Below are 71873 nucleotides of genomic sequence, written 5' to 3'. Positions count from 1 at the left end.
GATGATGGAGGATCAAACACTTGGAGAACACCTGAATCAAATGTGCTCGATTCTTTGACAACTCATTGATCTTAGTATACGTATGGAAGATGATGACTCTAAAGCTATACTTCTTTCCAGTCTTACACTAGCATATGATGATCTCGTTAACATCCTACGAGTCAATAATGATGCAAGTCTTCCAGAGATGATCTCCATGCTACTAGACAAAGAGAGGCACAAGATACCGACTCTTGATTAGGAATGTGCATTTGTAAGCAAGGTGTCAAAAGGAAAACACAAAGATGGACATAAGTGTGAATACTATGGCAAGCTTGGATACCATGCAAAATATTGCTTTAAAAGACGAGATGATATCACTCAAAAGAACAAAGGAAAAGGTAAATAAAGTGCATATGCAATAAAGGAGGTCACTGGACTATGCATTGCAAGTCTAAGCAATGAAGACGAGTGGGCATTCTGAGTGTTCACATATAGTCAATAGTGTAGATTAGGTTTTTTATTTTGCATGATAATAATACCTAAGTTTGTCTTGTCCAAAGGCATGATGATCAGAGTTTTCAATTCTCTCTTGCTATGAGAAGGTGTTTATTTTTTGTTCACTTGCTGTGTGGATGAAAATTCTTCGTGCTATCCCTAACTTGCTGTGTTGGGAAGCATTCTTTGATGTACATTGCCCTCCCTTTTGTTTGAGGGGGGTGTTGGTGATAGGGAAACTTTAGGTTGGGCAAGATCAGAGCATGGTTGAAAGAGGGGTTTGGATCTGCCACTTGTCACATGTATTGCTGGCTACATGAGAGCATGTTTAGAGGTTGAGGTCTCTCCTATGATCATGGGTTGTTGATTGGCACAGTCACCTCTAGAGTTGGTGCATATGTTATGTCCTAGAAGTTGACCGTGATGAGCGTGGTGTCTTCTATGACAATCTCTCTTATGTCATGGCTTGATGTCTAGGTAATTAGTAGAGTCTATTGCAATGTAACTCCAACAAGCTTGGTCAAGTTGAGGAGATGAGTGTTGAGAGGATATGAGTGTTGAATTGCTATCGATCATGGACTAAGAGTTTCTTGCTTTCTTCTACATCTTCGTTGTATTTCATGTGTCAATCATTTATAGCTAGTAACTAGTGATTGTTTCATTTGCATGTAATAGTTTTATATGATTCTTGGGCTATCAGCTGATATCACCCTCTTTGCAACTAGCTGATCTATGTTGTGCACCCCTTTCACTTTCTATGGGCCATTTCTTAGGTTAGAGAGCATCGTCTCTTAGGCATGCATCTCCTAAGGTGTTGGTAGGGTTGTCACTCTACAAATTTTACGGTGCAAGCTTAAGATTGTGAAGTCTTAAGGCTATTATTCATGTGATTGGTTTGATGTTGCTGCCTTGAATACTCCCACCAAATGTGAGACCACAACTTGTGTTCTTCGCTGCTGCGATGGCAATGATTTAATGCATGCATCTACAACCACTTCCTGCTATTCCTCTACAAGGATTCTTCTTTCTACTCATCGTTTCTCCCTCTGCAAACATCTAACTTTTCTATATCTCAGTCTCTGTCTAGTTCTCTTGCAAGCCATGATGAGTTACATCTTCATTGATGCCATGGAGATGATCAGTGAGCCACCACTAGAACAAAGACCAACTAGATTGTGAGGTAAGCAAAGAATAGAAGGTGACTTACTTGAGTAAAAAAGATAATGCCAAACCAAAAGAATGAGGTCACATCAAGTTGACTTTGCACAGGGAAGGTTGTAGGGCAGAAGGAGGAGAATGTACTTTGCAGGGAGGCATGAGGAGGATGCACTTTAATATTCAAATATTTGTATGATGGGAGGTGAAAATTTCAAGAGTGCACAAAATTTTCAGCCACCATGATTTCCCCCCTCTAGTGATACACATCAGAAAAATTGGATACATAGGTTGCCCGAGGAAGCAAGTACAATGTGGCCCAAACTACTTCAAAATACAAATAGGCCAAAAGGCACACTATCAAATTGGATGTTGTAAATTATGAAATGCAATGGCCTTTGACATGCTTATGAGTCATATAGCAAGGAATTGCATGGAAAAAGAGCCAATACAAAGTTGTAAATAGTGTTGGATTTACTAAAATGTCTTTGCACATGCACAAATTGCATGTTTTTAAATTCTTCCATTCTAGGTTGAATCTAGATACCAATATCACCAACTATCAATGTTCTAAGACCACCATACACTAGTCTGACTAGTTTAGCTTCCATTTTTTCAATTGATTTTGGTTTTCAACAAAATAGGAAAAAGTTACGGAGTGTGCCCTCGAATGGATGTGCATAATTTTATAGCACCACATCTAAGATTCTCAATTAGGTGTGTCCTTTGGTTGAGGAGAAGCTCACATAGTGTATTTTTTAGTCTCTTTTTGAAGATTGGAATGTGGACTATAACTTAAAGACAAATTTTGTCGAATTCCATTAAGCAATGCATAAGTTTATGGGTCAGGCAAGATACCTATATGCAAAAAATCCTCAAACCTCACAAAAAATGGCTACACCCAAGCATACATTGACCCTAAATAAATAACTCACACCAAAACACACAACTTTAAGAGAAGATGAGTTCCAGCTGTGGATAAACATAAAACCTCAAAAAAATAATTATTTACCTGAACATGATGCAGAAGAGTACTAGTAGGTATGATGCAGGCATGATGTTGGGATGGCATGTGGAGAGGAGGTATCTCTATTCGTCCAAATGAAAAATAACTAAAAAATTAATCATTTCTTTTGAAATATAAGTCTAATTCATATGTATAAGCTTTTGTTCATACGAATAGACTTTTATTGGTGCAAAGAAAAGTTTTATTCATATGAATAAGCCTATTCATATGCATAAAATAGGAAAATTTCATTTGATTCATTTTAAATCTAGAAATTCATTTTTTTAAATTAAAAAGCAATTCAGTTGAATTAATGCAGCTTAGTGATAGCCTCTAGAGAAAGAAGAAATTTAGTCTATGCCTAATGCATCATAGAGTCCAAAGAAAGCATCAGAGGAGTCTCCTCCACATTGTCCATAGACAAAATATTCCTTCTGAAGCATGTACAAAGATTTAATCTAAAGTAGCCAAAATTTCTTCCAACAAAAACAAAACGAATGGTCTTATGATGTTGTTTTTTAAAAATTTTAAATGTGTGAATGCATGAGCATCATGTGCTCATGATGTTTATTTCATGTGGTATCATTTTGTAATTCTATTGAATGTGAGATGAATCCAATATAATAGTTATATAGAGGGTACTGTCCTCAAGCACTTTATGTCAAATTTTTCAAAAAAAAGTAGTTAAGGCATAAGCCGCATTATAAGGCCATCAAATGCATTTTCATTGGCTACAGCTCATAGAGCGAAGGATACAGGTTGTTTCACCCTAGCATAGGCAAGGTCATTGTTAGTAGAGATGTAGTTTTTGCTAAGAATGTAGTCTTACCTTGGTTGGATTGTAGTGTTATACTCTAGTCGAGGTAACATGGAAGGGTCAGTTGACATTTTTCATTAGAGGACCGGTATATATTGTATATTGTTGTGATGTATGTAAATGGTCAAAGGAATCAATGTCTAAGATCCTTGGTGAGGATGATGAGCATAGACTAGGTGAATCTAAGGTTGAGGACCTAGGTGCACCTAAATGTGTGAATTGCCTACGGGTAAATGGAAGAGAGGGGTAAAAGGTTGCATGCTAGGGGTCTCCAGGTTTTGACATATGGCATCTAGATTCACCTAGGGATATAAGGTCTCTGGAGAAAGTAGGATACGCCTACCGTAGGTCCTTCGCACTTCGAAAGCAGTGGTAGACTCGACAACGAGGCATGGGTGGTAAGTACATATTTATATTCTACTTAATTTCTAGTATGTTCAATCATTCAAATGTCTTGTCATTCATATCTAACTAATGGAATTTGGATCCACACAAATCTATGATTGGAAGGCCTCCAGACAACGAGGAGTACAGAAGGGCCTTTAGGATTGGAGCCAAGGCATGGTTTAAGGATAAGGAGAGACAAGGAGTCCACATCGATTGGGAAAGGGTGGCGGCATGTCATGTGAGTATACCCTATTCCTCTTCATTATCATTTGACTATCAGCATTGCCTTACAATGGCAAATGTCATGTTCTACATAGCAATTTTGTATGCACAATCACCCCAAAGAAAAAAACATGCATGGGGTGGTAGCACGCAAGCCATTAGATCATTTAGTCATCTATGATGGGGGTATGGGAGACCATGCATTTCGGACCCTATTGCATAGTAGGATTGGCATCCAATTTCACTATTGTGGCTGTCAATACCACAGTCTTACTCTGTACATGATGAAGTTGCTTCTTGATTCCTTCCTCCCTCATCCTAAGGCTGTAGATGTTCTCCATCTCCTCCAATTATTTTTTGGTTTGGTTCCAAAGCAAGTAATTCGCAGAATGGTTTGGTTTTGGGGCAAATAATCACATGTTTGGCAAGAAAGAATGAGTTTTAGAATTGCATCTAAACAAAATTGCAAAGGAGAATGTAACCATGTGGGCCATGCACTTCATTGGCTTTCTCACTTTGTGTTATGGATTCTATTTGCCCATCTACTCTTGCATTAGTCCCACCACGTATGGGATACACTTGATTAATATTTTGCACGTAGACATGTGTTTGCTTTGGGCAATTTTTTGTAGGCTACTTGATGCCATTAATTGGGCATTGAGTGCAAGAACAAGGTATGCATTAAGGAGTGATGGTAAGTATACCTAGAGAGGATCTTATTTTCCATCATGTTAGGTAATGAAGAGTGGATTATATTGGATGCTACTATATGTATGTTTGGGTGCACTCACATGTACTTCATACGAATAAGACTTTGGAGTGTTGTGTTGGTAGATTCTAAAGAGTTGTGGCTACTTTGGGTAGCCACCCTTAGTAGCCATTGAGGCTTATGTGATGGTTGAAGTTGTATCCCTTTGCTCTACAGCCTTATTTCCTTAAAAGCTTAGATTTGGGGCTTGGTCACATTCCCCTAGGTCAAATAGGCCCTTCAAGGTCTAAAAAATGAATAGAAAAGGGGGTTCTAGAACCCGAAAAAGGAGAAAACTAAAGGGGTGTTGCAATTTGGCCCCTCCAACTCAGTATTCAATACAAAACAAGGGGGAAGGACTTCACAAGTCTTTTTCTTGATAGGCACTATGCAAGAGCCTCTCCTCCCTTGATCTTGAAATCATGACATATGGTTGTATGCTCTCCAAAACTTCACTAGGTTGGTACAAGAGGTGAATGTGAAGGAGGGTCAAGGTCAGAAGATTATCATCAATGAAAGTGTGATTGAAAATGCTTTAGGAATTTCTACAGACAGTTTGCAAGAACACTTTTCGAGAAGCAGTGGAAGAGACAAGATATTCTGATGTATACCCCAATGCTCAGATTAGTAAAGATGGTGGAGTCAAGCTTTCTAGCTTGCCAATAGACCTCCAAGATGTGCTGAAGAAGACCATTTACTTCTTTCCTGATACGAGAGGTACTGTGAAGTTTTGGCAGGTTCAAGGAGTAGAGCAACTGAAAGGACATGATGCATCTTTCTCAAGGGTGATCTCTAAGAGTGTGTTAACCAACCTATAGAATTGCATGGATGGCAAATGCCAATTGTCATCCCAGTCCGCTAGAGTTGCAATGCACCTGATGGCATCTACCCTCAAAGGGAATTTTGAGCAATACGATAAGCAGATTTCTCACAAGGTGAATTTTCTATAGAGAAAGCAACCGATGCAGCAAAGGTAGCGCAACTTGAGAAAATTCTCATCAGGGAAGGTGCAAAAGCCAAGGTAGAGGAGGCACAAGCGAGGGCCTTGCAGGCATAGAAGAGAAGAAGCAATGAAGTGCATGAAGGAGCTCCGAGATTGGCTCAAAGAAGTGAGAAGTGATGGGGATATCGCGAACAAGGAGGTAGCAATGATGTGAAAGGAGCTTGAAGATTAGAGAGCCAAAAAGGAGGGTCTTTACAAACAGCTCTGCAACATGCAGAACACATTGAACATTGAAAAAGACTAGATGATGGAGGAGCTGAAAAGGGAGAATGAAGGAACTAAAAAGGTGATGCAAGAATTGCGAGAGAGCTTCAAGGCCAGGAAGGATGGGGCAGAGAGCAGCCAGGGTAGAGAAGACAATGAGGCAGCACTCTAGGCCAAGAAGGATGCAGAGAGTAGCCACGGTGGAGCAAGTTGCAGCAGCCACGGTGGGTTGTTTTTTTGAAACACTGTTGGAAGTCCAAAGAGTAAGCTACAAGACCCTGTAACAAGATTATGATAGGGTTGTGCACAAGCTTGCTAAGGCTTTCAATAGTTATGAAAAGCAGTCTGTCGTCCTGAGAGATTTCCAAACTAGTCTTGGAAACGGCCCATGTTGATGTCTTTGAGCAATTTAAGCAACTTCAATAGTTATGAGGGATTCAGATGAAGCAGTTGCATAGCATCATTGTCCAAGAGCTTTGGACTTACTACATTTGAGTAATGAGAAATAAGGGATTCATGCTAAACTTTGTTATCTGGGGGTTGATTGTTGATTTTTTTTCTTCACATTGGCAAAATTGGCTTCTTGTCTTCTATTCTAATTTCCAATTTTGTTGGACTATCCATTTGCAATGTCTCTTTGTCTTTTCATGTGTATGGTTCCTAGTGAAGCATTGGATTGATAACCCCCTTTGTTGGAGTTACCTCTGCCTCTTGAATTCAATGTCCCCCTTGATTGAAGGGAACATGATATTGATGTGAGGAATATGTTACTACTTGGTAATTTTGAGAATTTCTTCCAAGACTATGTGAGATAGTTACCTCTTTCTCGATGAGCCTGAGTTGTATTGGTGTCTACCTCTACCTCTTTGGTAACTTTTGCCTTTAGTAGAGAATGATTGTTTAAGACTCTTTGAATCTATGGTGGAAGTTCTTCACATGTGCTCTTCCATAAGAATGTCAAACATGAACTCAAAAATCAATGGAGCAGCTCTAGTGACCATGGCTATCACAAATTTCTCATAGTCCTTGACGTTCATTCTTTGTTTCTCTTCCAATAGATGCCAATTAATTTTCAAGGCCTTGAAGTCACACAAGGTAATCTAGAAATGTCTTTGACTATAACTTCTTGGTGTCACTAAGCTTATTCTCAAGCATGATAGTTTTGAACATGTTCTTAGGATCAAATCTATTCACCAAAGCTTTCCATGCAATCATAATTCATGTATTCTTTGATTATCAAGACCATGGTTCTTGATGTTAAAATTAATGAGGTTAATTTATTGATATCTTTTGCATGTTGTTCATTGAGCTCTTTAGCTTCATCGATTGTAAATGGTGTTGTTGAGCTTCATAGACTATCAAGCAAGCAGTTGAGCTTGTTTTAGCCTTTTCTCTATCTCTAATGCAATGGTTCATAGTTTATTCAATTGGAAGATGTTACAAGTTTGAACTTTTACTTTTTATAATTGCTATCATCGAATAGGCATCCAATTTGCTATACTAATTTTAGAATGTTATGTCATCTTGTGATCAAGATAATGTCAAATTGGTGATTATAGGTGTGTGAGTATCAAAGTTTGATGCTTTCTCTAAACAAGAGAGTTTGGCAAAGACAAAATTGAAAAAGTGATAATAGTAAATAGCATAAACTATTACAAACACTACCAAAACTATTAAAAGTTATGCATTTTAAGAGTATGCCAAAAATAGCTAAATTATCTTTATGATATTGGGATTTGTTATTCTAAATGTGTTATACACTAAAGTTTGATACAAAAGGATACTCTGCCACTCCAAAAACATGAAGTGTATCCACCAACCACTATGGTATCCAAACAAAATGTTTAGCCTCCTAGTACAACGACTCATTTGTAACCTCAAAACCATCCTTTACTACTAATTTAGGCTACGTGTTTGAAATAGATCCTGCAATTGATCCTCAAAGTAATTTGTCTCACCAAGAATTAGGTTCTTTTGCAATGGAAGAGAGAACAAGCTCTTCAAAGCTGACATATATGGTCGCAACAATCCCCTCCTCTCCAGATCATATAACCTATAGCCTTTTGAAAGAGATGCATATCCCATAAAAACAAGCTTTGAGGACTTGGAGTCAAGCATTCCCCTTGGCTTCTTTGGAATGTATACATAGGCATCACTCCCCCAAAATGCCATAAATCACCAATATGAGAACCTATCAGAGAAGAGAGTGATGAGAACCTATTAGAGAAGAGAGAGCTGAGAGTTTGTAAATCTTGTTGTCCACTGCTCCTTCCCAAACATCCTAGCCTGTTTCTTTGTCCCATATAGCAATTGAATGCTCATCAAACTCCACCTACATGCAAGGCTTGCAAACCTCATGCAATAACAAAAGATGAGAGCCTAGAGAAGGGACATAAAGAACCTAGGAGGTATGCTTGCCCCCTTCACCAACCTGCACTTACTATGAACTAAGATAATGGATTTCATACCAACAATGATATCACCAATTTGCATTCTAAGGTCTTGGAACATCTTTTGGGAAGGATTTATGTGCTTGGAATCACCACTATCTAGTATAGACTTCCAAGTGTCCCCAACAATGCGACCAACAGCTTCGTGTTCAAAGAAGATGAAGCTTTGGTGTCCATGATCTTCAAGTGCAAAAAATTTGGAGTCTTTGTGCTGTAGCCGAGGAATCTATACCCTTTTCATGGCTCCCCATTAAGGACATTTCTTCTAGTAGTGACCCTTTTAGCCATTATGGCTATAGATATGATTAGCCTTTAGGGCATTTGGCTTGATTTTCCCTTCTTGTTTTTGTGGTTCCACCCTTTTGATTAAGGGTGGCCAAGCCCTCTACCCTATGGATGGTTCAAAAACCACTCTTCCTAGTCTAGGACCATTGGTACAAGCTCCTCCTAAGTAAGGGTGCTAAGTCTTCCACAAGCGATCAAGGAGGAGTAGAAGGCTAAGTATTGAGAGAAAGGATGAGACAATAATGTAATGGCCATAACTTTTGATGATATTTCCTTCCCTACTTGAAGAACATCCTATTGAAGAGCCTGCAACTTGTTGATGTGCTCTTGCATTGTTGAAGGTCTTGCAGGATTTAGCACATGCATCTTCCCTTCCAAGGAGACTCTCTTGATGGGTGATACCTAGTTGTATAGAGAGATGAAATGCTCCCAAATCCCTCTAGCAAGCATCATGTGTTTGATGCGATTGATCACTTGGGGTGTGCAATTGAGGAAGATAAAGGAGCACACGTGGACATCGACACAATCCCATCATTGTGCGAGAGTAATTGTGCCAGAGTCTCTTGCTCCTTCTAAACTGTCAGCTATCATAGCATACATAAGACTCCCAACTGCTGATGCATAAGGAACCTTGGCCATCATGGCCCTCTCCTCATCTGATTTGGGACTATCTGTATGACTCAGTTTCACATATGGAGGCAATGGAGTACTCAATGCCTTCCCCCCCTCCATATTGAAACGCTGTAATACTTTTGTAACATACTCTTTTTGTGAAAGCCAAAGGAGTTTCCTACTCCGATCACGCGTGATGCGCATACCAAGAATATGACCTGCAAATCGCAAATCCTTCATATCAAAGGCCTCATGCAACTTGGCCTTTAATGCATCTAGCTCATAAGTATTCTTGCTAGCCAATAGCATATCATCCACATATAGTGCCAGGATTATCAGGCTACTATCCTTAGCCCTTTTAGTGTAGAGGCAGTGATCAATTTCACTCCTTCTAAAACCCTGGGACCGAATGAAAGCATCAAACTTCTGATACCATTCTCTAGGTGCTTGCTTAAGACCATAGAGACTCTTTTTCAGCTTGCAAACTAAATGCTCTTTGCCCTTTTCTTCAAAGCCTTCCGGTTGCACCATGTAGATGTCCTCATGCAAATCCCCATGCAAGAAAGCTGTCTTGACATCCATTTGCATAAGCTCCATATCCTCTACTGCCACTAGTCCAAGCATGCATCTAAGTGTGGTCATCTTCACAACCGGAGAGAATATCTCATCAAAGTCCACACCCTTCTCTTGCTTGAACCCTTTAGCAACCAAACGGGCCTTGTATCTAGGCACATCATCACCTGTGACCTTCATTTTGTAGACCCATTTACATGGCAATGCTTTCTTTCCATGTGGCAAAGAAACCAAGTCCCAAGTCTTATTCTTCATAAGTGAACTCATCTCTGCTCTGATTGCATAGCATACTCCCACTTGCGTTGATCCTCACGCATCATAGCCTCTTTGTAGCAAGAAGGCTCCCCGCAATCAGTAAGCATCACATAGTCTACCCCTGGAACAAACCTATCAGGCGGTCTAGACACTCTAGATGATCTTCTCAAGGGCATTTCAGCTTGCTGTCCCACTTGCATATCAGCCACATTTGGCTCATCATTTCCACCAATAGATGATCCATCATCTACCCTTGATTGTATACCTGTGGGAGTACTTGGTGGTACCATTTCTTGCACATTTGGTGCATGGACAGCTTGCTGTCTATCAACATATGCAGGTGGATTCACATCCTGGAAAGTGATTCTCCTCATTTCCACATCCCTCATGGGTGCCTTATGCATCTTCTTCTCATTGAAGACCACATCATGGCTGCGTATGATCTTCTTTGCTTCTGGATCCCAGAGACGATAGCCCATCTCTCCACTTTCACCATAACCTAGAAAGATGCATTTCCTAGACTTAGGATCTAGCTTCTTTCGAAGCTCTTTTGGCACATGTGCATATGCCTCACACCCAAATATACGCAAATGAGAGTAAGAGGGCTTCTTGCCACCCCATGCCTCTTCAGGAATACCACCATCCAAACTCTTACTAGGTGATCTATTGATCACATGCACTGCAGTCTTCATTGCCTCAGCCCAAAAACCACCAGAAAGACTTGCATTGGAAAGCATGCATTGCAACCTTTCTTGAATGGTACGGTTCATCTTTTCTGCAACTGGATTTTGCTCTGGAGTACGAGGGGATGTAAGCTCCCTCTTAATCCCACAAGTATCACAGAAATGCTGAAAGTCATGAGAGAGATACTCTCCACCATTGTCAGTCCGTAGGCATTTAAGCGTTCTACCTGACTGATTCTCAACCAAGGCCAGCCATTTCTGAAATACCTGGAACACATCACTCTTCCGAGCTATAGCATAAGCCCACACTTTCCTAGTTGCATCATCAATGAATGTCACATAGTATTCAGCCCCGCCTAATGACCGTGTAGGCATGGGACCACATACGTCTGAATGCACCAAATCAAGCATTTCAAACTCTTTCTTTCCCCTTCTTTTATGGGCTGATTTAGTCTGCTTCCCATAGAGACAGTGCTCACAAAATTCAAAATCAGAGAAACTCAAATGCGGTACATAACCCAAACGGCATAAGAGTTTCATTCCATTCTGGCTCATGTGCCCCAACCTGCAATGCCACAAAGAAGTGCTTGGCTGCTCGGTTATTGCAACAACATGATCAAATACCCCTGATACATGTAAGGGATACAAAGTCCCACACTTGGCACCCCTAGCCAAAAGCATAGAGCCCTTTTGAATTTTCCAACTTTGAAAGCCGAAAGTGGTGTGAAAACCAGCATCATCTAGCTGACCCACTGAAATAAGACTCTTGGTCAGCTTAGGCACATGTCTCACATGTTTCAAAACAAATGCAGACCCATTTGCAAAAGAAAACTTTATGTCACCTGCTCCCACTATGTCACATGCATAGTCATTTCCAAGATGCACACAACCTGTCTTTCCACTATCATAAGTGGAGAACCATTCCCTATGGGGAGTAACATGGAATGAAGCACCAGAATCCAAAATCCAATCCTGGGAATATGCATCATCTGAAGTGGTAAGCAACTCTGCAGATAAACTAGACATGAAGAGAACATCATTGTCACTATCATGTGTGACTGCATTGATCTCCTCGATTTTCACTTTGCCTTTGTCCTCCCTTGGACTCTCTTCCTTTTGATTTGCACCCCAATTTGCATTCTTTTTCTTATCCTTTTGCTCTCTTTTCAGCTTGTAGCAATCCTTTTTCATATGGCCCTTCTTGCCACAATGGTAACACTCAATGTTCCGTGCCTTGGATTTGCTACGAGACTTCCCTCTTTCTTGGGACTTCCCCCTGAACTGTGATCTACCCCTTTGCACATTTAAGGCTGCATCTTGCTTGTTGCCATCCATAGACTTTCGTCTAATCTCCTCGGCCAACAAGCTACCCACAACATCATCAAATTTCAGTACTCCACCAGGTGCAGAGTTACTGACAGCTGTACGGAAGGTATCCCATGAGGATGGCAATGAACATAAGAGAAATATTGCCTTAGTCTCCGCATCAAAATTCATTTTCTGAGCCTGAAGCTGGCTGAAAATAATATTGAATTCATTCAAATGAGAAGCAATGGAGACCCCTTCCTTCATCTGCAGCTCAAACAACCTCTTCATGAGGTAAACTTTATTAGAGGCAGTTTCCTTCTCATAAGTGGCACACAGTTTCTTCCACAAATCTTCCGTAGTCTGCTCATTTACTACTGTGAAATAAACTGACTCTGCAAGATGAAGTCTAATAGTAGACTTTGCTAATGCATCCAACTCATTCCAATCATCCTCAGACATATTTGCAGGCTTAGCTTCAATCCCTGCCAAGGGTTTAATCTGCTTCTTTTGAATAAGCACATCCCTTATTTGTTCTTTCCACAAAGAAAAGTTTGTCCCATCAAACTTTTTAATGCTGAAAAACTCCTTTTCAGACGTGGAAGAGGATGCCATGATGCAAATGAAACAAAATCCCAAATGCTAGTGCCTGCAAGAGAGAATCACACCAAATACTAGGTGCACCCAAATGTGTATGCCACAATAGACTGAAATATCACCAAAGCTCAAAGCTCAAAGCATCAAAAGATGCATCTGACTCATGTGCATATACTATGCATCCATATGAGCAAATCTAGGCCAAAAGAAAATGCCAATAAGTGCCAAATGACTCAAGCATAAACACCGTCCACTGGCATATGCATCAATAATATCTCATCCAAGAGAGCATAGCACTATCAGTGCATCACCTGCAATGTGTCAAAGCTGTCCCTCAGCATAAAATAGCATCCATGTGCAAAGCGTCCATAAAAATAGCATCCCACAAGGCAATTTGGGCCTATCAGCGCATCCAACAAGGACCGCAATGCATCCAAATGGCCTATAAATCATCCACTGCAACCCAATGCACACCACGAATGAGCGCACACTGCTCAAACTGCAACCAGAGTGATCTGCATAAGGTATGCTCAAGAAATCATAGTCCCACGGTAATGAGCGCTACTGAAAATAGGACCTGAGATGCTTCAAAACATGGGCGCCATCGCATAATTGGACTCAGCAAGAAAATCTGCAAATATCTCTCTTCTGCCAGAACTCCAAAATCCCAACCGATGAGTGAGAAATGGGAGTCAATACTTATCCACTGCCATGTGGCATAAATCTAAGGTTTCAAAACCTTAGTATGAAAAATGCATAACAGAGAGACAAGATCGAATACACAGAGATTTATAACTCTGAAAATCCTCCACCGAATCACGCAAGAACTGATAGGTAGGGGTTTTTGGGCGTCCGGAATGCAATGGGACAGACGGTTTTGGAAACCGTGGCCTCAATCACTGGGTCCAACACACGGACTGAAAAACGTTTTTGGAAACAGAGCTATCTGTAAACTCCACCGGAGTGCGAATGATGAGCAACATAGAAGTTTTAGGACCTCCTGAGTCCACCGGAACTGACAGATCTGCAAATGGTTGCTCCAAACTTGAGTTCCAACACCCGGGCAAAAAACGCAGGAATTGACACAGTGAGTCAGAAATCCACTGAAATGATCTCAGATTCAAGAATGAAGGTGTTTCCAAGCTCCTGAAGTAATGTGGACACCAAAAGCAAGCAATAGTTGCCTCCACAAGTCAATACGGAGTCTCTGTCATCGAAGGAACAGGGAAAAGCTCAAAAAACGACTTTTTCTTTGAAAGCTCTTAACAGGCTCTCAAAACCACTTTGCAAAGCCAAAGTGACTTTTCCAAAGGTTCCTCCAAGGTCTCTGCACACTCGGATGCAAGTAAAGTCACCCACAAAGCTTCCCACAAAGCTTCTCCTTCCTCCCACAGAGCTGCTGAGCTTCTAAGCATTCACGCACGCTCAGCTAGATCACCCGAGCTCTGATACCAGTTGAGAGTGCTCACAACAGAAGCAAGAATGGAAGAAGGAGAGAGAGAGACAGAGAGCCACACAAGTTTTGGTGGGTGCAGAACCACTATAATCTTCTTTTTCATTCAATTATATATGTGTTTGAGTATTGTACATAACTGGGGTTAAGGCACAGTGACCTTTAACCCCCACATGCACTCTGCTCTCTCTCCTTGATCCTCGAGCATGTATCAAATACACTCATGCTCTATCTCTTGTGAGAGAGTGGAAGCCCTTTCTCTTGTCAATGTGTAAGACCTTGCTTACATCAAGGTGCAAGCCATCCTTCTTGAGGCATCTTCATCTTTCTTTATCTCTTCTTGTAAAGCTTCTTCTCCTCTTCATTTTGAGATAGAAAGCTTGAAATTTTACTTCTTCAATCTTGAGATATCATGTCTTGAGTGATTATATGACTTATAAGGTTCATTTCTTGAGTTTCAAAGGCTCCCACCATATGGTTGGCGTTTTATTAGTTTTTTAGTCAAAGAGAGAGAGAGAGAGAGAGAGAGACAGAGAGAGAGAGAGGAGAGAGAGAGAGAGAGAGATTCTAGTTTGCAAGCTCTTCTTCGGCTCCTTGACATCTTATGATCTTTTGTGTCCTTGAAAAAATAGTCCGGTAGGTTGTGACAAACAAAGGTGTCACCAACCCAAAAGAACCAATAATACTATCTGAGGTATGCTATAGCACTAGAATAATCTTCATCAAATGATGTGGGGCCGTATAAGATTGCATAGTGGATGTGAACAAAGTGATCTAGGGGGTAGGGCTATACAAAACTAGGGGCCAAATTTGTAAGTATGATAGTATGCTCTATTGAAAAGGCCTAAAAAACTAAGAAGGTACAGTAGCCTATCAAACCTTATGGTTAACTATCATGAGCTAAAGGTGATCTATTGTGTTGAATGGCCAAACATCCATCAGCATAGGATATATCATGTCATAGGCTAGACGTGCATCTTGCACCATTAGTGGATGGGCTTCAATCTTTGTAGCATGGCGTGTAGGTGTACGATATCTCATGGCATGGCACTTAGGTGTACGATATCTCATTGCATGGCACTCAGGTGTACAATATCTCATGACCCATCCATGAAGGAGTCGTAACATTATGGGGGATTTTATTGTGGACCATATGGATGCAACTTCTATGGATCATCTTCATAGTCCGTAGAGACTTATGATATGTTTAGCTTTGACATGGACTCATGCACGTAGTCACGCATGTAGCCATCTTTTGATCAACTAGTCTTTCATCTAGGAGCACTTCATTCTATGCATATTTTTGTCCTCTTCCCTTTGGCCTATTTTTAGGGTTTCGTTCCCAAAAGTAAAGGATGACCTACATATTAAGAGGCGGAAATGCACATCATGTATAGAATCTTCCAAGTTGTGTACTCATTGTGCAAACTTCCTCTGCATAGTCATTGTGCTCATACATGCACGTACTATGATTTTCAATATTTATTTTTTCATTTTTGGCCGCTATCATATGCAACACACAAAATAAATAAATAACCTTGTACATGCACCCTCTACTTATCCAGTGCAATTTAAGAAGGTGTGTTAAGAATGGCGTAAATTGCACCATACCAAGCTTAGGGTCAACCTAACTGTAAGGGTTCATGTATACATTCATGTTTATGATCAATATAACACAGTGTACAATTGCCGATCTTGTACAATTCAAGTACAATTCAAACTCTCCCCTCAATCCTTCAACAACGGTAGGTGATTGGGAGGGGTCATTCATACAAGATGCAACAAGGATCACGAGGCCACATGGGTAGCCCATCACAAGGTAGCTACTATAGGAGTCAAGGGACTTGCAGGTCCCTTAAAGCATTCTTGGAAGGCTAATGCAACTTGCTAGTGGGAAGACAGTTGTGTGCGATTGTTGTGGGAATGGTGACGGGGGAGATGTTGAGAAGCTAGAGGTGGTTGCACCAATGGAGACCTAGCAAGGATCGCTTGGCTACATGATTAGTCCATTCCACGGCCGTTACTGTAAAAGTTGAAGGACTTGCTCGTCCCTTCTATGATTAGTCCATTGCAAGGCTGTTACTATAAAAGTCAAAGGACTTGCTCATCCCTTTTATCCTTCTTGGAAGCCTAATGCAAGTTGTCAAGAATAGTCATTTTGGGGGAGGCAAGCCTAATGATTAATGGGTCCCACATTAGGGCCACTCAACTAGGAGTCACCATGGAGCTTCTTTAAGGCCTTGGGAAATGACATCTTTGATCTCTTCGAAAAGGGGTTTCAAATATCTCAAGTCCAATGATAGCTTGAAGCTCTTTTTGAGTGCTCCAAAGCGCTTTGGCTAAGAAGATCCACTTGTTGGCTCTCCAAAGGGAATCATAGCAAGCCAATAACTCCAAACGTAAAGGCTAGGAGTGCAAATTCTTACATTATTTTTGCTTGTCCTACTCACTAAAAGTCTCTTACTGGTGTTTTCATGGGCAGGATGTAGCTTTCTTGAAACACACCCCAAATTATTTATGTCCTACTCTTGAGTCTTTGCTTAAGGTCCTTTGAGCATGTTGTTAGTGGTTGTGGTTTAATGCCTTTTTCGCACATTTGAGACACTTCCTTTGAATGTTAGGGCTAAGCTATAGTACCTCCACCTAATGATAGGGATAAGCTATAGTACTTACATTGAATCGCTTGATCTTTTTATTATGCTACTTGATTTGTGCTTAACTACCTTTTCTTATTCACTTATCATGCCCTCCCTTGCATCAAATTACATCAAATGAGTATTTTAGTCACATAGCAACTTGTAATGCTTAGGTAGCTTTATTGTACTTGCTTGGGATTGATAAAACCCATTCACAAGGATTACAAGTTTTGAGTTTTAATATGGTCGTGAGCAGAGGCAAGAGTTGGAATCTTGTGGATCTACGATAAAGTCCCAATGTCTACATGTTCAATTGGATTTAATTGTTTGTGAGTCTTTGCACTTAAAAATGTTAGAAAGTGAAAGAAAAGGCCAAAAGCAATCCCGCATGTCAACATGTTTCCCTACCCACTCGCATCCCTCTAGACATTACGATAGCTAGAAGAGAAAAGGCATCAAGTCTCTTTTGTTGTTATATTGGGTTTCATTATTGGAATTTTAATTGTTGAGAATTAGACCTTACCCAACATGTGGAAGGTTACCTTTAAGAATGTAGTATGGCTTGTATTGCAATGTAATTATTCTTCATGGGTGTACTCATTTGTCATAGCTCATGTGGGTGTGGAGGGGTTTGCCTGGTTCACTTTTTGCTTTCAACTTGATGTTCTTCTTCTTTGATCCATTTAAAGTCAACCTACTAATGCCATTGTTATTTTTTAATACTGAGCCCTTTTTTGTTATTAATTCTATATAGTTACGAGGAAATATCCCCCCCCCTTCTCTCTCTCTCTCTCTCTCTCTCTCTCTCCGCTTCTAAATTCCTTTTTTCTAATCATCATTTTGACATGACTATGTAGCACTCAACACTTGTCATTTTGCATTCTGCATTGGAGTGGATGCTCGTTTAGTAGCTCCACCCCCACAGCTTGTTGTATCAGGTTTTTCCACAGTCTCATAGACCCATCGGTCTTTCGAAGACTTTAATAAACTTTCTTTCTTTCTCCTCGTCCAGTCCTTTTTCCCCACTCTCTCGCTCAAAATGTGTCACCTTGACAATCTCTCTCTCTCTCTCTCTCCAATATATTTTGCTTCTAGCGAACATTAACACGATGATGATCACCATCACTATCATCATCATGCTCTCTCTCTCTCTCTCTCTTCTTTCTCTCTCACTTGTTTATGCGGATGATGTGGTTGTTTTCACTAATAGTGAGGGTAAGATGCAACAACTGATGGATATCCTCAGCATGTTCTGGTCGGAAAGTGGGCTGGCTATGAATGTTTCCAAAACTAAACTCATGATAGTCAAGACTATACATCCAAGTAATCCCCCTTCAATCTCATATATGGGTCAACTTGTTGATACAGTGCACTCATTCAAATACTTAGGCATTGAAATTCCAGCTAATAACAAATGGAGCAGCTGTGTGCAATGGAGAATTGATGCAGGATGGGGAAAGTATTATCAATTTGAAAATGACTGCAGCAATACCAACACAAGAAGGTGGCAAGTATGAAACATGATTTTTGGGGCATATGTGGTACAAACAATGCTCTATGGGGTAGAGGTGTGGGGGGGGAGTATACCATCATCAAAATGGAATGATGTAGAAAAAATGCAGAAATCTTTCATTAGAAGACACCTTGGCATCAAGGCTACCACACCCTACTCTCTCCTACTCCTAGAGACAGGATGCATACCCATAGAGTTGCATGCCTTGAAGAGAGTACTTAGATACATCACAAAGGTCAAGCACATGAATAATGAAAGGTTGCCAAAGAGGGCATGGGTAGAAAGTCAAAAGTCCCAAAAGACGAATAAGGGTAAGATTTTGGCATCTGGATGGGCACTAGATTTAAAAAAATGGTTCCAAAAATGGGAGGTAGAGAGGTACTTGGACTACTCTCCAAAGGAGGTAGATGAGGATGCCTTTCATCATGACCTGCTGAATGCACTACACAAGAAATGGCAAACAGCTGAAAACAGAGATAAGTTTGAGTACTACCGTACATTTATTAACCCCGGATATTGGGCTACTTATACAGGAAGAGAAACAGCCACGCAGAAGTACATTTGCACACCTATGGCAATACATAAGCAAAGAGCTTTGGCCTCACTTCGCACCCGATCACACCAGCTGCAGATTGAAATAGGAGGATGGAAAGATATGCCCAAAGAGAGCAGAATATGCCAATTATGTGACCAGGGAATGGCAGAAACTGAAGAACACATGGTAATGATATGCCCTTACTATACTCACATCCGGAAAGCATTTAGCTCTCTTCTCGAGGGACATAACAGACTGGCTGATATGCTACATAGCGGGTCACCCCTAGCTTTAGGAACGTTTGTCTATAAGCTTTTCAAGCACAGGAACTCACCTAAGACATAAAGGTAGTTTCTCTTAATACCCTCCCCTCCAAGGGAGGAGTCTTTGTGTACGAGGATTTTGTATTGCTCAGGTCCCATAGGCCGATTTTTTGGTCTTCAGAGGACGATAATATATTCTTCTTCTTCTTCTTCTTCTCTCTCTCTCTCTCCCTCTTCATATGTGTATGTGTGGGTGCACATGTATTTTTACTTGAAAATGAGCCCACATTGCATCAAGTCTAAGTCAAGTCATGTTTTAGTCATGTATAGTCAGAGAAACATTGAACCATAATAGACCTTTTTGCTATATGTACAAGAAAATCCACTGGAAAGAAAACTTGCAAGGTTCCCTCTCTTGACAAGAAAGAAAACTTAATGTTTGCATTGACCAATGGACTGTTGCAATGGATGCACTTGCAAGTACGTAGATGGGCTTGTTGGCATTGAGCTACACACTTTTTGGCCTGCCCCTGGGATAGGCCTTAGCAATGGGGATTTTTAAAAGAAGCTAAAACCGATTATAGTAATTTCGAAAATTTGGCCATCATTTTCTCCCCGTTTCTCTCTCTCTCTCTCTTCTTCTTCTCACTCTCTAAGCTTCTTCTTCTTCTCTCTCTCTCGCTAGGCAGGCCTCTTGAATGTATTCACCTTTTTTTTTGGGGGCATAGAGCCACGTGAAGGCGGATGCACTGCTCTCACCCACGCATGCGACCAAGTGTATATACCCAACTCAGGAGCAAATGCTTAGCGCACTCTGAAAAATGGCATGATGAGCAAATGCTTCGATAGAAAGGCGTGGAAAAAGAGACTTAGTGTGTTTGCTAATTGTATTGTATTGCAAAGCTACAGTCCTTTGGCATCCAAGCGATCTGTGCTCTCCAGTCTCATCTACTGAAGCAACCTTCCATTTGATCTTTGCCTTGCTTGATCCCTCTCAGAATTGAGATTTCCATCCTTCTGATCATTCCATCGATCCAAAACTCTTAGATCCACACTCGCAATTGCCTTCCCCCTCTTGGGTTTTCTGCAGCCATGTCTCTCAACATGAAGAGCCTCACTCAGGCCCTCGCCAAAACAGCTGCTGTAATCGAGCAGACTGTCCATAGCACTGTTCATGAGGTCACTGGGCCTAAAGCTCTACAAGATTATGAGCTCCAAGAGCAGGTCGCATCCGCAGGGCCCGGGTTGGTATGGAAGGTGTACTCGGGCAAGCATCGAAACAAGTCTATGGCACACAATCAAGATGTCTCTATTTGGCTTCTCGACAGGAAAGCGCTGGGAGAGGCTAGACAGAGGATAGGCCTTTCGAAGGCTGCCGAAGATGCGTTCTTGGACATAATTAGGGCGGATGCCATGCAACTAGTGAGATTGAGGCATCCTGGAGTGGTACATGTGGTGCAGGGCCTGGAAGAAAGCAAGGGAGCGATGACGATGGTTACAGAACCGATTTTTGCGTCCGTAGCCAACGTACTTGGGCAATTGGATAATGTCGCCAAGGTCCCCAAGGAGCTAAAGGGATTGGTAAGTAATGCGGTGTTCCTCTTTTTATTTCACTCATTCTCTTCTGCACAGGTGGCTTAGATTTTGGGATGACTCAGTGACGATACCCAGATTGTTATAGAAGGCTCGAGAATTATAGGGAGTTTACAAGGAAAAAATTAGTCTTAATACTCGATGGGCTGTCTATATGCCACCAAAAGTGAGTAATCTCACGGCAGCGCAGTCACCCATTACTGCCCTTTATCTTCTCCATCTAAGTTCCTCCCTTTAAGGCATCAAGCTTTTGTATCACCATTATATTTCTGCCTATGAGATTTGATCTTCGAAATTAAATCCCCACTTAGCTGCTAGGAGTTCAAATATGAAATGCTCAATGATATGGCAATTGAGCGCTTACAGAGTTCAAAGCTTGGGCTGAGGTGTTTCTTCTGTTTCTCAGGCTTCATAATATGTCATGAGATGATAATATCAATCTTGTCCTTTGCCTCAGGGTTGATAGAAACTCAGTTTGAAGACCTGCATATGATGCACGCTCATATGTGCACGCGCACGTATGTCAATACATGGTTATATAGTGCCTGAAACACTAGCCCTTGCTATGCGTGATGGAGGATATGGTTTTGAGCCTTGTGGACGACTGCCACAACATGCAGTTCTGCAGTTGGACTGGGCCACTGGCAGACTGCCACGTGGCACAGTTGGCCAATGGGAGGAAAGTATGCAGAGCCAGTGTCAGCCCAGTCCAAGTCTGGTCGACCAGATTGGGGGCTCCCCCTAAAGGGCCCGCTTGGGGGGCATTCTTTAGTTCAGAGTTGCAGCAGCCTTCAGTCAGTATTGGGCTCCACATGGTACATACCAACAGGCTGTAGGAGAGTACATGTGTGGGCAGGGGGAAGCAGCATGCAGAGCTCACCCTAGAGCAAGCTACTGAAGCCTACTAGAGGCAGGTGGTGATCCAGGAGGGGTTTTACAGCAGAGGATCAAGCAAATAGAGCTTGTATTGGTGCCATACCTCAGAGGATGTTTGCTCAAGGTAGGTGTTGGAACATTTGACAGTTTTATATTTTGATTTCGATATCTATATACCCTTCATTTGGCTATATATCTGTGTATAATCTTCCACAGCTGAAATGCTTTCTATATCTTTGTGTGTATGCACAAGTGTTGAAGAAAGATAACTGGGTGCTGTACCTTGGCATATCTTTCACACTAGATGTCTTGCATTCTTCGTTGATGATTGCAAGGACATTGGCTTATCTACATGCTGTTTCAGCTTTGCTGTGCTATAGCTGTTTCTTTGATCGGCTAACATGAAACACTGGACATACTTTACATGCTACACATAGTGTTATTTTGTAAAACAAGCTCATCATTTTCTTATCGTCCACAATATCTAGGAGACAATTAGAACAAAAACAGTCTTTACAGTTTTTAGAATACTCAGGTACCTTCAAATAGTCTTTCTGACCTTGGACAAGCTCAACTTTAGCTCAATGTGGATCCACATCTATCTTGAGCCCTTTTAAGACTATCCTTGGCATGTCTTAACATTTGATTCATATCCTTGAGAAAGTCTTCAGCAGCTTGTATTTTCCTCTCAAGCCCTAAAGACAATAGTGCTCCAGCAGGCTGGAATCCATAAATTAGTACGAGTGGCTAGTTGCTGATTTTTGAGAACTACTATTGGAAAACTTAAAAATTGGAAGACACTCTTCCCAATCTGTTTTTTTTTTGCTTCCATATGCTTGTAGCATATGTCGTGTTGGAGTATAGATGGTCACCTCCCCATCTGTGAGCACCCAAATGAGGAGTGCAAGCGGGAGGTGGACCTGTGTACATTAAATGGCATGTGGGCATTGTTGGAGCATGCCACATGGGCAGCACATGGGTTGCCATGTGCGCAGCAAGCAAACAAAGAACATACAGAAAATAGGGCTGCCACATGGGTAGCACCCAGAAGGGTACCTGGCTAGCTTGGAACAGAGTTGAAGAAGCAGCAATGGTTGGAAGCCTGCTGGAAGTTGCCACAATGCCACATGGCATGGTCTGAAGGATGCTCAGTACTTGTACATTTAGATGCTCGTTTGGGAGAGACTAAAACGAAATCGTTTAGACTTCACAAGCAGTTGTAGCTTGAATGAAGAGATTTGGACTACATTTTGATTAGCCTTCTCCTTTAGTGCTAGCCTTCGTCATGGCTGAGTTTGCCCTTCACCTCCGGAGTGCCGACAGAAACTCAGTATGAAGACTTTGTATAAATGGATGCTCAAGAATGTGGGTGTGTGGATTTGTATGTGTGAGAGCATACTTTTATACTATGGTCTACACCCACTGTTGGGCGCTGATGACGTCAGTGGGGATGTCATAGTAGCTAGTCCCTACTCTGTGTGATGGAGTTTATGGTTTTCAATCTTATGAGTGACTCTCGTGAGATTGAAACTGCACTATGTTGTGTTTTTAGAGGATGAGTTTGGGAATGTTCCTGGATTCATCTAGGTATAGGTTTGTGGCCTGGAGCAGACCCGGGAAGCATGGAACAGACTGCATGGACATTCTGAAGCAGATGGAGCGTGATCTGAAAGTGTGGGGTGATCAGAAAGATGCCAGGACACATGATGCCTGCGAATGGATTGCTGCAGGTAGCTGTACGGAGGTGTACCAGGTGTTTGCAGAGCTAGAGCATGTCCAGCAGACAGGCGGGGAACCAGTGGCAGAATGGTGACTGTCAGGAGAGGAGTTCTGGACAGTCAAAAGGTCCTGGGATAGAGCAGTAACTGCCTGGGCCAGCGGTAGGCTGTCACGTGGCCAGGCGGGTCAGCAACAGGCTGGGTCTTACAGACCTGTAGATGGGCTGGCTAGGTCGGCTGTTAGCACTTATTCAGTTGGCTATTTTGGGGCCCTTTTGGACCCTATAAAAGGGAGTCCTTCAGGGCTCATTATCTATCCATTTGCTGAGCAATTTGTGGAACAGTCCAGCCTGTCTCAAGGTTCAATCCAGGAGTGTACTGTTGCAGCGAGGGAGGTTGCTGACTGGCAGGATCAAGGAGTTCAAGTGTCACAGCAGCAAGGAAGACTAGACCAAGGTGACTTGTGCCTCAGCTTGGGCTGCATTCAGAGCAGCAAGAAGGTCAAGAACCACAAAAAGCAGTGCCTTGGAATTGGCTGTCCATAGGAGCAGCAGGGAGGCATGATTGTGGGGCACACATATGAGGCCCACTTAAGCTCTAAGAGAGCACTGTAGGCCTAGTGTTTTGGAAGTGCCAAGGAGGTAGGAGGACAGCCTTGTGTATGTATAGGGGTCCACACTGGACATAGCTTTTGTATTGTGTCCACATTGGATGGAAATATTTTTACTGGTTCTACTCTCTCTTTTGAACATTGTCTAGTTCCTGGGCTCCATAACTCTATCCCTGGGGTTAGCTTCTGTTGTGCATACCCTCTGTTGTATTCTCTAACATGGTATCAGAGCCTAGATGGTACACAAGTGGTAGGAGCTCGAAGGCAAGGACCTTGGGAAAGGACGACTTTGATTCAAGCTTTTCGAAATCAGCTTCTACGTCTTATGGACTAATGCCCTTGCAAGGTATGAAGCTTTTATCTCTTTCAGTTCATTATCATGGCCGTAAGATATCCGATTTCAAACTTTCGGGAAATGGGCAAATTGGATGGGTCAAATTATACTCTATGGAAGATGAAGGTCTAGAGCCACTTGGTGGTGGGATCAGTGGAGCTAATGCCACATGCGATCACGACTCCGGCCATTGCGACTGCGGCGGCAGTTATGGTCTAGCAGATCCTGTAGCAATGAAACACTAGGTGACACGTGATGTGGAGGCCCTGGCAATTATTATTGGCAACATGGTGGATACGGTGCTCCCGCGCATTCAGTTGGCAGACACTTCCTTTGCTGCGTTGACCATACTAAAGAATATGTACAAGGCGAATAATGACGCGAGGATTCTCGATCTTGAAATGGAGCTGTACGGCAGAGAGGGATAGTACAGGACCACATCACCAAGATTAAGGTGGTGAGCGACAAACTCTCAGCGGTTGGTCAGGCAAGGGATTTGGCAAGGATGGTTAGGCTTTCGTTTGTCATTCTTCCCAGGACCTACAAGAGCTTTGTCATGACAATGAGTTCGCGGGCACCGGTAACTTTTGAGGAGCTTGTTCCTTTGCTTATGCAGGAGGAAGCTCGGGAAAGGAAGTATGACCGATCCAGCAAAAAGTCCTTTTATGCTAAGCAACAACAAAGAGGATGTCAAATGGGGACACTTCTGATATGAGAATAAGAAGAAAAGAAAACATCAAAGATGTGCTTCTATTGCGGACTTATATGTATAGGGATCCACATCCAGTCAGTACTCCGTGATAGAGGGTGAGACACTGGCCATAGATTTTGTATTGAGTCCACATGAGATTGGACATATGTTTTGCTGCTGGTTCTACATCTCTCTTTTCAGCATTGTGTGTTTGCTGCCTGCACATCTATTTAGTCTGCACATCTATTAAAGTACGGATTACGGAAAGAAGTTTTGCATTTGAATATTCCATTGTATGAGTTCCTGGGTGCCATAACTCTATCTCTGGGGTAGCTTCTGCTGTCCATACTCTTTGTTGTATTCTCTAACAAGCCCACCATGGGGGCCCCCTTCTAGGGTTTGAGATTGAGGAGAGAGCTGTGGCTGGCGAGGATATTGGTCTGAAGGCTAGGCTGCAGTTGATCAGCAAAATGGGCACGAGCCTTAGTGAGATGATATGATTGCAATGACCAGGTTTGACTTGACTTTCAACAGCAAAAGTCATCTCTTCTCAAAGCCTCCAACAACAGCTCCTTGGGAAGGGAATCTAGTGTCATATGGTTTTTAAAGTTTTCGCTAATTGAGGGTTTTAACTAGTTTTAGCTCGAGATATGTAACTAAATGAGTTGGTGTAGGGTCATGTTCCCATGGCGGGGGGGGGGGGGGGAGTGTGAGAAAACAGAATGGAAGCAAGAGTGTGCAAAGAGTGAGTGAGCTGAACATAGTTCACTCGCGAATGTCAATTGAACTGAAGTGAATGAAGTGTGTGTACAAGGAAAGAGATAAGGGTTTTGTCTAAGTGACAAAACCGTATCTAATCACTAACCGTAGTTAGAGATTAGACCGTGGTTAGGGGGAAAAACCTCTTAGAGGGAAAAGTGCCCCTAACTCACTTATTACATTCCATTGGCCATTGCCTAGAATATATTAATAATTCTAACACCCCCTTGCAGTGCCAATGTGATGTACTAGGTAATGATCAATCACCAAAAGAAGATAAGTTTAGGGCACTGTGAAATGCCTCAAACTTCTCACGTGGAAGTGCTTTGGTGAAGATGTCTGCAGCATGTCATGTGTTGACACATAGATCATACTGATCTCCCTTGCATGCAACTTCTCTCTGACATAATGATAATGAACCTCAATGTGCTTCATGCGAGCATGAAACATAGGATTCTTTGCCACTGTAATAGCACTCTGACTATCAGTGAGAATAGGAGAAGGACCCTCCAATATGAGACGAAGATCAGCGAACAAATGTCGAAGCCAAACACACTCAACTGTTGCTGTGAAAGCTGCCTTGTACTCAGCTTCACATGAGGAAGTAGCCATTGTAGATTGCTTCTTGCTCAGCCAAGAAATGCAAGCGTTGTCCAAAAAGAAACAATTACCACTAGTGGACTGCCTTGTATTTTTTTTTGCCGGAAAAACAGTGCTAATTATATTACTTCGAAAACAAGATACATGAGGTCAGCTTTGCAACTGACGGGGCTGCGTTCACAAATCGGACGCAGCCCAAGAAGGTAACAAAAAAGTAAAGCTCTCTCTCACGGAGGGATCAGGCGAGTGTGAATGAACAGCCAGAGAGGTGGTGAGTAGCGCCACTGAAGGCCCTGCGAAGTATGCTCGAAGAAGAGGCCCTGTGTGTCCCAATCACGGAGGAAACGTCTCCGCTTTTCCCGGCCAGCCCGGGAGTCTCCTTGTATCTGGTCCCATTGGCCTCTGAGGGTGTGTATAATCTCACTCCAGATGTCAGTCATGATCTGGGCAGTCGAAAGGGAGGTGCCACCGAGGATCTGCGCGCAGCGCGAGGTCCAAATGTGCCATCCTGCGATGCTGCTAATAATCTCCCAGACTGGCTGCCTCTCCTGAGATCCTGTGCCAGCCTCTGCCAGGTGCGGCGGAATGCTCTCGAGTGGCCCCCACGTCCCCTGTGTGATAAGGAACGTGGGGTCCTGACATGCCTCGAACAAGTGATGAAAACCAGGTGCGGTGCTGCACCAGCAGATTGCGCCCCAAGTGATCAAACCTAACTCCGGTGTTGCGCGAGTAAGGATCCCGAAGGTCCACCTCCACACTTCCTGGGCGCGAGTGCAGCTCCATAGGCAGTGTTTTGGTGACTCCTCGTCCTCATGACAGATCTGACAACGTCCATCCTGACCTACCTGCCGCAACCAACTCCCCACTGGAAGACCTTTGTGGGCGAGAAGCCAAAGGAAGTAGGAGATCTTCCGCGGCCGCCAGCTTCCCACAAGGCCTTCCAGAAGGCCTGCAAAAATAACCTGGAGATACCCTGAGCATACCAACTGGGCCGCTGGGTGGGAGGGCGGCTCTGCATCCTCCCGAGAACTCTCCTGCCCAATGTCGTGTTGCAGGCAAAGAAAGAGGTCGGCCCCTGACCTGTCACAATCTCTGGCCATCTCCACTCTCCTGGGTCCCAATCAAGCTCTGACAAGGCCCGCCCCTCCTAGAGCCAGAGTCGCCATAAATGCAGCTGATCCTGCTCTATACTGGGATCGGTCCGCCAAACCTTCCCCACGAGGCCTACGACCCGAACCCTCTGCCATGGGAGTAGGGGGTCGATGAGCACATCCTCTCTCCTGAGTCGGCCGTCCCCCATAATCGCGAAGAAGGAAACAGAGGTGTCGTCTATCCGACCTGCAACCACCAGTGGGATGCCACGGGGGGTGAACTGTCCCAGTCAACGGTCATCACCAGGCATGAGGATCTGAATCTCGGGTGGAACCAACCAATCAGCTGGAATCGCTCCGTCTATTTCAGTGCGTCTCGCCTGAGCTCCACGGGCACCTCCAGCTGCGACTGCTAGAGCAGCGGTCTCCAAGTGTCTGTACGTGTCCCTCCAAACTCGAAGGGACCGGGCTGGCCCCCGCATCCAGCCGTCCCACCTGATGTGTGATCTCTCCCCCAGCTGAAGGTCCTCGGCATCTCTGACCTGACCGTTCCAGATGAGCGGTTGGCGATCGATCTCCTCCTGACAGCTAGGAGGGGACTGTATGAGACTGAGGCGGAGCCCCCTCCAAACCATGAGGAGGCTACGAACGAGTGGGGAGCGGGGCTGAGTGAGCGGGGCGGAAGTGAAGATCCACCTGAGGGACGGTAGCCACTCTCCACCTCGGCACGGGACACAAGAACCGACCCCCTGCTGAAGTAACATCTTCCACGTTTGCCCCCCGGGGTCAAACCGCGGATAACTAACTTGCCCAGTAGGGCCTGACTCTGAAGCTCTGGATCGATGACCTCCAAGCCTCCCTCAGCCTGCGGAAGAATGACTGTCTGCCAGGCAACCCTGGCTCTGGTATCTCTGAGACCGTCCCCCCCGGACCACAGGAAGTTCCGGACCAACCTTCTAAGCTGTGCCACGCTGGATCTCGAGAAACACCAACAGGAAGCCACATACCAAGCCGTGGCTAGGAGGACCTGGTTGACTACAAGAGCATGACCTGTAAGAGAGAGCTTAGCAGTGCTCCAGAAAGCCAGCTTTCGTCGAATGGAATCTAGCACCGGGAGAAACTGCTGAGTTGGCGTGATATCCAGGCCGACTTGAAAGCTGAGATATCTAGCTGTCTGTCCCCGCGGGATCCACCTGAAACCCAAAAACCTCCCCCACTGTGAGCACGCCCCGGGGTTTGTGAGAAAACCAACTGATTTGTTCCAGTTGATTTTCGCACCGGCTGCTGAACAGAAGACCTCTAGGGCCATCCTCACCCTCTCCAGCATCATCTCATCATCCTGGACATACAGTGCTGTGTCATCTGCATACTCCGAATCCAGGAGCTCCGTGTCCTCCCTGATGGGAAGGCGAACACCCCGGATCCCGGTCGACCTCGCCCGAAGGTAGTATGTCATAGCCTCGGCGAAGAAGAGAAATAGGTAAGGAGCAAGGGGGCAACCCTGACGCACTGATCTCTCCAAACGAAATCGCTCTCCCATCTTGCCGCCAATGATGACCCTGCTAGAAGCTGTCCTGTATAACGCTGAAATACCCTGAATCCATCTTGCTGGGAAACCTAGTCGCTCCAGAGTACCCTCCTGGAAGGACCAGTCCACTCGATCATAGGCCTTCTCAAAGTCGAGAAGTAGGATGGCTAAATGTGACCCACTGTGCTGAGCCCACTCCGCCGCCTCTGAGAAGGTGAAGACATTATCCAGGATACTGCGATCCTGGACAAAGCCTGTCTAAGTGTCATGAATGAGGTCAGGAAGTAGAGGCCGAACTCTGGCGCTGATCATCTTGGCAAGGATTTTGTAGGCAGTGGTGAGGAGAGTGATCGGGCGCCACTGACGGATCTCCTGTCGATCTCCTCCCTTCGGGATGAGGCAAATCAGTCCCAAGGAGAGGCTCTCTGGCATATATCCACTGCTGAAAATCCTCTGGAGGGCTGCTAGGAGGGGCTGATGGATCTGATCCGAGAAGGAGGTGAAGAAAGCGCGAGATAGCCCATCCTCGCCAGGGCATTTCTGCCCGTCGATGGCCATCAAGGCCTCCAACATCTCGTCCGTAGTGAACGGTGCCAACAACGTCGCCTGCATGCTGGGCTGAACCAGGGCTGGAATGTGCCTCCACACCTCCTCGCGGGAGGTCTGTGGGAGCATAGATGTTGAGGATTCCTATTCTGGAACCCTCCAACTCTAGGCCTACCCAAAGGGCATGGCCTGGGATCAACATACCATGACCAAAAACTCCCTGGGCTAACTGCTCGCACACGGAAGTACAGACACCGCCACTCCTCCCCTGTGCGCCGATCGAGGGCTCCCAATAAGTGTGAGAGCGTCCAGGGAGAATCTTCCCGCAGCTACGGGAATGAGCCACAGAAAGCTTGTGCTCCTGGAGCAGAAGTATATCCAAGCGACCATTGCAAATATCTGAAGAAGGGTTTTACAGCCTGCCAATGTGTTGTCTTTGGGCTGTGCATATATCTGCTCACCTGAGATGCTGCATACTGAATATCGGGTCTGGTATTGCACAAGTATATGAGGCATCCAACAGGCTAGCTGTAAAGTGTGACATCCACTGATTCACCTGCATCATACATAGTATTCAGCCCCGGCTCCATGGGAGTGGCAATAGGGTTACAATCATGCATGTTGAACCTATCCAAGAGTTTCTGCACATACTTGGATTGAGACATAACGATGCCACGCTTGTCTTGTATAAACTGGATCCCCAAATAAAAATTTAACGTGCGCAAATCTATCATGTCAAATTCAGCTTTGAAATCCCTCATTTGACCTCGTGAGCAGCATGTCATCTACATTAAGAATGATGACCAAAATATCCCCCCCATCCTTCTTGATGTAGAGGGTGCTTTCCGTAGGACTATTGTATAATCCCTTACTTGCCAGGAATGCATCTATCTTGGCATACCATGCATGTGGGGCTTGTTTCAGCCCATATAAAGCTTTGTTAAGCTTGCATACTTGAAGTGCATTGCCAGAAAGTTCAAATCCAGGAGGTTGCTTGACATAAACCTCTTTCTGCAAGTCCTTATTAAGAAAAGCTGTTTTGTATGTTTAACTGATGGACATTCCACACAAAATTTGCAGCCATTTCAATAACTGACTGTATGGTTGTCATCCGGGATGTAGGAGCAAATGTCTCCTAATAATATATGCCCTTCTTCTGTGCATAGCCTTTGGCAACCAGCCGTGCCTTATACCTGTCAACAGACCCATCTGGTTTCCTTTTTACCTTGAAAACCCACTTGGTACCAATGGCATGCTTACCTGGTGGCAAATCTACAACATCCCAAGTCTGATTTTTCTCTATGGACTGCAACTCATTGTGCATGGCGTGCATCCAATGCACATTATCCTTTGCTTCTTCAAAAGAGTCAGGCTCCTCTTCATCAAGAAAAGTCCCTGCATAAGCTGTCTCAACTGAAAGAGCCCCCCCTGCGTGCCTTACTACACTACAAGTCCTGCCAGGCAATGGGGCCTCAAGCCTACTCTCCCTAAGCAACCAGTTTTGGCTGTGTGTATCTCTTGAATCTCTTGCCTGACAACTTCATCCACACCCTGAGGTGGTACAAAATCAGCCGGTGGCTGAATCGGGGCATGTGGATCTGGAGGAGGTTGCCGTAAATTCTGAGTTTCAGCGGGGGAACCAAATGCTATAGGAAGCATCCCCTCAAACACATCATCTGAAGAAGCTGGAATATGAAATTCAGCATGTGTATGTGCTGAATTTTCAGAAAATATAATATATCTACTAACAAAAATCTTGTGTGTGGTAGAATTGTAGAGATGATAGCCTTTGCTTTGTGAACTATATCCCACAAAAATGCATTTGAGTGCCTTATTTGACAACTTATGTCTAAACGTGCAACACAACCAAAACCTCTGAAATGGTCCAGTGAAGGCTTTCTCCTATGCCATGCCTTATAGGGAGTGATTGTCTTCAAAGCCTTTGTAGGAGCCCGATTCAAAATATAGTTGGCACACATGAGGCCTTCAAGCCAAAACCTGTGAGGCAACCTCTTACTTGTAAGCATGCATCTATCCATGTCCATGGTAGTGCGATTCTTTCGCTCAGCTTTGCCATTCTGTTGAGGTGTAAGCCTCACCATAAGCTGATGCGTGATGCCTTTCTTCTTCAAAAATGCCTCAAATTCATGAGACATATACTCTCCCCTCGATTTGTGCGAAGTGTCTGCACCTTGAGTCCTGTCTCATTCTTAACCATAGCCACAAAGTGTTTGAAATGCATAAACACTTCTGATTTTGCCTTGAGACCATAGACCCAAGTGTAGTTGGTGAAGTCATCTATGAATGTAACAAAATAGAGATAACCCCCAAAAGTAGGTGTCCTCATGGGACCGCATACATCACTGTGAATAAGCTGTAATTATGTGTAGCTTTCACTTTACCATCTTTCTTGAAGGGAAGTCTATGCATCTTGCCAAGGATGCAACCTTCACATGCATGAGGAGGAGGCGACTCCAAAGGAGGCAATGCATCAACCATATCATGCCTTTGAAGTGTCATTAACCTGCCATAGCTCATGTGCCCATACCTGGCATGCCATAACTCGGCATTCTGCATCGCAGTAGTGGGAATGCTCACTGATAATGCAAGATCGGATCTTTTTTCATATAGATCAAGCTGAAAAAGACCCCGATACAAAGATGGGGGCTCCAGTTTGCACGCAAGTCCGTTTCAACTAGGTTGAGATGCGTGCAAAGTATTGTCACCACAACATCAAAGCAAAGTCATTCTCTTTGTCTTTGACTGTGCACTTGTCATCATAAAAAACAACCTGAAATCCTCCTCTATTAAGTGAGGACACTGAAAGCAAATTCTTCTTTATGCCTGGCACATAGAGAACATCTGAAATTCTGAAATCTGTGCCATTAGTGGATGTGAGAATAATGTCTCCCACTCCACGCACTGAATAAGAAGAGTTATTTGCACAAGTCACCTTCTTTTTGGTGGGTGGAGGATGCAGAGATACAAACAGACTTTGCTTAGATGTGATGTGCTTTGAAGCACCGCTATCAAAATACCAAGTATTCAGTGTATCATTGACACTGAGAGAGCATGCATCCTTTGAAGGATCATAGCTGCAAGTCAAAAAAGCGTATGGGTCATCATCATTAGTGGATGTAGCCTCTGAGCTACCCACTAAAAAATATGAAGTGCAAGACAGAAAGGCATAGTGCTCTTCCACAAAGTTGGCTGCAACATCTCCCCCATCATGAGAATGACGAACTGATGCATCTGACAGCCATACCTGAATCCCTTTTTTTCTCTTTGGCTATGCACTTTGCATTCTCCAATATAATGACCTGGCTTCTTGCAATAATGACAGATGCCCTTCTTTTTCTGCTTATCTGCATCACCCTTTGCTGCCTTATAAGAGGGCTGTCCTGAATCAGCTTTATGCTGATTTGTGGGCTGATTGGCATGTGGCTTTTGCTGCCTTTACGCTTGGGCTTGAACTTGGAGAGCATGGCATGCTCGCCAGCCCGGGTTGCCATATTTCTGCGTGTCTGCTCCTCCTGCAACAGAAGTCCTACCGACTTGTGAAAAGAGAGAGGATTGTTGCCTCCCCTCAATGACAAATTCAGCGAGGTGTGGAAACCGAGATAGGAATCATGAAGAGAGTTTAGAGTGGTGATGATCATCTTTGAATCTGGAATGACTTCATCAATATGGAGCAACTGTTCCCTCAAGTCCTGAAGCTTTGCGAGGTGAGAATTCATGGAATCTCCCTCATCCATATGCGTATGGGAAAGCTCTCGCTTTAGAAACTCTGGCATCATTTCTTGCTGCAAACATACTCTCTAGTATCTCTCAAGTTGCAACTTGCCATAGATGTCTTGCATGAACGAATGTGAGGTATAATGAACCTTTTGACAGATAGAGAAATCACTGAAAGAGCTTGTGCATCTCTAGAGTCCCATCTTTTGTGCTCTATTGTGGGAGCTCCTGGAGCGGCTGCTCCAACTACTTGTGCTGCATTTGCACCTCTACCCCTGCCTCCAGTTGTAGGAGTGACAGGTGTAGCTATTGTATCCGGTCTTGCTTCATCTCCATTGACATAATCCCAAAGATGTCTGCCAACCAAGATATTGTGAACCATGAAACTCCATAAGGAGTAGTTGGTGCCATCCAACTTATCCTCCTGTGTGAGAACTCCGAACACCTCATCGGGGTTGTTCTGAGCCATTTTCACCAGATAATCTCAAAAAACACAGCAAACTGACCAAGTAAAATCCCTTTCTGGGATGTCAAATTCACGAGTAAAATCTACAAAGAAAATCTGCCCATAGTGACAAATATTGTCACAGCCTATCAAAGGCTCAAAATGTGCTTCAATGTTGTGTTGAATGCCCAAAAATCTGCAAATAGAATCTGCAAAAAGTGGCAGCAGTCTGCAAATTGACTCGTACTGAGTCCAGAACTGCTTGCAAACTTCCAAAATGCTCTTTTACCTGCAAAATTGCAACCTGAATGCAAAAGCCCCAATTTCTTGCGGGAAATTGCATACAAAAGAGGGCAAATTATCTGAAAGCCCCAAATGTTGCACAAATTGCACTCTGCCTGCAAAAGCCCCAAATTTCATTGCTAGATTGCAGTGGAATTGCAAAAGCCCCAAAAATTCTCCAAAAACTTGCAGATCCACTGCAATGTCTGCTACAGCTTTAAATGTGCTCCCAAAAGCGAACCCAAACAATGGTTGTTGCACAACCTAGCCTGCAAATGAACTCTGCCTACAAATGACGGACACCGAACACCTTCAGCTTGCAAAAAATCCTGCAAGTACAGAATTGTACGGAATCGTACGGACGTTTTGTATGGACAAAATTGGCGCAAAAGTATGGAACTGTATGGACGGCCGTATGAAATTGTACGGACGAAATTTGACGTGCAATACGGAATCCGTACAACTGTACGGACTGTATAGACGAACTGACGAACATGTGTATGGACGGGAGTAGGTGTTTTACGGAATCCGTACAGTTGTACGGACTGTACGGGCAGCAGGTCGCGTCGGAGCTGTACGGACGTTCGGGAGATGAAGCTTGGCGATGGAGCAGGAATGCGGGAGCTAGAAGCAAGAGGCTGGGATCAGGGAGCAGGTCCGGGAAGGAAGTGCTCTGATACCAAATGTGAGAAAATAGAACGGAAGCAAGAGTGTGCAAAGAGAGAGTGAGCTGAACGTAGTTCACTCCCGAATGTCAACTGCACTGAAGTGAATGAAGTGTGTGTACAAGGAAAGAGATAAGGGTTTTGTCTAAGTAACAAAACCTTATCTAATCACTAACCGTAGTTAGAGATTAGACCGTGGTTAGGGGGAAAAACCTCTAAGAGGGAAAAGTGCCCCTAACTTATTACATTACATTGACCACTGCCTAGAATATATGAATAATTGTAACCGGGAGATGGTTTGATTAAGGATTGTAGGACTTGGTGTGAAGATGGGAGAGGGAGTGTTCCAGAGAGTTGAAGGTTGGCGAGTTTCTATGTATGGAGAGAGAGGTATGTGAGAGGGTCTAGAGGATTGGAGGTGGTGGCGGTTTTTTGGATGTATGGTGAATTCGCAGCTCGAAGGGTGTGGTGTAGTGGTTTTATTGGATTGAATGAATATACAACGTTTGGTTTTGGTTATGGTTCGTTCCCTCCTTCACCCTTGCTTGTATCCCTAGTACAAGCACGCGTAGTACATGAATGAATAATCTTGTTTTCATTTTGGTGGAGATGCCGGGTAAGTGTGAGGTCACGGAGGGAAGAGAAATGTACAGTTTTGAGCATGACAGGGATAGAACCGAGGGAGTTCGAGGTCATGATGGGAGAGTGAGTTAATAGACGCCAGGCACGCTTAAGGTCATGAAAGAAAGAGGCTTTGGTCATAAGGGAGAAGAGCAACATAGGCGACATCTATACATGGCGATCCTACGTGAGCTTGATTACGCAATCACATCTATATCGTCCTTCTTGGAGAGATTGAAAGGCATTTCTTTATTGACAAAGGGGTGAATAGAGGCTTCGACAATAGCATAGATTTTGGATTTTGTTTAATATCAAGCTTGTCACACATTTCGCGAGTCATTCAGTCTACCCACTTTAGTAGAATTAGTTATTTGTAGAAAAAGATTATAAACATGGCGATGTTAAAGTGCTGGGAAGGAGGGCCAGAAGCGTACCGTAGGAGAAGATAGTGAAGGTCCAAAATCAGCCTAGGTGAGCGTCTGTGATTCGAGCTCCAGCCACGGGGGTGATCTAGATTGAGATAGCCCAGTTGCTAACGTTTGTGTAGGAAGCGAGTGTGACCTGGTGCAGCTTTGAGGTGAGGTAGACGACGAGATTGAAGGCTATGGCATAGAAAGATATCCTTTCGCAAGCTTCGAATGGTGCAAGCTCCAAAAACATTCATCAATTCTATCCAATTGGACAACATGCTCGAACAAAATATTTTTGAGGGTGGTGCCAAATATTCTCATATATCGTGATGCCCAAGTAAATGCCTTAATGTGGAGACTGTTGAAGAAGGTAGTCACAGACATGCAGTGATGCATTATCCATTCTGAAAACCATCACGAAGCCAAGGGTTGACCACAGATTTGAATATCTTATTTATGGATTTTTGGTTCTAATGCATTTGTTCATGTGCATAAAGATGAGCGGACGAAGCTTGATTCCCCTAGCCGAAGATGTGTCTTTGTGGGATACAATGAAGAATCCAAGGCCTAACGTCTTTTTGACGTGGAAAAGAAGAAGATCCTTATTAGCAGGGACGTGATCTTTGAGGAGTCAGAGCCATAGCCTGCAGAAGTGGTTCCTGAACTTCCGTCATTACCCCCACCCAAAGTCACCATCCAAGAGGTGAAGACGACCGAAGACTTCGAGGAGGAGTATGCTATTCCGGAATCGGCTCCCAAGGCGACTCCAACAAAGGCACCTCCATCAGAGAAGAAGCTACCTCAGTGGTATTTGAAGACTTTAGCAGACTCACGGGTCACGGAGATTCCTGAGAGCAGTTCTGGAGTGCGGCGGTCTCAATGCAACATGAAGACTTCCTCCGTGAACTACGCTATGGTGGCTCAGCTTGAGGAGCCCCGTTCCTTCTGGGAAGCAAAGGATATTCCAGAATGGTAGGAAGTCATGTAGGTAGAGATGGATGCCATTTTGAAAAATGACACCTGGGATTTAGTACCCAAACCAACCAAGCGGAAGGTCATTGGGACTAAATGGGTGTACAAGCTTAAGTTGGGAGCTTGGACAAGTACAAAGCGAGATTGATGGTGAAAGGCTATGCACAATCAAAAGGACTTGACTTCGACGAGACCTTCGCCCCCACAGCCAAGATGGTGACCATTCGGACAGTCATTGCCTTGGCTGCTCATCACAGTTGGCCTATTTTTCAGATGGACGTCAAGTTTGCATTTTTGAATGACCTTGGAGGACGAGGTATATGTGGCATAGCCACCAGGATTTCAGATTCTAGGATCCCCATCAAAAGTCTGCAAACTGAAGAAGGCCTTATACGAGCTGAAACAGGCCCCCAGAGCTTGGTACCAGCAGATAGATGTTTTCTTTCAGAAGATCGGGTTCTAGTAGAGTCCATCAGAAGCAAATCTTTATCTCGACACAGAGGGGGATTTGCGGTTGGTATTGATTTATATGTGGATGACCTCATCATTACTGGGGATCATACGAAGAAGATTACTTAGGTCAAGAGACTTCTCATGGAGGAGTTCGAGATGACATGGACTAGACCTTTGGTACGCTCATGGTGCGGAGGTGAAGTTTCAGTTGAGCTTCACGAGCGAGGAGCCGGTGTGTGGTTTGGCGACATGAGTTATCGAATTGCCGCTGGAGGCAAAGGTGGAGCAGGAACACTTCTAGCCTCTCTAGAAGTGTGCGGAGCTGTTTGGGATGGAAACCTTCTTCATGATGAAGTGGGCACGGAAGATCGCCGGTATCCACACTAGTATGGCGACGCACAAATACTAACTACTCGTCCTCTAAACCCTCGGCAAAATCACACAAAGCTGTCTTTCTGTACAGGCACCCACTCATAGGAGAGCCTTGTTCCCGACTCCCCCGTCCTCATGAGCTGGACCATAGTGAGTTGGAATGTACACGGGCTCCACGACTGTGTTCGTAGCCAGCCGCAGTATCTGATACTCCAGTAGGAGTTGCAAAGGGCAGTGGTAGGATGGGCAGTGGATATCCTTATGATTCAGGAGCACATGTTTTCAGCTTCAGACATCAAACGACGCCATCACCTTCTCCCAGGGAGAGGTCCAGAGGAGTGGTCCCTTGCGGTAGGACGCAGTGGAGGGGTCTGCATCTCAGTCTCACAGACTTTGGCCCCAGAGGTCTACGATCAGGGCGAGCTCATTCCAGGACGGGCAATTTGGATGGGAGTTCGGACGAGAGAGTCCAAGATTGGGATCCTGAACGTGTATGCCCTAGCGTGCAGACAGCACCGCCTGGCCTTTTGGAGGAGGTTGTCAGAGTGTCTTCTGGATGTAGACTCTTGGATTATTGGAGGTGACTTCAACAACCTAGGATTTGGGGAAGACAAGTGTTACGCTCTAGCCGAGGTAGCATGACCTCGGAAGAATCAGTCGACATTTCCCTTAAAGGATCTATCTTTGTAATATATTTGTTTGCGCTTCATGTAAATTATCGGGAGGGAATTAATGTCAAGGTCCTAGGTGAGGGTTGATAGCACCAGACTAGGTAGATCTAAGGCTAAGGGCCTAATGCAAAGATTGTGCCTAGGGGCAAGGGATTTAATGCATCCCAAGAGAGGGGTGAAATGTTGCATTAGGAAGGCCCTATATGGATGACATGTGGCATCTAGATCTATCTAGGGAGATGGGGCTTGTTGAGGCTAGAGAGAGAGAGAAGAGAAGGATTTCACGTGTGTTTTGTGTGATCAAAATTTCTCTGTCTGCTCGTCAGCTTCAGCAGGATTTGGCTGGGAGGATATTCATGGTGCTGCTCCCGTGATATGCAGTAGGAATTAGATAAATATAAGCTAGTGACATTTGGTATCAGAGCCCAAGGCTATGATTAGGATGGGATTGACGAACTCCAGCAACACTCTGGGATGCAGATTTAATGCAGGAGCGCAGGGCCTTGAACAGGGTAGGCAAGTATAAAAGGCCGCGCAAACACAGATCAGTGTCGAGGGAGATCCAAGGCTGTGATTGCGGACTGGTGGCGGGATTTGCATGGAACCAAGAAGTGGTGAAATCGTTGATGACCAGGGAGCTTTCTTTGACCTCCATTAGTTTCGTGTTTTTTTTTTTCTTCTCGATTTAGTCGGGTGATGCTCTACTTTCATATACAGGATCTCATGAGTGATCGGCCTGCATGAGGCTTTAATGTTGTAGCAGGGACAGATTATGCATGTGCATATGCCTGTGTGCTTCAGTCAGAGTCAGTTTGCAGGAATTTCCCTAGTATAGGGAAAAGCACGGTCTGAGATATACGCCTGTGTTAAATGCCTGATCAGTGTGAATATGGGATTGCGGGAATTCCTTAGTATAGGGAATTGTGTCGGAGTGTCAGTACACTAAATTGCGTCAGTTTGTAAATACAGTTTTCTAGCGGTGTTATAAAAAAAAAAAAAACAAAACAGAATAAAACACCCATTGAACTGAATGGAAGTAGAAGAAGGAGCTTCCAGGAGGGGCCTTGGTGAATTAGGAGTCCGGCTGACTTAGCAGGTGTCGCGCCCAGCAGCTCATACTTTATCTGGTAGGATTGCATTGCTGGAGGATGCCTTGCAACAGTTGTTAGCGTAGCAATTACAGGCCAATGCAGGGCAGTCCGAACTTAGGAGAGCGATACACAGTATGTCTGCCAGACCTTCTCGAGAGGAGAAGGGAAAGGCTCCAATGGAACCGGAGTCTAGTGTCCATACGGTCGAGCCTAGGAAGGCTAAAGTGCCAAATATTGCCAATTACAGACCGGAAAAGTATTCTGGTCGGATGAACGACCGTAGCTCTGATGTCATTGAGACCTGGTTACACAAATGGGACGAGGCGTTCGCCATTTGTGAAATCAGAAATGACATCAAGAAGATCCGTGAGGCCACCCACATGTTTAGTGAGGCAGCGGATCGGTGGTGGATTAAACAACAAAAAGATGGTATAGCATCCACTACTTGGGAGGGGTTTAAAAGAGAGTTCAGGAAACACTTCTTACCTCCCGACGAAGCATCCCGAGCTTGGGATCAATATAGGAACCTTCGTCAGAGAAATTTATCAGTGGCATAATACACTGATAAGTTTCGAGAGAGTGTAATGAAGGTTGATGAACCCCTGCCTCAATCAATCCAAATGAAAGATTTCATGTTTGGATTGAATGATCGAATAAAAATGGAAGTTCGGGCTAAGTACGCGAACACGTTAGATGATGCAATAGCTATAGCCTTGAACTATGAGGATGCCAAGGGCAGCAAGCCAAGTGGGTTTGCATAGGTCGGAACCCAGTATGGGTATCCGAAGAAATCTGGGTTTAAGAAGAAGTGGACTAGTAGAGGGAGTGGTTCTCAGCCGAGTGGTCAAGCCAAGCAGGCGAAACCGGCTGAAACTCCTAAACCAAGTACCACCATTGGAGTGAAGAGGAAAGTAACCCCAATGGCAGCCCGGGCTTGGTCCAAGTCTCCCTTGAACCCAGAACAAAGGGAAAAAGCGAGGAGAGAAGGATTATGTTTTGGTTGCCTTTAGCCTCATCAGTGGAAGGATTGTCCACGTAACAAAGATCGTCGGATGGCTGAGATGGTGATCTCAGAGTGCGATGTGGAGATGGAGGGAAGTCCCAGAGCGGAAGAGATGCAGATTCAGCTAGCGGGATCTTCTCAGAGGTTAGTACCTTGTTTGTTATGTGTGTCTGTTGCTAAGCTAAGCCCGCAGCAATGGGGTATACAGCCTTTAATGATACGGAGTTAGTTAAAATGAAAGGGCAAGTGGCCAATCATGATGTCATTGTGTTATTTGACTCGGCGTCAACTCACAATGTGATTAACTCCAAGCTCGTGAAGAGGCTGAAATTAAAGACAAGTCCATCTGACTATGCGTATACAGTCAGGATGGCAGATGGAAGTTCAACTGGATGTGTGGGCTGATTGGCATGTGGCTTTTGCTGCCCTTTATGCTTGGGCTTGAATTTGGAGAGCATAGCATGCTTGCTAGCCCAGGTTGCCATATTTCTACGAGTTTGTTCCTCCTGCAACAGAAGTCCTACCAACTCGTGAAAGGAGAGAGGATTGCTGCCCCCCCTCAATGACAAATTGAGCGAGGTGTGGAAACCGAGATAGGACTCAGGAAGAGTTTAGAGTGGTGGTGATCATCTCTGAATCCGGAATGACTTGATCAATATTCAACAATTGTTCCCTGAGGTCCTGAAGCTTTGTGAGGTGAGAATTCATGGAATCTCCCTCCTCCATATGTGTATGGGAAAGTTCTCGCTTAAGAAAGGAAACCCTGGCATCATTTCTTGCTATGAACACACTCTCTAGTATTTCCCAAGCTGCCATAGATGTCTTGCATGGTCGAATATGAGGTATAATGAACCTCTTGACAGAAATAGAAATTACTGAAAGAGCTTGTGCATCTCTAGAGTCCCATCTTTTCTGTTCTGCTGTGGGAGCTCCTACAGCGGCTGCTCCAACCACGTGTGCTGCATTTATACCTCTACCCCTGTCTCCAGCTGTAGGAGTGACAGGTGTAGTCGCTGTATCTGGTCTTGCTTCATCCCCATTGACATAATCCCAAAGACATCTACCAACCAAGATATTGCGAACCATGAAACTCCACAAGGAGGAGTTGGTGCCATCCAACTTATTATCCTGTGTGAGAACCCCGAAGACCTCATTGGAGTTGTTCTGAGCCATTTATACCAGAAAATACAGTAGAATGACCAAGTGAAATCCCTTCTTGGGATGTAAAATGCACAAGTAAAATCTGCAAAGAAAAATATGCCCAGAGTGACAAATACTATCATAGCTTGTCAAAGGCTCAGAATGCACTTCAATTATCCTGCAAATGCTCTCCAATGTCACTCAAAAATACCTGCAAAACTTGCCAATGTCTGCAATGTCACTCAAAATGAGTCCAAAATTGCCTGCAACAGTCCCAAAATGCTTGTGCACTGCCAAATTGCAACAGAATGCCAAAAGCCCCAATTTTTTCAGGGAAATTGCATCCAAAAGAGGGCAAATTGCCTGAAAGCCCCAAAAATGCAAGAAATTGCTGTGTAAAGCAAAAAGCCCCAAATTTTTGCAAGAAATTGCAACTTAAAAAGGGGCAAATTGACTGAAAGCCCCAATTCGCAATTTATCTGCAAAAGGAGTAAATTCTACTGCCAATGTGTCCAAATGAAAATTCCCAAGTGTTCAAATGTGACTCAAACTGAGTCCAAAAAACCTGCAAAGCTCCCAAATTGCTTTTGTTTGCAATGTCTGCCCAAAAATTGCACAAGAGCACTTCAAAAAATGCAATGTGCCTGCAAAGATCTCAAAAGCCCAAATTTCTTTGCAATTTCTTTGCAAAGAGAAGAACCTGTAAAGCAAAAACCTGCAAAGTAATCCTGCAAGGAAAACCTGCACAAAGTGCGGAGGACAACGAAAGGTACAAGGGCCTGCAAGATGTACGGAAATCCATAGTGTGTACGGATTTGCAGCAACAGTACGGACTGCTAATGCACAACTGTACGGACGACTGATAGTCTGTACGATTGTACGGTAGATACGTACGGCGCAGATACCTGTACAGAGCAGGTGGTACGGCGCAGATACCTGTACGGACAACAGAAGCAGGTACGGCATAGCTTGTACGAAAATGCGTATGGACGACACACATACGGACTGACAGCGTGTGTACGGACGGAGTGGCGCCTGCAATATGGAAGTCTGTACGTTGTACGGATGGGATGCAGACTGTATGGCTCACGTACGCTATACGGATGGGATAGGTACAGAATGCTATGACTGTCAGTTGTACGGCAATCGTACAACGAAGGTACGACACAGGTATGACGAATGTATTGGCTGGAGCTTCGACGCTAGTGCGGGCATACGGACAGCAGCGTGGGCTGCTGTATATCTGTACGGAAGAGGTTGCGGGCAAGGAGCAGGGTCTTACTACTTTGATACCAAATGTTAGACAAAGAGAGAGTGAGAGAGCAAGAGAGCTGAACGTCAGATTGCAATAGATGAAGTGACTGAATACAAGAAGAGGGAAAGGTTTTGTCTAAGTGACAAAACCTTATCCTTCACTAACCGTAGTTAGTGAACTAACTGTGGTTAGGGGGAAAAACCTCTAAAGAGGGAAAGGTGCCCCTAACCTACTTATTACATTACATTGGTCACTGCTAGAATATAATAATAATTCTAACATAAGTATCAAATGTGCTGATGTAGTTGATAATATTTTCAAAGATCTTATAATTGGTTATGGTACAAAAAGGGATGAAATCTTGAATAAAGTTTCAGGTGTGGAATGTGAAAACTGGGAAATGAAAATATTCTTGATCTATTGTCCTAAGAGAGTTTCAAAACAGGTGAATATGTTGATTCTTTGGGCAACATAGGAGGGGGGCATGTGTATGGTTTGACGATGGGAATGACAAGTGCTTTTCATGCCATCATGAAAGACTCTGCAAACAAAAGATCCTCAATGGGATGGGAATATATTTAGACTTGTAGGTAGGAAACTATCAATGCAATCATCTTGAGATGTAAACACAGATATTGGAATACCAGTCAGCTTAGTGCTCTTGAAATTCAGATTGTAAGTCAACCATATTGTTCATCACTTTACTGAACTGTGATGCCTTATGAAAATGTTTTGATGCTGGCTTGTCTTGGTGGTGTTGGCTAATGGTTTGAATTTATTGAGAATGGATGCAGGAGATGGGACAGCTGGAGATTAAACATGGGTTGTTGCAGCTAGCAGAGTCACTGGGCTTCCTGCATAACAATGCACGACTTATTCATCGTTCACTGTGTCCTGAGGTTGGTCTTTTTACATTCCTGACCACAGCATGATGACTAAAGATTTGGGTATTGTTGGCACAGTAGCTACAGCTAATGACATTTTTCATAAATGAGGTTTCAATTGAAAATTTCTAGTGGATACTTGGTGTCTTTACAAGACAGTATCTGCAAGGCTGACATATTTGTGAAGTGATGTTTGTATCCCCATTTCATTGAAAATTTTGGTTTTGTGGTAAGCAAGTGTTTTACCATCGATGTAATCTGATCCCTGAAGTAGCATTTATTATGTTTTCTCTTTTCTTTTGATTCTTAGCAATGAGCTTACATATTGTTCGCTCAGGTGTACTGGAATTGATATGCATAAACGATTGTCGAGTTTATTCCTCTCTAAGTGAACACTCTTTTGCCCCTAAGTCTGGGTCAGTTTCATGCTGCAATGATTCTCTTAACTCGTTTCCCTTTGCCAACGTTCAACCAATGTAAAGCAGGTCTTATGGGGGAAACTCCCTTCATATTGGGTAATTTTGAATCATGACTGTCTCATGGGTCTGAATGTTACTTTCTTTCCACTTCATTTTGCTAATTGGCATTATTTATTGTTGCTATTAGAGGATTACAAGTTCTTCAAAACACTTGTGCTGCTATAATCATCAGCTTATAAAAGCATGACCCATTATCTATTTTCATGCTGAAGTTGTCTTGGAACTAACTAGTATTTGGTAAACATGCCTACTTTTTGCAGACAGTCTTAATAACATCATCAGGTGCATGGAAACTTGCTGGGTTTGGCTTTTCTGTGACGGTGGAGCAAGTCACAACTGAGGTGCCAGGCGGAACAACTTTTCATTATCCAGTAAGGATCAAAAACATTTGGAAATGGTATTGAAGGTCTTTATATACGGTTAAAAGTCTATGTAGGTATGCACGCATTTTCATTTTGTTGATGCAATTCACAGTGTGAGGTAGATCACTTTTGGAAGGACAGTTCTCGGCATGCATTTGCTATCAACTGGAACTTGAATCTGACGTACCCTGAACTTGGTTCTTTCTTCATCTTTTTGTTATTTTGGAAGCTAATCAAAATCAAAGAATTCTGGGTACATGTTGTCATATCACTCAATTGAAACTTAGATCGCAAAGGGAGAAATAAATAGTGTCCCTATTTTGCAGATTGATGTTTGTGGTTGTCATTTCATGTTTTCTTTGCTGTGCTATAAGACTATCTACCTGAGCATCAGAAAGCAGCCTTGCCTGTAAATCTGGGAACATCATTGCTATACTTGCATAGGGGTCAGCATCATCAAAGAGGACTGATGAACAATTTTTGAATGATGATCTGCACCAAGCACTTTTTTCCCCCAGAGAAAAGACCTTGCTATTAATGCTTGAGAAAACAACCATACGGGAAAGAGAAAGAAAGAAAGAAAGAAATTTTATTAGAGTCTTCGGAAGACCGATGGGTCTATCAGACTGAAAGAAAACCTGATACAAATCACAGTAAGCGTGGAGCTACTGAAACGAGCATCATCACCCGTGCTGAATCCTAAGTCTGATCATACATAATCAAATACATCTGGATGTAACAATGAAAAGAAAAGGACTGAAGTGGAGCGGAATCCTCCGTATGTCATGTCCCCCTAGTTGGTGCATAGCTGGTGATGGGACGCTGGTGCCTGTCAAGGGGTGCCCTGCGTCTCGGTCTCCTGGACAAGGCTCAACGCAAGACCAGAGCCACCGTGACTTCCGTGGGATGTATCCCGGGTCTAAACAATGACGGGAGGTCCCCCAGAGTGATATGTGTGTCCCCTCGATGTCTCGTGTGTTGTGCTGCGATCGTCGGGTCGGGGTCTCTATCACGTCGGCGGCTAGAGACTGGACGATCAATGTCACTCGATGGGAAGAACTCTGTGATCCTGCTCTGAGAGGTGTCTGATGATGTGGCCAAGCCCCGTCGCGTGAGTAACTACTCTCTATGTTGGATTCCCTCGTGAATGAAGGCCGCGAGGCATCTTTGATCTGGGTAGGCGAGGAATCTGGAAAGGAGCCCGGATCCGTCTCTGAAGAGGCAGTGGTAGCGACCTCGGATCTCGTAGTACACTGGGCACTTGAAAATAAAATGCTCCTCCGACTCAACCTCCTGACAGTCGCACAGTATGCATAAGCGATGCTCCCTAGGAATCCCCTCTGCTCTGCCGCTCTCTATGTGGAGGTGGTGTTATGATACCCGAAACTGTCCGATGGAGATCCGTAGTGAGTGAGGCATATGAAGCTCAGTGTACCCCGGTGGTGTGATGAATTCCTTCTCCGAAATGCGAAGACAGTAATCTCTGTAGAAACTCATCTTCATTGGAAGCTCCCTCGGCTCCAACCAGGTCCTAAAGGTGTGTAGCTACAGGAGATCCTCTCGAATGACCTGGTTGGTATGTGGCCCAATCGGGATGGTGGGTGGGAGTACCGGAGGGGCATCTAAACTGTATTGAAAAGGAGGTATCCTATCGATGTGGAACCCTAGTCTCACAAACCATCTGTGAGTCCGTGCATACCAGCATCGCTCGTCTCCCTCTGCTGCCAACCTCATGGAGGAATCGAGAGCCAACCATGGCAACCTCTGTCTCCCTGATGTGCAGTCCATATATGATCTAACCCGGTGTAGATATGTGATGGTCTAAAAGGCTGCATCTAGCTGGAGTGGAGAAGCACCAAACTCGGCCTGAATGATGTGATGTGGTACAGACGGTTTCCTCCGGATCATCCGTGAGAGCATGAGGATCTACAAGCACTCCACCCGTGTCCACTCTATCTCTGACATGTTAGGCCCCTAACAAGGGCTGCCATACATACCGGCTGGTCGGACCAAGGAGTCAAACAGAAGAGCCTTGGTTCGAGGGTCCTGGAAGTGGGAGTGAAAGCACTGTCTCTCTAGCCGAGCCAGTGAGGCGTATCCCCTGCTCAGTCTGGCCTGCATCGCTGGTCTCATCGTGAAGATCGGGCCGGAGAAGATGACCCCCAAGTAAGTGTATGAGGGTACGATCTCAACTGGTGACCCACTTAAAGTAAAAGTAAATTGTTTCCGTTGCATGTTTGCTTGAGAGGTGTTAAAGATCATGACCTTGGTCTTGCCAAGGTTGACCTCCAAATCATGGGATAAACAAATTGCCTGCAGTGCATCCAGGTGTCACTGGAGCCCCTCGGGTGTGGACGACAAGAGTGCCACGTCATCTTTATAAAGAAGAATCCTGATGATGATCTCAGCAACTGAGCAACCGGTCCCTCTGAACGTCCCCATGAAAGTCTCAAGCTCATCGATGTAGAGGCCAAACAGGGTCGGTGATGAGGGACAACCCTCTTTGACCCCTATGGTACTCAGGATCTCATTTGTCCAACTTGCGTCTGTACGAACTCGGTCTAAGACTCTCTCATACAGTGCCATGAATGCCCAGATGATCTCCTGATCAAATCCCAGTGTCTGTAGATGTGTGATTATACGAGCTCGAGATACTGTGTCAAAGGCTTTGCGGAAATCCACAAAGCAACAGTATACCCTCTCCTTCGGTGATCTGGCCTCCTCAATGACACTCCTGAGTGTGAGTATGTGATCCATAGTCCCATGGTCTCGCCTGAAACTGGCCTGACCCTCTGCTCTGAGCCCTCTCATCTCTGTGAACAGGTTGACCGATGCATCCAATACAGCTGCATAGATCTTGGACATCACATGTCCAATCATGATAGTCGTGTAGTTACTCGGGTCCATGGGATCCCCTACCTTGTGGATGGGGGTGATGGTGTTAAGTGTCCAAGTGTGGGGGAAGCCAAGGCAAACATCGTCATTGAATAGCTTTGCTAGGATCGGGGCTAACGTGTCGATCCCATATGCGATAAACTCACTGCATAGCCCCTCGTGATCCTTAGCTCGGCCATTGTGCAGTTTCAATGTCGCGTCCTTGACTCCCCCTCTGGTGAACAACGTGCAAGTGGTGGGACGAGGTGTGTGTATGAGGTCTGGAGTGGGCTGGTGTGGGACATGATATAGATGGTGTGCAAACGTGTGCCAGACTCTCGTGTCGGTGAGGGGTGATGCGGACCTACGCTCAAGGAATCTCCGTAAAAAATCCTTAGAGTTGTTGCTGTACAAGATGTGCAGCAGCTCCTCCTCATTTTGACGAAGAAAAGCTTGCTTCTTCCGACGTACGAGATGTCGGTACTTGCGTAGTGTGTCTGGTGTGTTCGGGAGGTGACATTTGGTTTCAAGTCGGAGCTGTCGGCGATAATGCTTGCACTCCGCATCGTACCAATTGTTGCAGGGTATAGAACCAGGAGGTGGTGGTCTAGTGGACCGTGTGGTGAGGGGAAAGATTTGGAGGGCAGCCTCGTGGAGTGTGCGACTAATCAGGGCAGCACGGTCCTCTATGAGTGGTATGTGATCGATGTAGGTTAGGAGTCTGTTTAGGCGTCCAGAGTAGGCCGGTGAGAGGCTATGATCAAAGTGTATGTCATGGTAGGTGTCGTGCTTCCTATGTGGTGTGTGTGGTGTGGGTAAGCATGGGGTGGCGATAGTGAAGAATAGGTATGTGTGATCAGCTCCTGGAGGGAGTGGTGCTACGGTGAAGTCGGTGCTACATGAAGTGAAGGTAGGGGACCCCATGATGTAATCTACTACACTAGTTCCCCCCTCGTGTGGGAAGCAAGTAAAACCAGCTGAGGAGGGCCATAGGTCGAGCCCGTTGTAGATGATGAGATCATGCATCTTGCCGAAATCAAGGAGCGCGTGTCCATATGGTGTAACAGGCCAGTGTTGGTCCGATGAGGTCCTAGTCATACCTGCTCCGTCTAGGTCCATGTCTGGAAGCATGATAGAGTCGTCTCAGAAGTCTAGGAGTGGTGCCTGTCGCGTACTCGTCCTGGCATTGAAGTTTCCAACAAGGAGAACTTCCCTGCGGGCTGAAAGGTCTGGGATATCCTGATGTAAGGGTGCATATGGAGATGTCTCACCCTCTTCTCGTGCCACTCTAGTGAAGTGGGATGTGTCTGGCGGGAAGTAGCATATTGCTATGAAAAGGTCACGGGTGTCTGTGCGTCGGATGCGGATCCACATGAGTTGGGAGTGTGCGTCCTTCCTCTCAATGGAGATGGCTCCAGCGAGGGAAGACCTGTACAATAGTGCGGCCACACCTGATCCTCGTAGAATTTGCTGTTAAAAATTACCAGCCTATTTTGAGGAAACCCAGCTCACTACCTAGGGAATCTCTAGAATAGGGGCTAATGACCAGGGTGGAGGTCTGTACATCAAGCGAATACCTTGCTTGGTAGAAAGATATAAGATACTTGCAAGCCAAGCATTGCGGAAACTCTCCCGCCTTTCAGCAGTCGCTGTAGATCTTGAAGTCCCATGCTCCTAGATGGGGCGCACGGTCTACATGATATCCTGCTCTGTTGGGGAACTTGATGGCCTCCCATCACAAAACTGCAGCGAGCAACCCAGATCTTCCAGGGAGTGATGCTGGACACCGTCTCGTAAACACTATATCCTCTAGTGATGGCAAAGGGCATGGGTGTGCATAGACGTCGCATCTTATGCCTCCATCTTTAAGACCCGCTGATCTTGGATCTTGTAGGTTGGAGAGGCTGGATCAATTGGGAAGGCATGACTTCCCTCCGCCAGCCATGCATCCATCCCCCAATTGAAGTCTCAACAATCTTTACGTGCTGGCATCAATGCAGAGGGCACCCGTCCAGATCCTATGTGTTGCTGGGCAACCTCATAGATCATCTTCAAAACTCTGCCTGCGCAATAGTGGCACCTACCATCTACCTGCATTTGCTCTAGCCAAGGGCCGATGGGCAAACCTCATGCGCCACCCTCAAGAAAAAATATGAGATCTTTCGTGGCGTGCGGCTGGTCTAAAGACATGACTCAAAGAAAAGGGATAACCTCCTAGGGAACCTGCTGGTTCATCCAATGATGCTCTCTCGAGGGAGTCCTGGCGGCTGTCTCCAACTGAAGACGTCGACCATACGTGTTGTGTATGAGAAGAAGGGCACCTCCTCCACCTACTTGTATGGGCCAAAACTACTCACTTGGATCCCACTGAATCTCTTGAAGTAGCTGAGCGTCCCGTAACCAGAGGCACCACCGTGCTCTCTTTGGCCCTACTGAGACTGGAACTGGTTCAATGGTCCAATCCTTGCCCAAGTGGACTACTACTTTGATCCTTTGCCACTCAAGTGAGCCCAGTGCCTTGTCAACTCTCGGGTCCCCCATAGTCTCGGGCTGAAGAAGGCGTGGAAGGTCTCCAGGCCCCACTCTGTATAGTCTGCATCAATAGGAACTGAGGGGTATCTCGGTCTTAGAAAGCTATCCATACCAACGAGGGGGTCCGAGACACTCTGCAGCTCCTCCCATCATGGTGTGCTACGTCAAGGGCGATGCCTCGTCTTTGGCGGTCACCTCTGAGAAGGGATGAGATAGACCGGACCTCGATCGTGCGTACTGTGGGCTCTCTCCGTGTCGCACGTGGAGTGTGTGTCCCTCGTCTAGCTACATTGTGGTGGGCAGTCCTAGATGCTCTCATCTCTCATCAAGATCCTCTCCCTTGGCTACACTGGCAGCTGACTCAAATGCATAAAAGTTAGTGATCTTTCGATGGTGACCTGTGGCATCAGCCCATGTTGCTCTCTGGCTTGTCGCATCAGTGTGTCTCTCTGTCGGCGCATCTCAAGTAGGTAGAGCCCAACACAGACCTGATCGTGAAAATGTATCAACCGTGTGAGTGGGCCAAAGCCATGTCCCTCCTGAAAGAGGCAATGATATCGTCCTCCGATCTCATAGTAGACTGGGCAAACACATAGAAAATGTTCCTCTGTCTCGATCTCCCCCATTTGGCATAGTGTGCAAGTTCTCTCCCCTGGGTATGCCTGTAGCTCTCCCTGCCTCAATCCGTAGCTGATGTGATGAGACTTGTAACTGACCAATGGCGATCCTCAGTGCATGTGAAACTTTCCTGTCCTCAAGATACTGAGGTCTGATGACAAGACCGTGCTTTGAGATCCTCAGGAATTGATCATGGTAGAATTGGATCTTGGTGGAGAGCTCCTCTCCCCCCCAAGCCCTAGATGTATGGAGTTGGAGGAGGTCCAACCGTATGATACGGTTGATCTCATCTCGTGGGATCATCTCGGGTGGTGCATCTAGGCTGTACTGAAAGGGAGGAAGTCTGTCCAACTGAATGCTGTGACTACCAAACCATGTGGATATCCGTGCGTACCATGCTGTATCGACACCACTCTTTGCTAGTCGCCTGGAGGACTCTAATGCTAGTCTCGGTAGTCTCCACTAGGGTAAGGACCAAACTCTGTGGAGAAACATCACCGTCTAGAAGATGGCATCAACCTGGAGGGGGGTCATGGCGAACTCTGCCTATGTAATCTGATGAGGGTTTACTTTGAATCATCCTGGATCCCATGGTCACCTGTAATATCTCAAATTTCTTCCATTCCGTCGCTGAAATGTCACTGCCCCAGAAAGGTGCTGCGTACATGGCAGTCGGTCTCACCAATGTGTCAAAGAGCTAGCCCTTCGTCGGCGGGGGTCCTGGAAGTGTGCCTAGAAGCATCGTCTCTCTAATCGGGCCAGAGCACCCCGTTCTCGTGTGAGTCGTGCCATACCCGCATGGATCATTGTGAAACGTGGTCCAGTGAACACTATCCCCAAATATGTGTAGGAGTGCACTATCTCCACAGGCTCACCCCGGTATGTGAAACTATGGTGATGGGATACTATTGCTCGCGAGGTGTTGAAGATCATAATCTTGGTCTTCCCAAGGTTAATTGTCAAGTCTCTCTCTATGATGTTTCAATGCAGGCACCACCTGATATGTCCGCTATGCCCAGACCTGTGTCACTTGTTCACTGCACAGAATGTGCGGGCGGCACTTCGTCGGCTACATAACTGGAGAGCACAGGATCATGAGGGGCTACGGACGGAGCATTTCGCACACGGGCATGAGGTTTTGGCCCCGATTCTAGCATAGATGTTCAACCATGCCATATGCCACGGCTTTCCACCCTCCTGGAGCACTACCACCATCGTCCTAATACACAAGGTAGGTGACCCCATGGACACTGGGAATTACCGCACTCTGGCCAAGATCTATGGATCTGTACTAGAGAGAGAGATTAGCAGTCACACAGAGGCACATGGGCAGTGTTCCCTAGGACAGGCAGGATTTTGGAGACAACATTCCATTTTAAACCACGTCTTCACACTGAGGGCTATCATTGAGGAGGCGAGGTCGAGGCGTCAGAAAGTCTATGCCTGCCTTGTAGACTTTCGGAGGGCTTTCGATACTGTCCCACGATCCCACATGATCAGGAGACTCCAGGAGATGCAGATCCAAGAGGGTTCTAATTTGGGGGGTGATGAGCCTATATGAGTCCGTTAGGAGACAAGTTCGAGCCCCAAGAGGCCTATCAGGCTGGGTGGAGAGCACAATTGGGGTGAAACAGGGATGCCCCCTCTCACTGACTCTCTTCGGCCTCTACATTGATGAGATCACATCCTTCATAGACCGCCTGGGAGGCGAGGGATCACCGCTGGCTGATTTGTTGGTACCGATACTACTATATGCGGATGACATAGTCCTCTTGTTGTCCTCAGTAGAGGGTTTACAGAGACATCTGGAGGCCCTCAAGGAGTTCTGCACAGAGAGAGATCTGACAGTTAACCTTGGGAAGACCAAGGTTATGATCTTCAACACCTCATACCTAGTGCTCCATCGACATAGCTTCACTTACCGAGGCCAGCCAATAGACATTGTGCAGTCCTACACATACTTGGGTGCATTTTTCACTGGGCCGGCTTTCACGATGATTCATGCAGCTCGAGCACGCCTCACACGAGGATATGGTGCTCTGGCCCGTTTAGAGCGACAATGTTTCCACATGCACTTCCAGGACCCACCGACGAAATGCTGGCTTTTCGACACCCTAGTGAGACCAACTGCCATGTATGCAGCACCGTTCTGGGGGTGTGATATTTCAGTAGCGGAGTGGAAGAGATTTGAGCGGCTACAGATAATCATGGGATCCAGGATGATTTGTAGTAAGCCTTCGTCATGGCTGAGTTTGCCCTTCACCTCTGGAGTGCCTTACAAAAACTCAGTACGAAGACTTTGTATAAATGGATGCTCAAGTATGTGTGGGTGTGTGGATTTGTATGTGTGAGAGCATACTTTTATACTATGGTCTACACCCACTGTTGGGCGCTGATGATGTCAGTGGGGATGTCAAGTAGCTAGTCCCTACTATGCGTGATGGAGTTTATGGTTTTCAATCTTATGAGTGACTATCGTGAGATTGAAACTGCACTATGTTGTGTTTTTAGAGGATGAGTTTGGGAATGTTCCTGTATTCATCTAGGTATATGATTCGTAGTAAGCCCTTAGTCCCTCATCAGATAGTAGAGGCAAAGTTTGCTATGACCCCTCTTCAGATCGATGCCACCTTTCAGACAGTGACCTTCCTCCATAGAGTCTGGGATCTACCTCGTGAAAGGCTACCAAGACTGGCATTGGAATCCTCTATCCGACTGGCAGAGAGTGGGTTTGATACAACATGTTATGCACACGTCTCTGCTTGGTTCGCCAGTGATGGCATTTAGATGGACAGGCTCCCTCCTTTTGAGTATAGCATGGATGCACCCCCCGAGCTGATTTCGTGAGATGAGATTAACCGCATCATACGGTTAGACCTCCTCTAGCTTCACACATTCGGACTTGGGGGGGGGACCAAGATTTTTCCACCAAGACCTAGCTCTACTATGACCATTTCTTGAGAGTATCGGAGGATGGCCTCATCATCAGAACCCAGTATCTTGAGGAGAGAGGAGTCTCACATGCACTGAGGATTGCCATTGGACAGATGCGAGTCTCCTCCCATCAGCTGAGGATTGAGGTAGGGAGAGTTGCAGGCATACCCAGAGAACAGCGGACTTGTATGCTATGCACGATGGGTCAGGTCGAGACCGAGGAGCACTTTCTTTGTATATGTCCCGCCTACTACTAGATTCGAGGGCGCTACCATTGCCAGTGTGCATGGGATCGCAAGCCTTGTGTATGGGATCGCAAGCCTTGTGTATCGGTACTATGGTGGTGGTGCTCCAGGTAGGTGGGAAGCCATGGCATACAACATGATTGAATGGCTGTGCTAATAGATCTCTTGCCCATGCGCAAAGTGCTCAGTGCGTAGTCCCTCATAATCTGGTGATCGTTGGTTATGAAGCCGGAGAAGGGCAGCTCGTACATTCTGCGGAGTAAACAAATGGCATGTGGTGGGCCTAGGCATAGAGGACATATCAGGTGGTGCCTGATCTGGGACATCATATAGGGAGCAAGCATATGTGTGCTAGACTGCGGGATCTGTGATGGGAATGGGTAACTTCCCTTTTGATAGGAGTCCCCATCCCGTGGTAGGATCTGCTCCGTGAAAAGAATTGATCACCTCATCCATCCTGTGCATGAGGAAAGCCCGCTTTTTACACCGTGTCACTTGGCGTGAGATCCGGTGTGCCTCTGGCAGAGTCAAATGTCCGAGTGCTATCTCACGTGTAAGGTGGGCTCTCATCTCTCTGCACTCATCATCAAACCATGGATTTTGGGGCATCTTCCCATCTGGAACACCTGCAGATTGTGTCGTGGGAAAGGATCTGGCGGCAACATCCTATATCACCGATGTGAGAGTGTCTGATGCATGTGCGAGGTCCATCCCATCTACAAGTAGTACTGGAAGCTCAGAAGCCAGGTGGCTCACGTACACCGGGTCAAGAGCACGGTCAAAATGAATTTGGACACGAGTGGGTGGTGGAGGGGCCCTCCTCATGGCTGGCGTGGCGACCGATATGCAGAAAGTGAGATATGAGTGGTCAGCTCCAAGTGGAGGAGGGGGCACCATATCATGTGTGAATCAGCCTGGAGAGTGGGTAAAAGAGGATTTTGGTGGTAAGCTGCGAACAGTCACAAATAGATCCACCCTTATGAGTACATGGGCAGCACTGAAGGGGACGAGGATCTTTCTAGACGAAGATCTTACACTCCATGCAGATCATTAAAATTGAAGGTTGGCTTGGAGAGACCACCGCACTGGTTCTTGCCGTAATAATTAGACACAGTCTATCATTCTGAACACCGCTGCAGCCCATTTTGTCAAAGAGGATTTTGGTGTCTGCCATGGGGCTATCACCTACTGTTAGGTGTCTGACCAGCGCATTTAAACTCTTGCTGTCCCGTCGTTTTTCTTCCTCAATTGTTTCGGAAATGATCTCCCTTTTCTTTGGTGTTGTGTCTTTCTTTAGTACATCTTTCCATGCAAGCATATCTGCTTTCCCCTTCGTGATTTGTTGTGTGAACTCGGCATGTTTTCCTTGTCCGTTGTTTGCAAAGCTGCCATTTCCTTTTTGAGTTGTTCATTCTCTGATTTCAGCATCTCAATGGTCTTGCATGACGTCCCCTTTGCATTTGTGAGCTGCTGCAATTGTTCTTTAATGGTGTTCAGCTCCTCGTTAAGAGGTGGCTGAAACTCCCTTTCTTCCCAATGTGCACTTGCCTTCAATTTGTCATTCTCATTTTGGAGGGCAGCAACATGGGTTCCCAATGTCTCAATTTTTTGAGACCAAATTACTGTTTTTTTCATCTAGAGCACGAGTCATGTGTTGCATCATTTTACCTTTCTCACATGTCCATTTGTTTTGCATCTCCTCTTGCCATTTCTTCATTTCATCCTGCATTTGGGCTCGGAGGTTTGAGAGCTCCTCTTCTCTAGCCTCTCTCAGCTTTTTGCGTAGGCCTTCAATTTCTGTGTCTTGCATCTTTCATATTTCCTTGAGTGTTGATATGCAAGCCTTGGCGCTCAGGTCTTCGATTTCCTCCGCTTTCGTCCATACGAGGCTATACTTCCGGTCCTTATCTCCTCTTGTGTTTTGGTCGGGTGAGCTCTCCTTTGTCCCCATATTGCAGCCTTTCTTGATCCTGTCTGCTAATATTCTTGTAGGTACAGGTACGGTGCAGATTGTGAAGGCTGGAGAGGTGGTGAGCGGGCCTTGAGGTAATGAGGGGCTGGCCACCAAGGTCAGCCTGCCTAGCAGCTCAAGGCTGCTTCACAAGCAGCGTACAGCTGCTTTCGGGGGCCCCTTATGGCGAGGCTGAGCAGTCCGCGGGGCTGCCTTGAAGCTCCGGGGCTAAGCTGCCCCTTGTGTCCCCACAGCAGGTCAGTCCTGCGACCAATGAGAGTGGGGGGGCTCCTGCAGCAGCAGCGCCTTCAATGGTGGAGAGGTGTAGAGGCGCAGCCTGGGTGACGTCTGCGACAGCAGCGTGGGGGAAGGGGGGGCAAATGCGGCAAGAGCGGGGAGGTGGGCGCAGCGGCGTAGGCAGCAAGCAGAAGCGTGGAGGGGAGGTAGGTGCAGCGGGCAGCAAGCAGCACAGCAAGCGTGGCGGAGCTAGGCGGAGGCATGGCGGAGAGCAGAGCGGCGTGCATGGCGGGGAGCAGAGCGACGTGCAAGGCGGGGAGCAGAGCTGCGTGGAGAAGTAGCATAGCGGGAAGAAGCAGCATGGCGGGGAGGTGGAAGGAGAGAGAGAGAGAGAGAGAGAGAGAGAGAGAGAGAGAGAGAGAGAGAGAGAGAGAGAGATTATTAAAGTCTTCGGAAGACTGATGGGTCTATGAGACTGTCAAAATCCTGATACAAGTGAGCTGTGAGGGTGGAGCTACTAAATGAGAGAGAGAAAGAAAGAAAGAAAGAAATTTTATTAGAGTCTTCGGAAGACCGATGGGTTTATGAGGCTGAAAGAAAACCTGATACAAATCACAGTATGGGTGGAGCTACTAAAACGAGCATCATCACCCGTGCTGAATCCTAAGTCTGATCATACATGATCAAATACATCTGGGTATGACAATGAAAAGAAAAAAGACTAGAGCGGAGCGGAATCCCCCGTATGTCATGTTTCCCTAGCTGGTGCATAGCCGGTGATGGGATGTTGGCGTCCGTCAAGGGGTCCCGTGCGTCTCGGTCTCCTAGAGGAGGCTCGACGTAAGACCAGAGCTACCGTGACTCCCGTGGGACGTATCCCGGGTCTAAACAATAATGGGAGGTCCCCCAAAGTGATTTGTGTGTCCCCTCGATGTCTCGTGGGTCGTGTTGCGATCGTCGGGTTGGGTCTCTGTCACGTCTGCGGCTACACACTGGGCGATCAATGTCACTCGATGGGAAGAACTCTGTGATCCTGCTCTGAGAGATGTCTGATGGTGTGGTCAAGCCCAGTCGCTTGAGTAAGTACTCTCTGTGTCGGACCCCCTCGTGAATGAATGCCGCGAGACATCTCTGATTTGGGTAGGCGAGGAATCTGGAAAGGAGCACGGAGCCGTCTCTGAAGAGATAGTGGTAGCGACCTTTGATCTCGTAGTACATTGGGCACTTGAATATAAAATGCTTCTCCGACTCAACCTCCTGACAGTCGCACAACAAGCATATGCGATGCTCCTTGGGGATCCCCTCTGTTCAGCTGCTGTCTATGCGGAGGCAGTGTGATGATACCCGAAACTGTCCGATGGAGATCCGTAGTGAGTGAGGCATATGAAGCTCAGTGTACCCCGGTGGTGTGATGAATCCCTCCTCCGAAATACGAAGACAGTAATCTTTGTAGAAACTCAGCTTTACTGGGAGTTTCTTCGGCTCCAACCAGGTCCTGAAGGTGTGTAGCTGTAGGAGATCCTCTCGAATGACTTGGTTGGTGTGTGGCCCAATCGGAGTGGTGGGTGGGAGTACCGGAGGGGCATCTAAACTGTACTGAAAAGGAGGTATCCTATCGATGTGAAACCCTAGTCTCACAAACCATCTGTGAGTCCGTGCATACCAGCATCGCTCGTCTCCTCTGCTGCCAACCTCATGGAGGAATCGAGAGCCCAACCATGGCAACCTCTGTCTCCCTGATGTGCAGTCCCCATATGATCCAACCCGGTGTAGATATGTGATGGTTTGAAAGACTGCATGTAGCTGGAGTGGAGAAGCATCAAACTCGGCTTGAATGATGTGATGTGGTACAGATGGTTTCCCCCGGATCATCCATGAGAGCATGAGGATCTGCAGGCGCTCCACCCGTGTCCACTCTATCTCTGACATGTCAGGTCCCCAACAAGGGCTTCCATACATACCGGCTGGTCGGACCAAGGAGTCGAAGAGAAGAGCCTTGGTTCAAGGGCTCTGAAAGTGGGAGTGGAAGCATTGTCTCTCTAGCCGAGTCAGTGAGGTGTATTCCCTACTTAGTCTGGCGTGCATCACTGGTCTCATCGTGAAGATCGGGCCGGAGAAGATGACCCCCAAGTAAGTGTATGAGGATACGATCTCAATTGGTGACCCACCGAAAGTAAAAGTAAAGTGCTTCCGTTGCATGTCTGCTCGAGAAGTGTTAAAGATCATGACCTTGGTCTTGCCAACGTTGACCTCCAAATCATGGGATAAACAAAAAGCCTGCAGTGCATGTAGGTGTCGCTGGAGTCCCTCGGGTGTGGACAATCAGAGTGCCACGTCATCTGCATAAAGAAGAATCCTGATGATGATATCGGCAACTGAGCAACCGGTCCCTCTGGAAGCTCCCATGAAAGTCTCAAGCTCATCGATGTAGAGGCCAAGCAGGGTTGGTGATAAGGGACAACCTTGTTTGACCCCTACGGTACTCAAGATCTCATCTGTCCAACCTGTGCCTGTCCGAACTCGGCCTGAGACTCTCATAAAGTGCCACGATTGCCCAGATGATCTCTTGATCAAATCCCAGTGTTTTAGGCGTGTGATGAGACGAGCTCAAGGTACTGTGTCAAAGGCTTTGCGGAAATCCACAAAGCAGTAATATACCCTCGCCTTCCGTGATCTGGCCTCCTCAATGACAGTCCTGAAACCGGCCTGACCCTCTGCTCTGAGCCCTCTCATCTCTGCGAATAGGCTGACCGACGCATCCAATACTGCTGCATAGATCTCGGACATAACATGTCCAATCATGATAGTCATGTAGTTACTCCGGTCCATGGGATCCCCTGCCTTGTGGATGGGGGTGATGGTGTTGAGTGTCCAAGTGCGGGGAAAGCCAAGGTAAACAGCGTCATTGAATAGCTTTGCTAGGATCGGGGCTAAGGTGTCGATCCCATATGCGATAAACTTAATGCATAGCCCCTCGTGATCCTTAGCTCGGCCATTGTGTAGTTTCAATGTCGCGTCCTTGACTCCCCCTCTGGTGAATAACATGCAAGTGGTGGGGCGAGGTGTGTGTATGAGATCTGGAGTAGGCTGATGTGGGACATCATAAAGATGGCGTGCATACGTGTGCCAAACTCTGGTGTCGGTGAGGGGTGATGGAGACTTACGCTCAAGAAATCTCCGCCAAAAATCCTTAGAGTTGTTGCTATACAAGATGTTCAGCAACTCTTCATTTTGACGAAGAAATACCTGCTTCTTCCAACGTATGAGACGTCGGTACTTGCGTACCGTGTCTAGTGTGTTCGGGAGGTGACATCTGGTTTCAAGTCAAAGTTGTCGGCGATAAGCCTTGCACCTTGCATCGTACCAATTGTTCCAGCATACAGAACCAAGAGGTGGTGGTCTAGTGGACCGTGTGGTGTGGTGAAAGATTTGGAGGGCAGCCTTGTGGAGTGTGCGACTAATAAGGGAGCACGGTCCTCTATGTGTGGTATGTGAGCAAATTCCACTAAGGGAAAATACTGCTCCCATTGTGTCTTATGCTTAGACACATAGCTTTCAGTAACGATTGAATCGTGGCTATCTGTGCCTCCATCTCTGTGACTGGGGTCCCTCCAGCCGCTGCTCTCAGGATCTCGAGCTCCTCTCGAAGCTGTGTGATATCGTGTTTGAGCCCTCGGATAAGGGTGCCCTACTCGTGTATAATGCAGGCCTGCTCCTGGGTGTATCGGGCCTGCTCTTGAGTGTAATGTGTCAGCTCTGCCTGACAGGCTTGGATATTTTGTATCTCAGCCCAGAGGGAGTCCCAAGCATTTGGTGGGGGCCTAAGATATCCTGGTCCAGGTGGGAATTGGATCTCGGGAGGGTTGGGAATGAGGGTGGGCTGCTGAGGTTGCATTGGGGGTGGGGACAGCGTGATCTGGGCGGGAGAGTGGTATGTAGGAGTAGCGAGGCCGGACGAGGTGATGAAGGGTGGCTGACTGAGAGGTAGAGGGGATATGAGGGAACAGTACCGTGGAGCCGTGGCCGGTTGGGCTAGTGCTGGGGCTACTGGAGATGAGACTTGAGATGATGATGCACGAGAGGGGGAGGAGAGAAAGAAAGAAAAGAAAGAAAGAAATTTTATTAGAGTCTTCGGAAGACCGATGGGTCTATGAGACTGAAAGAAAACTTGATACAAATCACAGTAAGGGTGGAGCTATTGAAACAAGCATCATCACCTGTGCTGAATCGTAAGTCTAATCATACATAATCAAATACATCTGGATGTAACAATGAAAAGAAAAGGACTAGAGTGGAGTGGAATCCTCCGTATGTCATGTCCCCCTGGCTGGTGCATAGCCGGTGATGGGACGCTGGTACCCATTAAGGGGTGCCGTGCGTCTTGGTCTCCTGGACGAGGCTCGACGCAAGACCAGAGCCACCGTGACTCCCGTGGGACGTATCTTGGGTCTAAACAATGACGGGAGGTCCCCTAGAGTGATCTGTGTGTCCCCTCGATGTCTTGTGTGTCATGCTGCGATCGTCGGGTCGGGGTCTTTGTCACGTCGGCGGCTAGAGACTGGACGATCAATGTCACTCGATGGAAAGAACTCTGTGATCCTGCTCTGAGAGGTGTCTGATGATGTGGCCAAGCCCCGTCGCCTGAGTAAGTACTCTCTATGTCGGATTCCCTCGTGAATGAAGGCCACGAGGCATCTTTGATCTGGGTAGGCGAGGAATCTGGAAAGGAGCCCGGAGCCGTCTTTGAAGAGGCAGTGGTAGCGACCTCGGATCTCGTAGTACACTGGGCACTTGAAAATAAAATGCTCCTCCGACTCAACCTCCTGACAGTCGCACAGTATGCATAAGCGATGCTCCCTAGGAATCCCCTCTGCTCTGCCGCTCTCTATGCGGAGGCGGTGTGATGATACCCGAAACTGTCCGATGGAGATCCGTAGTGAGTGAGGCATATGAAGCTCAGTGTACCCCGGTGGTGTGATGAATCCCTTCTCCGAAATGCGAAGACAGTAATCTTTGTAGAAACTCAACTTCACTGGAAGCTCCCTCAGCTCCAACCAGGTCCTAAAGGTGTGTAGCTGCAGGAGATCGTCTCGAATGACCTGGTTGGTATGTGGCCCAATGGGGATGGTGGGTGGGAGTCCTGGAGGGGCATCTAAACTGTATAGAAAAGGAGGTATCCTATCGATGTGGAACCCTAGTCTCACAAACCATCTGTGAGTCCGTGCATACCAGCATCGCTCGTCTCCCTTTGCTGCCAACCTCATGGAGGAATCGAGAGCCAACCATGGCAACCTCTGTCTCGCTGATGTGCAGTCCCCATATGATCTAACTCGGTGTAGATATGTGATGGTCTGAAAGGGTGCATCTAGTTGGAGTGGAGAAGCACCAAACTCGGCCTGAATGATGCGATGTGGTACAGACGGTTTCCCTCGGATCATGCGTGAGAGCATGAGGATCTGCAAGCGCTCCACCCGTGTCCACTCTATCTCTAACATGTTAGGCCCCCAACAAGGGCTGCCATACATACCGGCTGGTCGGACCAAGGAGTCGAAGAGAAGAGCCTTGGTCCAAGGGTCCTTGAAGTGGGAGTGAAAGCACTGTCTCTCTAGCCGAGCCAGTGAGGCGTATCCCCTGCTCAGTCTGGCCTGCATCGCTGGTCTCATCGTGAAGATCGGGCCGGAGAAGATGACCCCCAAGTAAGTGTATGAGGATACGATCTCAATTGGTGACCCACCCAAAGTAAAAGTAAACTGTTTTCGTTGCATGTTTGCTCGAGAGGTGTTAAAGATCACGACCTTGGTCTTTCTAAGGTTGACCTCCAAATCATGGGATAAACAAAAAGCCTGCAATGCATCCAGGTGTCGCTGCAGCCCCTCGGGTGTGGACGACAAGAGTGCCACGTCATCTGCATAAAGAAGAATCCTGATGATGATATTGGCAAGTGAGCAACCGGTCCCTCCGAACGTTCCCATGAAAGTCTCAAGCTCATCGATGTAGAGGCCAAACACGGTCGATGATAAGGGACAACCCTGTTTGACCCCTATGGTACTCAGGATCTCATGTATCGAACCTGCGCCTGTACGAACTCGGCCTGAGACTCTCTCATACAGTGCCATGACTGCCCAGATGATCTCCCGATCAAATCCCAGTGTTTGTAGGCGTGTGATAAGACGAGCTCGAGGTACTGTGTCAAAGGCTTTGCGAAAATCCGCAAAGCAACAGTATACCCTCTCCTTCGGTGATCTGGCCTCCTCAATGACACTCCTGAGTGTGAGTATGTGATCCATAGTCCCATGGTCTCGCCTGAAACTGGCCTGACCCTCTGCTCTGAGCCCTCTCATCTCTGTGAACAGGTTGACCGATGCATCCAATACAGCTGCATAGATCTTGGACATCACATGTCCAATCATGATAGTCATGTAGTTACTCGGGTCCATGGGATCCCCTACCTTGTGGATGGGGGTGATGGTGTTAAGTGTCCAAGTGCGGGGGAAGCCAAGGCAAACATCGTCATTGAATAGCTTTGCTAGGATCGGGGCTAACGTGTCGATCCCATATGCGATAAACTCACTGCATAGCCCCTCGTGATCCTTAGCTCGGCCATTGTGCAGTTTCAATGTCGCGTCCTTGACTCCCCCTCTGGTGAACAACGTGCAAGTGGTGGGACGAGGTGTGTGTATGAGGTCTGGAGTGGGCTGGTGTGGGACATGATATAGATGGTGTGCAAACGTGTGCCAGACTCTCGTGTCGGTGAGGGGTGATGGGGACCTACGCTCAAGGAATCTCCGTAAAAAATCCTTAGAGTTGTTGCTGTACAAGATGTGCAGCAGCTCCTTCTCATTTTGACGAAGAAAAGCTTGCTTCTTCCGACGTACGAGATGTCGGTACTTGCGTAGTGTGTCTGGTGTGTTCGGGAGGTGACATTTGGTTTCAAGTCGGAGCTGTCGGCGATAATGCTTGCACTCCGCATCGTACCAATTGTTGCAGGGTACAGAACCAAGAGGTGGTGGTCTAGTGGATCGTGTGGTGTGGGGAAAGATTTGGAGGGCAGCCTCGTGGAGTGTGCGACTAATCAGGGCAGCACGGTCCTCTATGAGAGGTATGTGATCGATGTAGGTTAGGAGTCTGTTTAGGCGTCCAGAGTAGGCGGGTGAGAGGCTGTGATCAAAGTGTATGTCATGGTAGGTGTCGTGCTTCCTATGTGGTGTGTGTGGTGTGGCTAAGCATGGGGTGGCGATAGTGAAGAATAGGTATGTGTGATCAGCTCCTGGAGGGAGTGGTGCTACGGTGAAGTCGGTGATACGTGAAGTGAAGGTAGGGGATCCCGTGATGTAATCTACTACACTAGTGCCCCCCCCCGTGTGGGAAGCAAGTAAAACCAGCTGAGGAGCGCCATAGGTCGAGCCCGTTGTAGATGATGAGATCATGCATCCTGCCCAAATCAAGGAGCGCGTGTCCATATGGTGTAACAGGCCCGTGTCGGTCTGATGAGGTCCTAGTCATACCTGCTCCGTCTAGGTCCATGTCTGGAAGCATGATAGTGTCGTCTCGGAAGTCCAGGAGTGGTGCTTGTCGTGTACTCGTCCTGGCGTTGAAGTTTCCAACAAGGAGAACTTCCCTGCGGGCTGAAAGGTCTGGGATATCCTGATGTAAGGGTGCATATGGAGATGTCTCACCCTCTTCTCGTGCCACTCTGGCGAAGTGGGATGTGTCTGGCGGGAAGTAGCATATTGCTATGAAAAGGTCACGGGTGTCTGTGCATCGGATCCGGATCCACATGAATCGGGAGTGTGCGTCCTTCCTCTCAATGGAGATGGATCCAGCGAGCGAAGACCTGTACAATACTGCGACCCCGCCTGATCCTCATACTCCTCTTGTGTCCCTCGTCTCATCCCTGAAGGTTGACTACCATGTGTAGCCACTGACTATCGGTAGTGGACGCTCTGGGCTCTGGTGTTGTCTCCGTGTAATAGACTATGTCTCGTCCTCTATAAGACTCCGAGAAGTTTCCTGGGTCTGACCATAAGGTGCCATTACAGTTCCAAATGGTGCAGTCTAGGGTCTCGAAAACCTGAGTCTCATGGGCCCCGTCCCTCTAGGGGGTACGGGTTGGAGCTCGACGGGTGCCGGTCAACAACCTTCCATCTCGGACCACGGCCCATTTCCCCTCCTTGTGGGCAACATCCCGCTGCTGCAGAAGAACTTGTCGCTCCTCAATCTGTAGTGGTGTCAAGTGCTCGTCCATGGACAGGGTGGGATGCTCTCGTAGAGAGGCTCGGCGTCGGAATGTCGCTAGACGAGCATGTGAATCTCTGAAGCGAATGACTAGGGGCTGCTTGCAGTTGGGATCTCTCCCAACACGGCATGCTCCCTCTATGCCATGGTCGGGGACCCCCATGGTGGTGGTCACAAAGGTAATCGCCTCCTCCATGGGCGTCGTAGTGGTGTTAGTGCTGTGTCGCGTGATCCCTCGTATTTGGATGTTTAGGGCCTTCGAAGCCCTCTTCTGCTGTTCTTGTATGGCGGCTGAAACGGTTGCCTTTGCGGGCTCTTGTTTTGTCACGTCCACCCATCCAGTCGTCTCTGCTATAGCCGACTGTATCGTCGCTATTTGTGTCTCCATCTCTGTGACTCGGGTCCCTCCAGGCGCTGCTGTGAGGGTCCTGAGCTCCATTCGAAGATGTGTGATGTCGTGTCTGAGTCCCTGGATAAGGGTGCCCTGCTCGTGTATAATGCAGTCTTGCTCCTGGGTGTATCGGGCCTGCTCCTGGGTGTAATGTGTCAGCTCTGCCTGACAGGCCCGGATGCTGTGTATCTCAGCCAATAGGGAGTCCCAAGCATCTGGCGGGGGCCTATGATGTCCTGGTCTAGGTGGGAACTGGATCTCGAGAGGGGTTGGAATGAAGGTGGACTGCTGAGGTTGTACTGAGGGTGGGGACAATATGATCCGGGTAGGGGAGTGATATGTGGGAGTAGTGAGGTTGTACGAGGTGATGAAGGGTGGCTGACTGAGAGGTAGAGGTGATACGAGGGGAAAGTACTGTGGAGCCGTGGCGAATGGGGCCAGTGGTGAGGCTACTGGAGAGGAGACCTGTGATAATGATGCAAGAGAGGGGGAGGAGAGAGGTGGCGTAGATGATGAGGCGGATGATGGTGGTGAAATAGTGGTGGTAACCATAGAGGTCGAGGATGTGGTGAGCGGCATGGGCTTTGGGTGGGCCCCTTTCTTCTGGGCCGCGGTGCTGTCCATTGTCAAACCGCTCCGGTTGCTGCGTTTGTTGATGTTCTCCAGATTGAGTTGCTTTTGTGTTTTCGCCTTGTCACCGTTCCCGTTCCCTATCTCCTCGCGTATGCAGATTTGGCCCGCCTAGTCTCTTGTCCTCATCCCCCAGTTCCTTTCATTATGGGGGCAAAGAAGGGACTGCAGGAGGTCGAAGCTGCTCCCCCCCCCCCCCCTTTTTTTTTTTCCTTTTTTTTTTTTGGGGAGGGGGAGAGGGGGGTAAGCGAGGGGGTAGCGGGGGGTAGAGAGGGGTAGCGGGGGTGTTAGCGGAGGGAGCAGCGGGGGTAGAGAGGGGTGTAAAGCGAGGTAGCGGGGGGGTTAGCGAGAGGATAGTGAGGTAGCCGGGGGGTAGTGAGGTAGCAGGGGGTGGCGAGGTAGCGTGGGGTTTAGTGGAGGGGGTAGCGGGGGGTAGCGGGTGGGTAGTAGGGGTAGCGGAGGGGGTAGCAGAGGTAGCGGGGGGTAGCAGAGGTAGCGAGGGGGTACGGAGGGGTTAGTGGAGGGGGTAGCGCAGGGAGAGAGCAGGGGGTAGCGGAGGAGGTGGCAGAGGTGGGGGTGGGGGAGAGGAAAGAAGGGGAGCTAGAGGTGTCTAGCACACCCCTAAAGAGATGGCGTAGATGATGAGGCGGATGATGGTGGTGAAATAGTGGTGGTAACCATAGAGGTCGAGGATGTGCTGAGTGGCATGGGCTTCTGGTGGGCCCCTTTCTTTTGGGCCACGGTGCTGTCCACTGTCAAACCGCTCCGGTTGCTACGTTAGTTGAAGTCCTCCAAGCTGAGTTGCTTTTGTGTTTTCCCTTTGTCACCATTCCCCTTCCCCATCTCCTCGCGTACGTGAGTTTGGACCGAAGGGTCTCCCCCCTAGTCCCCAAGAGGCGGAGTGGTGAGCAAGGCGGAGGGGAGGAAGAGAGCAGGGCCGGAGGGGGGGGGGAGAGAAAGAAAGAAAGAAAGAAAGAAAGTTTATTAAAGTCTTTGGGAGACCGTGAAGGTCTATGAGACTAAAGATAAATGATACAATGAGCATAACGGTGGCGGTCTCAAAACGGGCCAGCCAACTGTTTCTACAAAAAAAGAGGTTATGAAGGACGATGTGTCTAGTCCTGATACAAAAAATATGTGTCTACCTCTAGATGATACAAAAAAGAAGGGGGGGGCACCAAAAATGGGGCAGAGGGGGGAGATACAATATATATGTGCAGGTGGTGATCGTCAGAGACCAATCATAGAGGGGCCGTCAAATGAGAGGCCGGAAAAAACCCTGCGATAGATGATTGGCGTCTGACATCACGCGGCCTAGTTGAGCTCCGTCGTCGGGGGTGGCGGTGGCCCTATGGATGAGGGCAACGGTAACCCCGGTGGGGCGGGCAGAGAGCAGAGACGAGATGTCATGGACTCGGATGGGTGAGTTTGTCCGCTGGCGCAGTTGTCGTGGCTCTGGCTCTCGCTCACGTTTGCGTCGTCGGCTAGACTGAGGAGAGGTATCCTGTGATTGAAAGAAATCAGTGATGGGCCGCTGGGTGTCCTCACGCTGTGTGTGCTGCGCGTCGCCGTGCTCAGAGAGAGGTATCTCGGTGGCGAGTCATCTCGTGTAAGAAAGCGGCTAGGCATCGCTGATCCGGGAACTGCATCATGTGTGGGAGGGGGCCGAATCTGTCGCGGAAGAGGTAGTGGTACCGGCCTCGAATGGCATAATAGATAGGACATCTGAAAGCAAAGTGCTCCTCCGACTCGATCTCTTGCAAGTCGCAAAGTGGGCAAAGGCGGTCCTCTCGTGGGATACCCTCTGTGCGTCCGCTCTCGATTCGTAATCGGTGTGAAACTGACCGAGGGAGATCCGGAGCGCATGTGGTAGATGAAGCTGTGTGTAACCCGGAGGTGTGATGAAGCCCTCCTAGAGATTTGGAGGCAGTGTCGGCGGTAGAAGTCGAGCTTCACAGGAAGCTCGGGGTGAAGAAACCATGTCCGCCAGGTGTGGAGCTGGAGCAGATCCGCTCGAATGAGCCGGTTGACCTCCTGGTCAGTGGGGGAGAGGGGAGATGGTGGAGCGTCGAGGCTGTACTAAAAAGGAGGCAACCGGTCTAAGTCGAGGCCGAGTCGGGTGAACCAACTGGAAAGATGACTATACCAGCATCGTTGGTCCCCATCAACGGATAAGGCCATAGAGGAGGATAGGGCTAGCCAAGGTAGGTGGAGGCGACTGTCGGAGGAGCAGCTGAAATCCCTGACTCTGTGTAGATAAGTGATAGCCTGGAAAGCCGCATCGAGCTGTAGGGGTGAGGCACCGAACTCTGCTAGAATGATCTGGTGTGGTATCGATGGTTTGTTGCGGATCAAACATCAGTATCTGTAGGCGCTCGACTCGAGCCCACTCTGTGTCTGAAAGGTCGGCTCCCCACCACGGGCTACCATACATGCCTGCTGGGCAGACCAAAGAATAAAAAAGGAGAGACTTGGTCCGCGGGTCCTGGAAGTGGGAGTGGTAGCGGTGTCGCTCCAGCCTGGCAAGAGTGGCGTAGCCCCGGCTGATCCTGGCCTGCATGGCCGGGCGCATCGTGAAGATCGGGCCTGAGAAGACAACGCCCAAGTATGTGTAAGAGTCAACTATCTCAACAGGGTCGCCGACGAAGAGGAACTGCTCTCGGTGCATAGCGGGTCTGGAAGTGTTGAAGATCATCACCTTGGTTTTCCCAAGGTTGACCTTCAAGTCATGTGTATCAAAGAAGACCTAAAGTCCATCCAGGTGGAGAGAGAGAGAGAGAGAGAGAGAGAGAGAGAGAGAGAGAGAGAGAGAGCGAGCACCACATGGCAGCCCATGCCACCAATTCACTAAACGAGAGAGAGAGAGAGAGAGATAGAAAGATAGATAGATAGATAGATATATATTAACTTCTCTGAAAGGCCAAACGGCCTATGAGACTAAAACAGTTGATACATCTGCTAGTGTTGTCTCATCAAAGAGAACAACAAAATAAATAAGCTGAAGGCTGAGAGCTACTAAAGGTACTTACAGTCAGAGGGACTGCAAGTGACCCAAAAGTAATGAAATACCAAGCAAGTATTTACTAAAAGTTCCAATTGATCAGCATAGGCAGAAAGCTAATCAATAAGAGGTTTGCACTCTTCTTATGTCAAAAATCCCAATCATGGGCAGCTCTAGGATCTCATAACTCGGTGCCACACGTTTCCTGTGTTTGGCAATGATGGCACTGATCCGATGAAGATATGGGTGCCGGGCACGGGGTCTTGGGAGCCTGGGCCTCCGTGACTTGGATATGGCGATGGCTCGGTCCAAAATCACACCACTAGAGTGTGGCAATCTGCCTGTGTGTGATAAGGTGGTGGTGGCGCCAGGGATTTCTGATGGCGGGGAGGGCATAAAACTAGCTGAGAAGTCTCTGAGTGTACTTTGCCTAACAAAGTCTCTCTATGTCGCTTGAACTCTGATAAAAACAAACCCAAGCATTCTCGATCTTCGTACTCCATCACCCTACGGAGTGGGCCAAATCCTTTTTTGAATAGACAGTGGTATCTTCCTCGGATTTCATAATATACCGTGCATCTACATACGTAATGCTCCTCTGTCTCCTCCTCCTGCTGGCATAACTGACATATTCGATCCTGAGGGGCTGTGTGGGTGTATCTCCCTGTCTCTATTCTCAACTGATGTGATGAGGTTCGAATTTGGCCAATAATACTACGTAGCCCGTGAGATAGGTGTGTGTCCATGTATGCTGGCCTGGCTATAAGTTCATCTGGAGATAAATGAAGAAAATGGCTTTGGTAGTATGCCATCTTCTTCCCTAAGGGCTCATGTGGTCTAGTCCAGGTTCTCTCAGTCTCCAACTTGACAATATCAGCTCTAATGATCTTGTTTCAGTCATGGTGAGACAGGTCTAACTTGGGACAATCCAAACTGTATTGAAAGGGTGGGAGTGCATCCATTGTCAACTCATGCTCTACAAACCATCTCTGTAGCTGAGCATACCAGCACCATGTTCGACCCTCCTTTGCTAGCTGCCTGGATGATATCATAGCCAACCGTGCATATCTGGAGCCAGGTAGATCCCACAATCTATGTATGCAAGTTACTGCCTGGAACAGAGCCTCAGTCACTAGTGGAGCAGCTGCTAATTCAGCTCGTATTATCGGATGTGGTACAGATGGCTTGCTCCGGATCATGCGGGAAATCAATGTCACTAATGGCCTTTCCAATCTCCTCCACTCAGTTGCACCCCCTACACTGGGGCCCCATATAGCTGCACCGTAAAATAATGTGGGCACCACCAATGTCTCAAACAACCATAATTTTGTGCGTGGCTCTTGAAACTGTACATGTGCATACTGTCTCTCTAGTGCCCCCAAAGCTGCATAGCCTCTATCCAATCTGGCATCAATCGTGGCTCTCAGTGAAAATTGTGGACTAGAAAAGATCACCCCGAGGTACACATAAGATCGTACCTGCTCTACTGTCTCACCTTTGAAAGTGAATCGTTGTGCTGAGCGCGTCACCCAAGCCTGTGTAGTATTAAATACCATCACCTTGGTTTTCCCAAGGTTTACTGTTAGATCCCTGTCCTCACAAAAAACCTGTAGCGCATCTAAATGTCTTTGTAATCCTTCCGGAGAATCTGCAATCAAAACTACATATCTGCATAGAGCAGTATGGGTATCAACACTCCTGCTAGGCTGGCTCCGGGTCCTCCTATCCTGTTGATATACTCTGAGAGCTCATCAATGTATATGCCAAATAGTGTGGGAGAGAGAGGGCACCCCTGCTTCACGCCAATAGTACTGATAACTGCATCTGACAGCCCTCTAGGTGCTCTAACTCGGCCCATCACCGTCTCGTACAAGGCATATATCCCCCACTGCATCTCATGTGGTACTCCAATATCCTGTAGTCTTTCCATCAGCCTGGTCCGTATTAACGTCCGCAGAAGACCTCATGGGCCTATGGGACAAGAGAAAAAGTACACCAAAAGGATGATCTGATACAAGCCTCAGTGGGCTGGAGCAAAGGGCGCACTAAGGCCCTTGCTGGGTGCTAAGACTACTAAACTGATAAACTTATAAGCTGATAGGCTGATAACCTGATAACTCTACAGAGCTCAATAGCTTGGGCACAATCAGATATATAACCCGGAGACTAGCAACTAGCAACTATCTGAGAGCTGTAACATGCTGAGATCTGAGACTCAGGCTGGGAAGCCAAAGCCCAGCACCATCGTAGCTTGCCTGTGAGCAGTGAAAATGTCTCGGATCCGCTTCTGTCGGGCTGTGTCATGCTGTGGTGGCGGAGGAAGACGTAGTCTTCTTGATCTGTGAACCCGTTGGGCTGTGTTCAGAGTAACCCCTCGCCTCCGGCGGTCTCCTCTGAGGAAAGCTGTGATAGGACAGACCTCAATAGAGTGTGCTCTGGTCACTCTTCGTGCTGCAAGTGGTCTCTGCATCCCTCTCTCAGAAATCCAGGCCGCCCGCATGTCAGCTATCTCCTCCACCTCCATCCCAATGTGTCCTGGGGCTGACTCAAATGCATAGAAGTCTGAGGTGACGCTGTGCTCTGTCAGCCTCTTTGTCATGTGGCTTGATCGCCTCCTGCTGCTCTCTGATCTGTACTAGTAGGCTCTCTCTACGTCGGCGCATCTCAAGTAAATATAGCCCAATGCAAACCTGATCCTGGAAGTGGATCACTGCCTTCTTACCAGGCCCTTCCAGAATGTGAAGTTGAGCCTTTACTTCTGCCAGTTCCAATCGTAGCTCTCTCACTACCTGCTGCAAATAAAAAATCCGATCTTGTTGCCCAAGGATGGGTCATTTTAAGCTCTCTTGTTGGTAATTCTGTGCATATGGAGAGGGTGTCATGGCTGCAACTGTAGAGTACCGAGTCCTAATGGAGGTTGAAGGAGTTGAGGGGGACTTGGAGGAGAGGATAGGCCAATCCATAATTGGCTTTCTATTGACCCTCCTAGCTTAACCTACCCTTGGGTTGGGTTGGGGGTTTAGCCCAACTCGGGGTTAGGGTTAGTGTGTTTGGGCTGCTAGCCGAGGTAACTGTTGGCTAAGGCAAAGGGCTGCTAATGGGCTGCTGACGGGCTGTACGGAGAGGTACGAACGGGGCATGGACTAGTTAGGGGCTACTGCTGACCGGTTGTACAGAAAGGTACGGGACAGACTGTACGGATGGGTTACCGGTTGTACGGAGAGGTACGGGATGGACTGTACGGATTGGAGGGTGAGTTACGGCGAGTTACGTACGGACGAGAGGGAGAGTTACGTCAGGAGGGCCCAGTTCAGGTTTTACTCCCAGCAGACCTTCTGGATCCAGAAGGTGGATAGATGCTCTAGAGAGTTCTTCAGGGAAGTGGGTCAGAGATAGTCTTCGGACAGTCTTCGTAGACTTGTGGATGAGGCCGGGTCTCTTCAGACAGATCCTCATCGTCTTGTTGAGATCACTTCTGATTTCTATTCCACTCTTTACACCGCCGATCCAGTCACCGAGGAGATGATCAGAGCCAGAGATGAGATGTCCCCCAAATGGTCTCAAACAGGATGAGTCAGGTTTTGGATAGCCCGCTATCACTCCTGGAGATCACAGATGTGTTACATGAGCTGCCCAGAGACATATGCCTAGGGGAGGATGGTAGTCTCTCCTGAGCCTCTGAAAGCTTCCCTCTGATGAAAAGAGAATGAGGAAAGCTCTGAATCAATCTCTGAAGTCTGGATACCTCCGCTCTTGCATTATGATCTCTGATTCTGAGCTTTTCCTTCTCCTCTTTTGCCCTCAACTGGCAAGCCATGCTGACTCTGGCCAAAGCCTCCTCTATGAGCCTCTTGCAGGCC

General features: G+C 46.7%; 2 protein-coding genes across 2 annotated transcripts; one reads left to right on the top strand and one right to left on the bottom strand.

The window, feature by feature from the left end:
* The first annotated feature begins 19846 nt into the window (after nt 1-19846).
* Nucleotides 19847-56097, top strand: LOC147896858 (SCY1-like protein 2 B). Its single transcript, XM_087381165.1, has 6 exons — nt 19847-20760; nt 43435-43539; nt 44264-44374; nt 44478-44618; nt 55561-55566; nt 55774-56097. The coding sequence occupies exons 1-6, from the start codon at nt 20272-20274 to the stop codon at nt 56095-56097; spliced, it is 1176 nt and encodes a 391-aa protein (XP_087237291.1). The 5' UTR covers nt 19847-20271.
* A 12615-nt stretch (nt 56098-68712) lies between these two features.
* LOC147896857 (uncharacterized) lies at nt 68713-69584 on the bottom strand. Its single transcript, XM_087381061.1, has one exon. The coding sequence runs from the start codon at nt 69567-69569 to the stop codon at nt 68907-68909; it is 663 nt and encodes a 220-aa protein (XP_087237187.1). The 5' UTR covers nt 69570-69584; the 3' UTR covers nt 68713-68906.
* Between the last annotated feature and the right edge of the window lie 2289 nt (nt 69585-71873).

This window comes from Dipteris shenzhenensis, chromosome 11 (assembly GCF_047967505.1).
Source record: "Dipteris shenzhenensis isolate YYH24624 ecotype China chromosome 11, Dip_SZ_1.0, whole genome shotgun sequence".
Classification (NCBI taxonomy): Eukaryota; Viridiplantae; Streptophyta; class Polypodiopsida; order Gleicheniales; family Dipteridaceae; genus Dipteris; species Dipteris shenzhenensis.
This window is presented reverse-complemented; position numbering and strand designations above follow the sequence as displayed.

What these genes read in the sequence shown, in the direction of transcription:
- LOC147896857 (XM_087381061.1), bottom strand. Translation starts at nt 69,569, where the DNA reads ATGGTATTTAATACTACACAGGCTTGGGTGACGCGCTCAGCACAACGA.
- LOC147896858 (XM_087381165.1), top strand. Translation starts at nt 20,272, where the DNA reads ATGTCTCTCAACATGAAGAGCCTCACTCAGGCCCTCGCCAAAACAGCT. An exon ending in ATCGTTCACTGTGTCCTGAG is followed by an intron (nt 43,540 to 44,263) that starts GTTGGTCTTTTT and finishes TACTTTTTGCAG; the next exon opens with ACAGTCTTAATAACATCATC. An exon ending in GAACAACTTTTCATTATCCA is followed by an intron (nt 44,375 to 44,477) that starts GTAAGGATCAAA and finishes TGCAATTCACAG; the next exon opens with TGTGAGGTAGATCACTTTTG.